The 72089-nt window shown below is 24.1% G+C and overlaps 1 protein-coding gene across 1 annotated transcript; it reads left to right on the forward strand.

Moving 5' to 3' along the window:
* Positions 1-6290: 6290 nt before the first annotated feature.
* On the forward strand, positions 6291-17693 carry LOC145843262 (protocadherin alpha-6-like). The gene is made up of 20 exons (XM_082950726.1): positions 6291-6393; positions 6909-7159; positions 8366-8424; positions 8660-8781; positions 10661-10780; positions 11105-11238; positions 11548-11651; positions 11872-12036; positions 12268-12413; positions 12735-12872; positions 13070-13190; positions 13659-13845; positions 14152-14304; positions 14689-14859; positions 15129-15323; positions 15694-15987; positions 16231-16322; positions 16563-16732; positions 16948-17076; positions 17275-17693. Exons 1-20 carry the CDS (start codon positions 6291-6293, stop codon positions 17691-17693), a joined length of 3273 nt encoding a protein of 1090 aa, XP_082806852.1.
* Positions 17694-72089: the final 54396 nt, after the last annotated feature.

The raw sequence follows: 72089 nt of genomic DNA on the forward strand, positions 1-72089 counted from the left end.
AAACAATGATAAAAACATAATTTGATATAAAATCTATAGGTTAACATAAAAAGCAAAATAATAACCATAATAAACTATACTTATTTACGCTTTGATGTAGAACGATCAACATCATAAATTTAAGTTCCTTGACTAACAACAGAAATAAAAACCTAAAGCTCCAAGTAAATTAACAATAGACTGGCCAGATGAATAATCATTAAATACATGAAAAAACTATCCATTGTTAATTTAGTAAAGGTGCTGCTAATAAAATTGAACCAAGCTAAATTTTAGAATTAAACAAACGGTTGATAAAAACTACTTATTAATTTTACTAACACAAATATAATTCAGATAAAACTTTTAAAACTTTAATCAAGACTCTTTAATTTAATTTTAATCAAAAGTGTCTCCTCGTGCAGAAGCGACGCCGTTCCAAAAGTGTCCACAAGTGCAAAAGTGACCTTCCGTGCAAAAAAGTCGCCGTGCAAAAGTGTCCCCTCATGCTAAAGTGACGCTCGTGCAAAAGATTCGCCGTGCAAAAGTGTCCCCTCGTGCAAAAGTAACCCTTCGTGTAAAAGTGACGCTGGTGCAAAAGTGTCTTCGTGCAAAAGTGACGCTCGTGTAAAAGTGACTCGTTCCCAAGGCAAACATTGTTTTTTGAAAACTAAATTAATACATTAAAACTTTTTTCGGACAAAAAATGATTAGAAAAATATAAAGACCAAAAAATTTCACAATTTACAAATCACAGGATAAAGATTCCAACCTATACATAAAAAAAACAGTTGTGTTTGTAATTCATCTTTGTTTCTGTACTCACTACACAACCAATAAGCGCTAAAAAAACTCTCAACTTTGAATTATGACGCATCTATTATATTTTATCGCAAAAAATCTTTGTATGAATCTGTGCACTCCCCTATAAGCCCTTAAAAGATTGTTATTTCTTTGATACAAGGGTGTTTGATGTGTGTGAAAATGAAAACGATACGAATCCATACAATTTAAAATCGTTTTAAAATGGGGTCAAGTTGAGTTCTTGCTATTAAAATAACTTCAAAGAAAATAAATAGTTTGCGAAGTGGTAAACAGAACTTCTTATTACTTTTAAATATATAATGTTTATTTTTGGAATATTTTTTTGAAATTCAGCATTCTAATCAATTCAGAATACTTTTAGATTATGTTTAGCGTAATCAACTATCAAAGATTAAATAAATAATTAAACCATATAAAACTAAAATTTCTAAATTAAGTATCAACTTTTATTTTCGAGAAGAGGATTAATTAAAAAGCGACACTCAAAAGTCAGTATATTGCGAGTTTTAACTAATCTGTTTTGATTTGCAACAAGAGTTCAACAAACTTGATTAATTTCTTGCTCACTAAAAAGCGTAAAATTTAACATGTTTTTTCATGTGTAATTGCTTTTAAATTAAATTCAGCTGATTATTTTCAGAAAAAGTAAAACATTTTTTGGTTTTTGTTTAGAAAAACAAAAGTCTGAAAACTTTTGAATACGGCCCATTTATCGATTTGCAACTTTTAAATTACTTCAAAGTACTTCGTAAAACAGTAATTAAAACTTTTTTTTAAAAAATTACATAAAGAAATACCAACATAATTCATCCTTTCTATTTAATACCAAAAAATACATTTAAAATTTGAATTTCTTGACAAAAAAACAGATAAAAACCTCGTCACAGGAAACCCGCACCTGCTTATTACGTCACTATCAATTGCCTAGCAACAGCGTCGTAACTAAGCGTAAACAAATAAAGTTGATAATCCTCCGTGTTGCTATGTGGCTTTATTTTTGAGCAAATCCGTTTAAAAAAATCGATTTAAACGCTCGGATCGATCGCAAAGAAAAATTTTAAGCTCGTTTGAAGCAGTCGTGTGGTTTGTTTTTGTTTTCTTTTGATTTTTTCTCTGATTTCCGTATGAAAACAAATAAAATACTTAAAGTTTTACTTAATATTTCATTTGTTTCCTAAAGTAATCGTTTTAAGCTAAACTAAGTAATGTAACGGTTATAAACATTTAGTATTATAGGTTTGTTTGAAATATTTAAATCTGGCTTTAAAAAAAACAACTGTTTATATTGTTATCATTTTTCGCAGGTGGTTAAATTTAAAATTTTATAGCTTTTATATAAAGTAAAATTTATCATAAATTAAACGCTATAAAGAGCATTATAGCAAATTTTTCAACGAAATCATTTTTGAAAAACTAATGCTTTTTTATCTTTGTATTCATAAGTTTGAAAAGTTATTGTTCTTAATTTACCATGGGTAAAAATGAATTAAATAAACTACGTTAGTGAATAAAAAACTAAGTGTTTTTACTAGTTAATCTTGCATAATAATACAAGGCGATTAATCGTAAATAAATAATTATATTAAGTTGAATATGGCTCGAATTGAGCTGTAAATGCCTTTTTATTCGTTTATTGATTTTTGTTGGTGTTTGTCAAAATAGTAGTGGTATAATTAACATTGCTGTAAATTTCTTTGTATATAAACATATAATTTCCGTAAAAAATTTCTTAAACCTTATTCACACTAATTAACATATGCAAGAAAAGTATTTTTAAAACAACTAAGTTAATAAGATATTGTTACATTACAACATGAATATAATTAACATATAGAAATAAATTATTAAGCACTTTTTTTTTTCAAAACCAAGACAACTATCTTTAACTAAAACCATTTTAATAAACTATCAAAAATATTTATACTTCGAAATTGAAAGTAGTTTACTTAAATATTTTCTATCTAAAAAAAATTAATTAAAGTACTGTGTTTGAATTTAGCAATTATTTTTTCATTTTTATTAAGAAAATATCGGTACTGCTTTGATATAGTCTAAAATTTCAATGGCTTATCTCAAAATTGGATTCAATACTTTATTTTGTTCATGAACTCTAATACATTTTAAGGTTTTTTTTGTAGCTTGTATTACAGTTGCATTTTAAAGTGTCAAAAAAAGTCGATAATTTGTTTTGAAAGAATTACCTATCAGTATAAATAGATTAGCTTAATATTTATGTTGTTGTATAATTACTGTCATAATATAATGGCTTGTGTTTAGTACATAAAATTGTTTAAAGAAATAGTTTATAACATGAACAAATTACAATCTTTTATGTTTTTTATAAATTATTTTTGCTGAAACATCTTTAAATAATATAATTTGTAGTTATTATCATTAAAATGTATATATGCTTTTATTTTGTTAAAAACAGTTTGGATTTTTACTTTATTTGGTCTTCTAATTTGTTTTTATCTATTTGCAAGACATTGAAACTAACAAGTTACTTATACTCTTTATAGAACTAAGTTTATCAAAATCAACAAAAAAGATAAAATATTTTTTTATTTATTTACTGTTTAGTTTTGAAAAAAGTGACCGATAAACTTCCAGTTGAAAAAACATTATTATCCTTGAGTTTGAAATTCTTCCAATTACTTTGTAAATCTTGGACGTGTCACTTTGACGTGTGTTTGTTGAACTTTAAAATTTAATTTTTTGGTGAAAGTTGTTTCTTTACATATTCATTTTTCTTAAAGTTCAAAGTTTTTTAAATTTAGTTTCAGCTTTTAATTACAACTTTAAACTTTATCAGCTTGTTTTAAGTTGTCTGTGTTGTTTTTCTTTTCAAATATGTAAAATTTTACCCTAAATTGTTAAAAGTTTTTAAAAATAAATATAAAAAACATGCTACAGAAAACCAGTTTCCTAAAATTGCATTTTTTTTTATTTTGCTCAAAACTTGACAACTTTTTTCTGTTCCACAAAAAATCCGCTTATTCTCTCATTTTTGTTTTTGCAATCAACCTTTTTACTTCTCTCTGAGTTAATTCTCTCGTTTTCGTTAAGATCGTATCTTCTTACTGCAGTAAGCCGGTTTCTTTCATGCAACCTGTTTGTTTTTTGTTACAACTTGCTCACTGTGAAGGTGTTATTTTATATTAACACAACAAAATTAGTTTTTGTTATACATTTTAGCTATTTTGATTGGTTAAACAATTTTTTTTAAACTGCCTTAGTTTGCAGTCAGTGGTTATTTTATTTTTAGTTTAAAAGTACATTGGAACAGTTTAATTTTTAGTGAACAGTTTAAATAGAATAAAGAGTGAAGCATAATTTTTAGTTTAAATTCTACCAAATAAAAAATTTTCTAAACTTTATAGTTATATTCTAAAAAAGAAAAATGCCCTTTTTCTATTTTCCTTGTAAGTTTTTTTGAGTTTTAACTTGTACATTTAGTTTCTTGGTTTTATATAATGAGTTTATATTTAAACTTACCTACTAAAGTTTGTATTTTAGATGAAGTTAAAACGAAAATTCTATGTTCGTTAACTTTAAGTATTTTGAGAAATTATTTCATATAATCTTACAAGATTTTTTTTAATAAATACTTTTAGCTCTGATCTAAAGTTTTATTAACCCATACCTACTGCTCAAAATTTTATATGTTTTGTTGAAGGCTTAAACAAATAAAAGTTATTGTATTTTACATGCTCGAAAACTAATTTTTTTGTAGAAAAATTTTATAGTATAAAAAAATTGTGAAAATTTATTTTTTAAATTGTCTACTCTAAATGCTTGTTTCAAACATAATAAAGCCAAGCAAATCAACTAAGTTCTCATCAACAAGAAGTTTTGAAATCAAATTAGTCGATTGTGAGTTTAAAAATTAATATTTATAGCTATATCCTAAACATAACAATTTTGTATACTAATCTACTTTTTTACTAGATATTTTAAAAAACAAATGTGTTTTTTTAACTAAAACATGTTTGTCATTCCAATTTATTTGTATGTATATTTTTTAGAATCATTTGTTAATTGCGCTTCAAAGTTGATTTTTTTATTATATGCTAAACATTTGAATATATGTTTATGTTTATTACATTTACATGTTATATGTTTATATTCAATAGATATATATGCTAAAGACTTTATATATTTATGGCTTTCAAAGCCTGTAAATTTTCTTATACTCTTAAATGTAAATGAATTTTATTTTTAATAGCCAAAAAATAACCATTAAAATTAAATATGACTCTCCTTCAACTTTTAAGTTAATAAGCAAATCTTAAAATCAGTTTACCATCTACCATACTTTAAAAACTAAAAATTGCTTTTAAATTAAACTTGCTTTTTTAAGAGAAAAATTACCTAATCATAAGTGTGCCTTTTAGACAGTTTCATTTGAGCCAATTATTGCCCATGTGCCAAATACGACACTGCAAAATTTTCACCTAATTTAGAAAGTGCAAAATATTTTTTTACAGTTTAAATCAAAACTCACCATATGTTTGATATGCAACTAAACTGTTTTCGCTTCTACCTTTAAAAATCTCATATCTAACAAACACATCAAAAAAATTGACATTTTGTCCGGCACGGGGGTCACCGACTACTCGTCAAACCGAGGCGGCGGCCACTCAGCAGGAGCGGAAGGAGGCAACCGAAGAAGTAATCTTGTTAATGCAAATTCGCACTTTCGAGCAGATTTTTCATCGTTTTTGTTGCCCAAAGCTAATTTGCATCGCGCGCGTTTTAAGCTGAACTTTCTCTTCAACTGTTTTGTGTTTTTGTGTTTTGTGTTATTGGCTTTTCGCAATAAAATTCGATTAAGTTAAACGTCCGGTTGATTCGCTTCAGTTTTACGCTTTTAAAAAGCTTTTCGTTTAAACTTATTTTATTAAGTTGTAGTGGTTAATTATTCTTTAAAATTAAACCCAAGTTTAAAAGTTTTAGTAAAAGTTTTTTTGTTATAAAATGTTTTTGTATATCAAACAGTTTTGTGACTCAAATATTTCTAGGCTTAGTAGATGTTTATTTCGGTGGTGGTTTTTGAAAGACTTAAATTTTTTCTTGTTCAATAAACTTGTAGTAATAGCCTTAAGCTCGTTCGATATTGATTTAAAACTTTGCAAAATAGGATTATGTGATAAAAGCTATGTTTACATTTCAAGTGGTGTTGTATAACTGATAAATTTTACGATAACAGCAAAACCAAACTTCTATCACTAAATCTGTTTGTATTTCAACTGGTAAATCTGATTGTGAAGTAGAAAAAATGCTTATAAATGTCTTACTGTATTCTTTCTGAGATAATTATTCATCTTTTAACATAGTTCATCTTATTATGACAAAAATAACGAACATAGTCATATAATCGCGTTTTAGCATTAATTTTTTACAGTTTACATTCTTTTAAATTTGAATTTCACTATATAACCTCAGTTCAATATCAAAATAACTTACAGAACCGAGAGATAAAAAAGATGAATTATTTGTTGCTTTCTATCCTGATGTTACTTGTAACAAATAAAACAAAAGCAAGGTTTACTACAAAAGAAATAGAAATAGACGAAGAAAGAACAATAAGTAAGCTTCAAAAACCATTAACTATAATGAATAATTTTATTAGCTTCCGATGCAAATACTTAACTTTTGAAATATAAAAGTTTATTATCTAAATTGGTTTAAGCGAATTTTATCTTTTTTACTGTTAATAAAATCTAAAACTCTAAAATTGTGCCGTTACTAAGTGTTCAAACAATGCACGATAAAACAGTCAACTTATACTGTTTTTTTAATAATTATAAAGATTTTGTTTATTTGTAAAGACTTACATTTAAAATAACTATTAAACAAAGTTTGAAACTTAGTGCTTAAACAGATTCCAAAGTATCTCTTTTACTAGTTTCTAATAAGCATATGCCTTTTAGCTGTTAATAAAGTTATAGTTTTCAAGCTAAGTTGTTGAATTTGGCAAAGTTTTCATATAGAGTTTGGTAAAACAGTAAATATTTTCTGCCAGGTTGTTTTTTAAATTAATGTAAGTTTTTTTTTCTGTAAAACTTTAGCTAATAGTTTATTGATTAAATGGTATAAAACAGACTCAAAAGTGTCAGACATATTCACAATCCTCAATGCTGACCCCCGAAAAACCACAAACAAGAAGTACAAGTTCAAAATACTGGACACCCACCTGAAGTGTGGGCAGTCTCGTGACAAGTTGCACGAGCAGTTGTTACGTCACAACGAGCAGTTGTTCGATGTTTCTCAAAACGGGGAAATCGCCCAAATGAGGAGGATCGACCGGGAGGAGAGTTGCGGAGGGAACGAAATTTGTTTCTTTGAACTGAAAGTTGGTTTACTTATATTAAATATTTAAAAACTATATTGTATTTACTTTTTCATCATAAATTTTAGTATTATTTTACAAATTTAACTATCCTTTTTGTTAAAAATTAAATTTGTTTCTTTGAACTGAAAGTTGGTTTAAGTATATTAAATATTTTAAAACTATATTATATTTATGTTTAATAAAATTCAAGTATTACATTACAAACTTAATTAACCTTATTGTGAAGAATGAAATTTGTTTCTTTGAATTAAACGTTGGTTGCGAGAACTGTAAAATATATAGATTTAAAAAATAATGATGTTTAGTTTTAGTAAAATAATACTTTAATACATAAAATTATTATAGCTTATAAAATTTTTCTATTACAATATACTTCTATAAATTAAAAGTTTAAAAAAAAAATAGATTGTTAAAATGATATTACCTTTGTTGCTAAGTTTTGTTTCTTTAAAAAAAATTAAATTAATTACTTATTAGAGAATGAAATATTATGGTTCATTTATTTTGTTGTTCAAAAGGAATGAAAATTACTGTATTGTAAATAAATGTAAAAAAAATTGTAATGAAAGCAATATTATCATTTTAATGTAAATATTTAAAATTTCTTAAAACTAGAACTTCAATTAAAGTTAAATTAAAGTTTCTATATTTTTTTAGAGATTGTTGTGTGCTATGTTATGATAAACGCGTTTAATGCTTAAACAAACACTGTAACTTGAACTCGTATAATAATTTCCAATATAATGCTATATAATTACACTTTCATGCATATATTAGCACGTAAAGTGGTTGTAATACAAACGAACTTGTCGTAAATTACTTATTACCACTTAAAAAGCAAACATCGTTAAAGAGTTACCGCCTTGATACAACTAATTACAGTTTTTTGTTTGTTTTTTTCATGACATTTAACTTTGATTGACAACTGAGTTCCTGTAGTGTTATAATTTTGTTTAAAGTTAAAAATTGATCGTTTTTATTTAACATGCAACTTTTTTTTAACTTTAGGTCCATAAAAAAAAACAGTTTTTTTTGGTTAATATTGTAATTCTTTTATATTTTACTTTTACAAACCTATTTTTATGTAAATTAACTGAATACACTAATAGTGAAACAGACACTGTTAAGCTTAACAAAATTTTTCTTTTTCTTTTTTCAAGTTTGTGTTTTTTTAATTTTAATAAAGTTTGTATTATTTTTGTCTAGATATTCATCAAACCGAAATTGGCGGACACCCAACTTTTCATTCTGAATATAAACATCAGGTGAGTGTTATTAATATAGTTCTTTTTAATTAGAATAAAAAACTACGTTTTTTCTGAAAAAAAATGTTCCAATATTGTGATGAACAGAATAGATCCCCAGTTAATTTACTAAGAAAAAAAAGTACAAGTTAAAGTGTACATGAAATGCTGTGAAAACGTCTTTATTTTATTGTTTAGTAATTTTATATTAATTGAAATGTTAATATATTTTTATATATATGAACATAAACATCAGAGACATCAATGACAACCGTCCAATATTCAAAGAGGACATTTTGGACGTTTACATGAGCGAAATGGCCAATGTTGGATATGTTATTAACATAAACCAGGCCAAAGCTGGAGATACAGACCTTGGTTGGTGAAAGTTTTATTTTTTATATTTTATTAATTAAAAATGGATAGGTTATCAACATATATAGGCAAAAGCTGAAGAAACTGGCATTGGTTAGTAAAAGTGTTAAGTTGTGTAACATTAATGTATATACATCGTTTTAAAAATCATCTTGAAATTTATTTGTGTGAGATAAAACTCTGTGAAAACTATTGGTCAATACAAAATCTACGATTTAGATCTACAGTATAGTTTTGGATAATGTGATTGAGAAGTTAAGGATTGTTATTTTTGTTTTATGTAGCCATTTGGGTAACTGTTTATAAAATTAATTTATTCTTTATGTGTTAACCGTTATAGTTTTATATTTTGTTATTGAATGTTTTAATTTAAGTAAGATATGATTTAGTTGTGTGTAGAAACACGACCAACTTTGATTGTAAACTAATTTTAATCAAAACAATTTTGTAGATAACCTGCACTAGTCATATAATAAATACTAAAATTAAAAAAAAAATCAAATTTAATAAGAAATATTTTTCTATAAAAAATGTATTTTTTATAATTTTATTTAATTTTTTGCTTTCACCTACAACTGTTTAAAACAAAAATTTTTTTAAACCTTTAAAAAAACTATGATTTTTAAATGTAGCTTTTTCTTAAAATCAGTTTGCTTTTAAATAGATTTTACTGACTCAACTTTTTTCACAAAAGTCAGCCAAAAGATTTAATCTTTAAATAGAGTTTTGTTTATGTAACTTTGTTTTTCTTACAAAAACAAAGACAAAAAGCAAACAGAAAGCTCAAAACCCTTAAAATAGCTTGTTTTTGTTATCAAAGCAATATTATGAAACCTTCAGTATGAAAACGTCAATCCAATTTGATTTCCCGTCAATTTAGACGTCGTTTAAGCTTAATTTCGCCTTCATTCTTCAATAACAACGGACACTGGATGCTTTATAAAGTTCCTATTTCCGGAAATTTTCTTATTTTTCACTCGTTTGAGCGCTTTTTGTTTCTAAAATTAAAAGTGACAAGTTCTGACCTTATGTAAGCTGTAACTGGAGAAAGTCAAGTCTCGCATTATTTCGCGTCAAGATAAAACTTTAATTTCATTTTTATTAAACCTGATCTACAAAAATTAAAATTGACACTAGTAATTGTAGTATTTTAGTTACAAACGCACTTATTGTGACGTATGACATGCTTTGTTTATTTTTAAGCTAGAAAATTGTATCTATATCAAAATGTATTAATAAAGCCTTAACATTTATCAAAAATTTATTTTGAACGGTGTAACAAAATTAACTTTTTCGTTTGTAGATCGAATACTTTATTATAAACGTATTACTAATTGGATTTAAAGTATCTTTAAACTAAAATCATCAAAATTGTGCTAGAATGAATATTGTCAAAATGAAAGTTTTTTTCAATTTATGTCTACATTAATATTTAAAAGTTTATAGCTAAAACTCTTATAATCTTGTTTAGATATGCCTGAATACTCTGATATATATTTTTGATATGAATCTGATGAACTGACACAGATATACTGATTGCAATCTTGTATATTACTCTTATGAGCACTTTTAACTTCCGTTTCGTAAATAGCTTAGCAGACTAAATGTAAACAGATTAATTTGATTTGAATCAAGAAAGTTTTATAAGCGTACTTGAAAAGTATAAGTAGTCAGTATAAGTTCATTTAACAATTATTTTAACTAGTTTGCTAGTTGATTTAGTGCTTTTAAAGTTTTAAAAATTATACACCTGAAAATTAACTATTTTAAACAGTTTAGTTAAGTTTATTTTAATAAACGATGTACATTTCAAAAAGACGGAATGTAACAAAAAATATTAATTTAAGAAAATATTATTTAGTTTTTATTTACAACAACACAGGTGAAAACGGCAAACTAACATACAAAATGGAACCAAACAGCTTTTTTGAACTAACTCAACCTCACGCTAGCTTTGATGAAAAAAATCAAAATATTTCGTTAAAGCTGCTTAAACCGCTTGGTGAGTTCATATTGTATTTACATAAAAATAAAGTAATAACATGTTTAAAACTAAAATATGTCTAATGAATAAGTTAAAGCAGCTTTAAGAATAGAAAGTTCAAAAAGTATTTACTGTAGGCAATTATTTTGATGATGAGTCAGTTTAACAGATCAGCAAAGTTTAATTATGAATTTATTAAAAAAATCTAGTTTGAAGTCAAAAGTAATGCTAATACTATTTTACTTAATTTTACAATACAAATTACTTGTATTAAACTAAAAACCGTTGAAAATATTTTTAGAAATTTAAGCATACTTTTAATAAAAACTCAATTAAAAACAGATTACAATTTGGAGCCGACGCATGAGTTAACATTACATGTACACGACAATGGAGTGGAAAAATTACATAATTCATTGAAAATCAGGGTCAAGTTAATAAATGAGAATAACCATACACCAAAGTTTGAACATGAAGTAAGTTTTGTTGCGTTTTAACTTTAAACAAACAAAACTGGTTAAATAATTTTTTAAATTACGTCATGTAACTGAATTTGAAAAATAAAAATTCTTAAAGTTTTTTTTAATTTCTAATATGTTTAATCTGAGGTTTACTTTCATTGTTTAAAGTGCTGTTACTCATACAAGCCAACTTTACTTGGCTAGAGGATTTTATATTACTAAGTATAAAATTTTTAAAGACGCATGTAAATATTACACATAGATTTTTAAAATATTCTATTTCCTTATTTCACATTATAAGTAAATAAAAAACTTACTAAACAGGTATACAACGTAACAATTGGTGAAAACTGGAAGCCAGAAAGACTGTTGATTCAGGTGAAAGCTACAGATGAAGACGAAATTAACAGAAAAGTTACCAGCGTAAGGTGAAAACTAGTGATAAGAAACTTAAAAAACTGTCAAAAAGTATTAGTACAAAGTATCTCATCATTTTTATAGCTATAAAAGTCTAGTTATCGCTTAATTATTGTGAAATAAGTTTTAATACAAAAAACAAAATTACATTCTGTTTTAAACAATAGTAAAATATTAAAAAAACAATCTCTGTGCAAATCAATAACGTGTTAAAAATACTTTTTATATCAGATACTCACTAACGGGCACACTTGTTAACACTGATGACGTCAGCAAAACGTCATCACCGGGATTTCTCACCACTAGAGGGCTCGATGACGTGTTACCGCTGAAAATACGTCAGAGTGACGGTTGGGTGGTGCTGAACAGAAAAGTTGATTACAAAAATGATAACGGGTCAGTACATCGACATAAAAATTTTGTACATGTTTTATAAAAAATAATTTGACGCATAAGCTGATAAGTAGTTTTTATAGTTTTGCCGCTTTATCGTAAGGCTTAAAACAGGAGTTATTTTTATACTTACTAACAAAGTGGTTTCGCTTAAATAAAGTGTTTAAATTTACACAAGTAGTTTTTTTCGTTGAAAAAATGTTTTTTTTTCATAAGTTGATATTATGTTTTCAGAATGAAGTTGTTAGTAGTTGCTGACGACAACGACATAAACAATCCGAGAAAAGGAACAGCAATAATAAAGATAATTGTAAAAGATGACAATAACCACGATCCCAATATTAACATAAATTGTCTTAAATCGTGTGTCAATAACACAAGTTTGTAATTTTTATTTTATTTAATATAAACTTTTGTACACAGTATAAGTATAAACTAACTTACTACCTCAATAGTGCATGTTTATTTTAGCAAATACGTGTTTTTGATAAATTTTAAATTTATCAAGATTTTAATTAGATACTATTTTTGACTATAGTGTAGTAGCTCGACAAGTATAGAAGTCTAATATTCAAATAATATATATAATTTTAAAAACAGTCAAAAGTAATTTTCTATTAGACATACCCAAACCTACAAAATAAAACATTATTACATTTATTGTATTTAAAGTTTAATTATTTATCATATTTTGTTTACAGTATACATTGAAGAGAACTCTGATAAAGGCAAAGCGGTAGCTCATATAAGCGCGATTGATCTTGATGACAATTTAAATGGAAAAATTAAACTAAGAGTTGGTGGTTTACTTCATCCAGGAGATAAATCTACTTTTATTGGTTTGTTTGAGTTTTGTATTTTTATAAATACATATTTATGTTAGACGCATTTTAAGTATCTGTAACACCTTGAATTGTAAAAAAGTTAAAGTTTTTCGAAAGTATATCTTGAATAAAGGTTTTTGACGGTGTTTGTATTCATTTTGTTAATAGTATGTTAAATTTTAATAATATACATTAACTGGTAACTGTTACAGATTCGAACATGATGGTAATAACTGAAGACGGATTGTTAAAAACAGCGCAAGTTTTTGATCACGAAGAAGAGAATAAAATTGATTTGTTAATACAAGCTTGTGATCACGGAAGCCCTCCTAGGTTAGTGATAGTTAATTTTAATTTTAATGAAGCCCATGATATAACACACCTATTGTAAAAAAGTATCAAACTTGTTTTTTTAACGTTTAGTTTTGAAATTGTGCAGTTTTACTGCTTATGACGTATTAATTCAAAGTTAATTCTAACAACCTTTATTATCATAGACTCATTTCGTAAGTTTAAATGCTGAAAATTTAAACGAAAATCAAAATTGTATTGTTATTTAGAAATGCTTGAGTTTATAAAAGTTATGGTACAAAGATATAAAAATTAGTATTTTTTGAACGTTATTGTTTTTAAAAACAGTTTTTATTGGTTTATGACGCTTATTTGCTTGGAGACATTGCAGCGTTTATTAAAAAAACTATAGTTTCTCATTGGTTGTAATATTGAAAACGAACTTAAAACAAAAACCAAAATTGTAAATGTTAAGTAGAAAGACTAAAATAAAATTACTTGTTTCCTTAGGTGCACATTGGAAGAGCTAAAACTAGTTGTTCTAGATGTGAATGACAATGCACCTTATTTTACCGAATGCTCAAACTTTAACTTGTCCGAATCAACTAAAACTGGTCAAATCGTGTTGAAAGTTTATGCAAAAGATAACGATTTCAAACAAACTGAAATAACTTATTCATACTTAAAAGATCAAAAAGTTTGTAACGTAACTTTTTACAAAAGTTTTATACTAAACTTAAAAGTAAAAAAAAAGACAAAGTAAAAAATTTACTTTTAATTACCTTAAACGCTCAAGTTCAAGTTTTCCGATGTAAACGTAATTAGATACACACGTACTTAGTTGGTCGTGTAACTAATTGACCTCGTAATTTCGTGAACTTGAAGCCACTTGAAAAAAAGGCTTTAATTTTAAAATTACTTTAAAAATAAATTTGCGTTTAATTAATGTTGATTTAGTAAAGTTAATTATTTTTTTAAGTTAAAGCATTAACCACTTTATTAGGTAGTTAAATCAACAAACGGACTTATATCTTACTCAATCCAACAAATAGAACCAGATATTAGCAGATTTGTGAAATACTTGGAAATTAATGAAACAAATGGAGAAATAAAACTCATCAACAAGTTTGATTACGAAGCTGAAAAGATTTTCAAAGTAAAATCTATCATTTTGACTTCCTAATATGTAGTACATATACTTTTTAGAAACAACTGAGCAAAATATAAATAAAACTTTAATTTTATAACACATACAGTTGGATTACCTAATTTAAATAGTTTTTTGTAAGTTTATCATAAGTTATAAAGACATTATAAAAATTTGTATCAAAAGCTTGTATAGTTTAATATCAAATTCTAAAAATTTTAGCAAGCTGTTTAAAAACAGTAGTGCTTTGTGCAACAGTTGCAAAGTTATTGTCGAGTAAAGTGTCTTATTTTTTTAATATTTTTAATCTTATCTTAACATTTAAGGTTCTACTCTGAAAAATATTTCTACAGCTTGTGTAGCAACAACATTAAAATTAATTTTTTTATTTAGTTTCGAGTGACAGCAAGCGATGGGGGAATGAAAAAAGCTAGATGTGACGTCATAATTAACATAAAAGACGAAAATGACAATCCCCCGCAATTTGTTACTCCTCCGGCAAACTATTCAAACATCTACATGTCAACCAGTTTGCCCAAAAACACCGTGTTCTTCACTTTTCAGGTATTTTTCTTTACAGCTTTAATTAAAAAACGAAAAAAAAAATTTTTTGAACTTTAGTGTAAAGTGAAGACTACAATAAAAAATCACAACCAGAAAATTTTAGAACATCTAGATGTGTATAATGTTTACTAGTACTTCTGTCTGAATTATGTATACTCAGACTTTTGTTTCAAAACGTTATACTTAGTTTGTTAGTTCTACAACACTTATTGTTATATATATTCATACTGATTAGTGATATTTATCTGATAGTATATAAATTTAAACAGACTTACGATAGAGATGATAACTCAAGAGTGCGGTACAGTTTCAAAGTTAATCAGAAAGATTCTGAAATATACGTCCCTTATGAGTTCGACGACAGGTTTGAGTTGAATAAACTGAGTGGAGAGTTTAAGTTGAATGAAAAACATCACTTGCCCAGTGGGAGGTCTTTGAGTGGAAAGTATGAAATCGAAGTTGAGGTATATTTTTTTGATTTTTGTTTATTTATTTGGTAGATCTAATTTAATACATTTTATTAACTTATAAAAACTTTTAAAAATATTTTTAAATAGTTTTGTTACGTAACATACTTATAAAGCATAAGTAAAACAACAGACTCAACTTAAAAATATGAAGTTTAAAGATTAGATAAACCCGCTTAAGTTTATAAGTTGTTTTTAATGTTTCGGATAAAACATTTCGTATAGTTGTAGCTTATAAAAAATATATTATTTTGTTTCTAAACTATTATGAGATACTAAAGCAAAAGTTGCTAAAAGTGTTTAAATTAAATGTTTAATGAAATCTTTTGTATTTCATCATAAAATTATTAACCTTATCTTATTACAGGCTTGGGACGGACTTTTTAGCAGCAAAATAGTCGTCTACGTTCACATAACAACATCTTCACTACCGATGAAACTTGGCAAGTGGCTCCCGCCTCAAGAAGAAACCACTAAAGTTCAAACTGAATCAGAAAGCTCATTCAGTATGATGATACTGATTTCAGTGTGCATAAGTTGCATTATTATAGCTGCATCAGTTGCCGTTTGCTTGATCTGCTACGGACCTGTTATAAGGAGAAGGAAAGACGATAAGAGCGAGCAGAATGAAACTGAAATCGTCGCGCTCACTTCTGTTACAGTTAGTTTGTTCTTAAAGTGTACTTGTTTGTAAAAACTATAAGAAAATATTAGTTCAGTGTGAAATTTTTAATTTTGTTTGTAAGTTTAAGCCGATACAGTTAAGTTGCATAATTACTAAGGTTTTTAAACAGCAATTTAATTTCTATTTGTTTACTAGATCAAAAAGTTTATTGAAAATTTTACAATTTTCATAGTCTTATGTTTCTTATAGAAGTTGTTAAAATATATTTTCTCTCAACAGCCATTATCAGATAATACTTCCAAGCAATTAGAAAGCGATACAGACAAACTGACTGAAATTTCATCTTCCATAAATAACCAGTATGACTACATGTAAGTATTTTTATTATATTGTTGTGTACTTGTTTTATTGGTAACACATATCTTAACCTTATAAAAAGATGTATCTTTATTTAACTAATAGAAAAAAACTACTTTTAAACTTATTTTTTTTACATTGCAATTAACTGAACTATTTAAAAATTATAACGGTTATGAAAAGTATAGTATATATGTATGTTAGTTTGCTTGTAGTATTCTTTAAACTTAGCTTTAACTATTACATTTTTATAGAAAACCACTGTTGAGTTACCCAAGATGCCAGAGTTCATTGGGAGCGGTGTATAATGTACCAAGGCACCAGTTAACCAGTTGTACCATTCCTAGAAACCAACTACCCAGCTGTAATGGTCCACGAAACCATTTGTCTACTTGCACAACCCCTGCTGTATTCAACCATAATGGTAAGTTTAATAGGACTTGTTTAAACTTTAACAGCTTTTTTAGTAATCTATTTTTATTTTATACTGTTAGTGACTTTTTCGTAATTGCAATAAAAATAAAAATTTGTATTTTAAGAAAATTTTTGTTCATTTTCATTATTCTTCTACATATTTCGTACAAGGAGCTTTATTTTAAGTACAGTCTTTATAACTCTTAAACCATTATATACTAATAGACACAATAAGCGAGGCTTCAACAGACTTAGCACCAAATTCGCTACCTGCTTACAATTCGAAGTGCAACAAAAATTGTTTGAAGTTCGGTCACAGCGATGCTTGTTGGATGCCTCCACAACAAAATAATGGTTAGTTTACTTATTTTTTTAAAATAAAAGTTATTATAATGTTTTCTATTATTCTATAAGTTTAAGTGTCAGTATCTAGACATAATTTTAATGTTATTTTTCTAACTATAAAAATTTTTAAACTTGAATTCAAGAATATTCTTATAAAACTTTAAAAACTTTATTAGATGTTACTGCTACATTACTATTTCTATACAGATGCTGGTATTCGTTACATGCAGACCTGTCATCATCACAAACAGCAATCAGAAATTTCATCAAACTCATCTGCTACGAGCTCCAAACAAAACAGCAAACCTTACACTACGCTTCTCCGTGGCAACAATCACTTTGTTACCAACTGTGTTCACCCTAGCAACAGCGAACCCCTTCGTGTCGTTGGTAATCACCTTTATCAAAACCAGGGAATTCCCTTAAACGAGACGATTCAGGAGGACCCTGAGGACAGGAAGGATTCAGGCTGCGGTTCGGAGCTCGACGACGACACTGTCGTGACGTCATCACAGCATGGAAGTGTGACGTCACGATTGAGAGAAGACAGAAAGAAAGTTCTGCCCACCTACGAAATGATGACGGTGCAAAGAAGGATTGAATTCGAAGACTGTTGCGCTTTATGACGTAATAGAGTTTATTAGCGTTAAAAATTAAAAAATTCTAAATATGTTGTAAAAAAGATCAAAGACTGTTGTGCTGAACAATGTTATAAAAATTTTAGTTATGACATCATAAAGGTAAGAACGAAATGAAGTAATAAAAAATCAACTATTACAGTTAAACAGCAAAAGCTGTAGATGTTTGTAGGTTTTTGAAATTAACTAGGCGATTGTTGTTATTAATAAAGTTTTATTTATTTCATGTTTATATATATTTTTAATATTTTAGTGTTATTTGTGTACTTCTAAATTAAAGGAAACTTCAGCAATTTTTTAAAATGTTTTGTAAGTTTAAAATTAAATAAATTTTAATTTAAGCCTCGTTTCATTACTTTTGTATAGTGCTAAAAAGATTTTTTTTAAATTGCTTTATAAAACGTTTTATCGTACTATTGAACTTAATATGTCAAGCTTCTATTTAATTTTTAAGTTATAACTCCTAAAACTAAACTTTCACATTTCGGTTGTAGTTTAGGTAATAATTAATAATATAGTTATCAAATATACTTATAAACTATATATTTCAATTAGCTTATCATTAAATTGCTGTTTTGGCTTGTTTGGATAACAAATACTTTAAACTTAATTATTTTTAAAGTTGTGTTATAAGAAAAAAACATTTCGTCTTATGTTTGATAACTTGTTCACTGCCGTTTATCGTAATAAATCAAATACGTTAAGTGTAATAAGCTTTTATTTTTAAACAATTCAAGGTCAACTTTATACCGTTAAAGAATAACTTTAAAGAATAAATTAATAAGGATTAAACATTTTCAAGTTAACTTGTAGCTTGTGTAACATTTGTTTTAATAATTATTTTTATCTATTCTTTTTCAACAACTATAAGTATTTTCACAAGAAAACATAACGATTTATTGAACTAGAAAATTTAGTTAGCTTTTGATAACAATTGCAATAAACTATGAAATAGATATTTCATGTATACTTACTAACCTTGTTGCATAAACTGGTCGTATTTATAGACGTTAATTCTAACTTAGTATGGAAAGCGCACTTAGTACTAATGTAATTATAAAATTATACTAGGCGAAGAATAAAGCTAAACGGTTTCAGTAATAACTACTCATTAATATTTAAAAAAGGGAAAAAAAAGATCAAAGAATATTGCAATTAATCATACTAGTAGAGGATATTACTCATACCTTCACGTTTATTGAATAAAAGATAAATAAAAACGTTTTAAAACAAAAATTAATTTATGCATATGCAAGGACTTCAAAGTAAATTTTACGAATTAATTGATTAAATGTCGGTAATTAAAAAAGATTTACAGGAAGAATTAAACACTTATTTTGTTTAGCTTGTTCCGAAGGAAAATGCTTTAATGTTGGTTTTAAACATTTTTTGTCAATTTTTATATGCATAATTTTTACTTTTCAGACAAAGGAAATTTAAGTATACTTAATTAAATAGTTAGTAGTATGTATGTAAATAGTTAAAGATAATATTTTAAAATCATAGCTTTCTTGTGGGGAAGAACTTTTCTTTAATTAACATTTACCAAAAATCAAAGTGTTTTATTACTTTTTCTAAATTTTGTAATACAACGTACTAATCTTAAAAAATTATTCGTATGTTAAAAATTTAATTCAGTTTTCAAAAAATGCTATTAATACATAAATAAAGCGAATTATTCATTGAGTTAACTCTTATTAAAAAAAAACTAATTTTAGACTATTTTTTTTTTAGTTTTTAATAAACTAATTCTTTTTAGACATGATTTAATAGATTTTTGTGTATTTATTTCTAAAAGTTTCTAGTGACATGTCTTATGTTAGTGTTAATTCTTACTATAATAAAGTTATAATTAAACAAAAATACTGAACTTTTGTTAACTTTCAAATAAACTGTGTAACTTATAGCCATAATAAGGTACCTTCTTTCAACATAGTTTTGGAGAAATCGAACGTTAATATAGTTGGCAAGAGCTTTCGTTTTACGAAATCGATATTTAGAATAGAAGTTTTAACCTTTATAATGCTTTGTAATTAAAACTTTGAAAAGAAACAGTATACATCATTTTAAAGTAAGAAAAATTTATGTAACTAACTACACAACGTTACCTCAATTATAAAAAGTTTATTTGATCAAGTCGTTTTAGATTATTTACTGTTTTGAATCCGATCGTATTTTAATTTTTTATGTTATAAGTTTATTTAGTTGAGCTTTAAATAAATGTAAAATGTAACTTAGATACAATCATGTATAACGGTTAACGCAAAACAAATTGTTAAACAAAATCAAAAAAGCTTTTATAAAGTATTCAAATTTACAAAATTGAATTAAGCTATTTTCTAAGGTAGTTTCGGATGCAAACTTATGTAAAAGGTGATTAGTTTTGAACATAAATTTATCAAATATCTGTATATGATATAAATTTGTTTCATAAGAGAGTACAAATGTAGTGTTTACTGTACAAAATTAGAGTAATAACAAGTTGTCAGAAGTTATTTTAATGTTTTTTTTTTAACTTTCTACTGTTCAGTTAGTTAGTTGAAATTTAAACTTAAGTATGTATCAGATTATAATTAGCATTGGTTGTAAAAATCATTTTAGCTGCAATTAATGCTATGTATATTCATTAGTTTAGTTGTTTACTAACAATCATAATTTTAGTATTGTAATTTAATTGAGATAAACATCAAACTTGAATTTAAAATTAATTTTACATTTGAAACTCTAAAAACATGTTTAAAATGTTTCAGGCGTAAAAGTTTTATTTTGGTCGTAGAACTAATAGGATTCCGAGATTTCTTTTGAAATTGACATATGTGATGGTATAAATAAAATTCTGGGCACAAAAAAAAATTTCAACTTTCAGATTAAGAAGTATAAAAGTCATCTAATCTTATTTGTTGTGATAAATTAAAACTGAAGTTTGAACTTGTTTTTTTTTTTAGAAAGATATATTTGTTTGATATTAAAGTTTGCAAGCAAATGAACATTTAGTGGATTTAAAAAATCAATTAAACAAAAGATTAAAATTAATTTGAAATTTTAGTTGAACATATAGTAAAAGTAAAAGTTTTAAATATTTACTTTGTTTTACTACTAACACAATAACATACTTTAATAAAACTAAAAAAAAAATATTTTGATTGTTTCTTAGTAATTTAAAACATATTTAAATACATAGGTTTTAAAACAGTAAATAAACTGAAAACGATTTAGATATATATTTTTATTTTAATTAAGCTTACGTTATGTAATTAGTTACATAAGTTTACTTTACTCATTTAACTATTTATATTGTTTCTTTTAGAACTTTAAATACAGTGAATATAAAGGTAAAAAACTTCTATTCCAACTATCGATTTTGTAAACAAAAGTTCTTTCAAAATAAATTAACGTTCAGTTTTTCCAAAAACTGGTTATTGAAAGTACATTATTATATCTATAAATTAAACAGTTTATTGAAAAATTAAACAAAGTTCAATTAATTTGGTAATAACAATTAAGTAAACTTATAAACCTCTTACCTGCATTTTTATATGTTTTCTTTAAACTGCGCAAACTGACTTGAACATGCTGTTTTAAAATCAGTAAACACATTTTAAAGATATTTCAAACTTTCATTAAAATACCTAAAAATTTTATGAAAGTTTAAATGATTAAAAATATAGTCGAAAACTTTGTCAACTGTTCTAAACGAGAAGCATTAAAATGTTTAGTGATAAAAATAGTATAATAATTTGTATAAAAATGCAGAGATAAAATGCTTGTTTAAGTTATAATACAATAGTCTCTTTTAAATGAATGAAATATAATTTCGAAAATTTTATACTTAATTTAATACTAAAAATAATAAAGTGCTATTTTTTTACAGCTATAAAATGTATTAGTTTATAACATTTTACACCAAGTTTTTCATTACAATCGATTTCCTTTAAAGAAGTTTTTTATTAAAGTTATCATTAAAAGTGCTTTTTTTAGAAAGTACTCTAATCAAATTTGTTACAACTTATAATGGCACAAAACTAAATCTATTTTTTATTGGCTTAAATAAGCTAAAAAGATGATAAAAAAAAGCAAATTTCTAGTATTTCCAACTAGTTTGTAATTTTTGATGTTGTTCTATGTTATAATCGATAAAAAATATATATTTAAATTTTACAAGGCAGAAAAAATAAGTTTAAATTGATTGAAATTGTTTGTTTTTAGACATAAACTAAGCGCTTAAAATGTTTAGTCCAAGGACCTGGTGTACGAAAAAACTTTTGGGTTATCGAGTCATACACCATGAATACAATTTAATGTCTTGTCATAATTAATTTAAAAAATGTATGTATTTTCAAACATGACAAACAATTTACGATATATATTCATTTGACACAAAAAAAGTTCAAAAATGTTTAATAATTTACTTAGTTTCTTTAGATAAAAATAATTCTAAGCAACTAAACATGAATAAACAGTCGAGAAAAATTTTAAATCTTGTAAAACTTGCATCAAGCTTTTTTTACAAAAAATGTATATAATTTAAATAGTACAAATTTTAGTTGACCGTTTATGAAGTTTTGTTTTATGTTTCTAAATTTAGTTAAAACTACAATTTCGAGTAAATCAAATTAAGACAAAAATTAATCAAAATTGAATACTTTTCTTATTATCAAAAAAGCTTTTATATGCCGAAACATATGTTAGTATCGGAAACTTCTTGACAAAAAGTCAAAGGTCACTCAACTTTGGCAATTTAAGTTTACATGCAAGACATAATTGTTCGTTTCTCATTTGAATTTAACCCTAACACTTACAATTTTTCTAAATATTAATAAAAATGTCAACTACCTTAAGCAAGATGAAAAATTTCGTTGTACGTTTTAAAACGTATTACTGAGCTTTATCTAAAACTACATCTTTTAAATTTTAAGTATACTTGTAAGCTCAGCATTATCTTGACAAAATAACACAATAAAACAATTGTAACCTATAACCAAATGATTTTTTTTTAGAAACTAAAAATTTTAGTTTGGTTTGGAGTAAACAAAATAACTATCAGAAAAGAAACTAAATTTCTAAACACACAAATGTGCATAAGACTGTTAAATTTATAGTTCTAAGCTTTTATTATTAAACAAGACTACGATTTATTACAATAATTATTAAACTGTATCAAAAGTAGATAATTTGTTTTAATATTTGTATGCATTAAATTATATTTAGAAAAATTAAGATGTTTATTTAATGTCATTGTACATAAACTTTATACAGATATTTTATTGTTTTTTATATTACGCTTTTTATAACAAAATTAATTACAGTGTTAAACTCATTGTAAACTGTAATAAGTTTAAAAAAATGAATGACAAAATTTATCAAAGGCTTTATTATAAAAACGACATATAACTTAAAAATAAACTAGAATTTTCGCGATAAAAAAAATAAATCTTATTAAAAAGACATAAAATTAGTGAAAAACTTTCAAATAGTTAGGTTTAGTTTGAAAAACTAAAATGGACATCCGATTTTATTACAAATATAAATTTACTAGTTTTTTTTTGTTACATAATCCTTTGGTAAAACAAATAAAAAAGTTAGTAACTATATAGTATTGTTCTTTTTATAATACTGTTAATAGAAAAAATGCTTAAAATTTTAATTCTTTTTAATTCGACACAAAATATTGGAATCACTTTGTACAGAAGAAAAAAAAAACCTTTATTTTTTCAGTGAAGAAACTATCATAAAATACTTAAACAGCCTAGATTGAAGTACATAAACTGTTGTATAATAAAATGTAGGAAACTTGTTTATAAAATCTATCTCATTAAAAAAGTTGCTTACTAAAATCCTATTTTTAGTAACTATTAACACAAAGCATTCCAAAGGTGGAAATTTCCATTCCAGTTATTGATTCCTATAAAAGTTTGCAAATAAATCGAACTTTTTTCTTTATGTTGGCAAGCACTTCACTACTTGATTTGGTTTTTTTATTTTCGGAGTTTATACAACATAGGTTATATAAGTTTAACTTGGTAAAAACTGTTGTAAATTTACGGTAATTAAGTGTTTTACTTTGTCTCGCTTTGTTTAAATCCTGTTCGTTAGCTTTTAATAAACTGAGTTCACTTGAAATATAAAACTTTTTAAAACCTGATATTTAAAATTAAGAATTAAAAGGATAACACAAGAAAAAAAAACTTCATTTAAAACTAAAAGTGAATTCATTCATAGACTTTTTAAATTACAGACTAGGTTAGTAACATTTTATTTTTTCAATCTCTAATATATTTAGATTAAACTAACTTGAAAATTATATATATATATATTATCAAACTATACGTTTCAATAATATATAAGTAGTTTTTATAAAGGCATTATAAGTTAAAAAAATTTACAAAAAAAAAAAGATTATCTTCGTCAGTACTTATCAGCTTATTAAAATTACTTGAGTGTCATATTTCAATAAATACATGGTAATATTTATGTTTAATGAGTTTTTTTAGTTTAACTAATTAGCTCACGGTAGATATTTTCATTTTAGATTTATAACAGAAACGTACATAATCGTATAATATAACTATTTAGTGTTTAGCTAAATTAAGGTTGATTTTATGTGTAAGATTAAATTATATTAATTTAGACATATGAAACTATACAGTTTCGATGAACAATTATGCATTAGTTTAAAAATGTTTAATTCTTTTACTTTGATATTTCTAAAAGTCAATAACTAACTAAAAAACAATTAATATAAATAATATCGTTTAAAATTCTTTGATGTGAAGAAACATATGTTATAATGAACAATTCTTGAAATTAAGGTCAAAGTTCAATGAATTCGATCATTCATTTGTCGAAAGAAATTCACGAACAACTGATTTGAAAACATTTATCGGGATAACTTTACGTTTTATTGTAATCTCGATATATCCTCATAAATTTGGTAATCTGAAAAACGTTCAAACTTCGTACATCACCAATTAAAATATCAAAAACGCGTAACAAAATACGAAACTTTTCACAAGCATTACTTTGCCTTTCGTGTGACTTCGATACTTTATAAAAAGCGTTCTGCAAGTAAGAAAATTAAATTTGAACCTGACATGTTTATTGCCTTTGTACTGTCCTTTGACCAACAAAAAACAAAGTTTCGTGGGTGCTAGAATTGGTAAATAAGATATCTAGTTTTAAGTATATGACATGACAAAAAATAAAAAAAAGATAAACGTAAGAAAACTATAGTTATGGTAACGAGGATAAAACTTAATACAAAAGAACTTTGTTTTTCCATATTATTTGTTTTTTCATGATAAATAGCATTAACGGTGTCTTCTTAAATATGAAGATAAAACAAATAACAAAAACTTTCATATTTATCTAAATTTTATACTATCGATAATAATTGACAACTATATCCGTTTTTCAACATAGATATCAATAATATCTAGTTGTATTATGTGCAATATGAATCAAAATTTAAATATATTAATAAACATTTGTTTTACTATCAAATAAAACTAGTTTATTGTCGGACTAAAATATTTAGTTCTAAATTTTTACTGTTTGTATATAAATTATTGGATTTTGAGGGTCATGTTTAATGAAATTTACGCTAGCCCATGCTGAGAAGTGTTCATGGGAATATAAACTTATTTCTCACTAAGTTCATGGTTGCTTTCTATTTTTAGAATACGAAATAGTAAATGTCTGGAACTAGTCAAAGTTTTGAAGTATAAAAAAAGATTCACGAAAACTGTTACAAAACTAAAAAATAAATAACGTAATAAAGTCAATAAACATAAATTTTTACTTAAATTTTAAAACATGCAGTCGATTCTAAAAAAAAAACTTTGTGCTAATTGAAAATTAGTTACTCGAAACATGTGTATTTTGAAATAAAAACCTTTCGAGGTTAGTAGCTTTTGTAAACTTTGCAAATATTTTAAGTTTAAGAAGTTTTGTATAATCAAATAGATTTGCATTTTGTAGAGTTGGTATTAGAAACTAAAATTAGTCTTTATTTATTTTTAATAACTTCTTCATTTCTTAAGTGTTTTGATTGTCACTGCCAAATTAATTTGTATATAATCATCATTTTTATTATAAGTTATGTCAATAAAAATATCTGCCACAATTAATTTAAACCAAAGTTAGTGTTGTTGAATTATCAGGAGTTAAGTGAAATAATATTTTGTTTACTTTGATACTGTTTAATCTTTATAGTTGTTTTTTTTAAAGAGGGGTAGAAAAACTGCGGTCCGCAGGTCAAATACGGCCTAAAATGCAGCAATAGGTAATAGAAATAAGTTTAAAAGTAGTACAAACTTAATACTTCAATTAAAAATGTGAAACAATTTTATTTCTAAATATTAAACTTATATATCCATCTTTTGGTAAATACAACGTATGTTATAACACTACTTTTTAATACACTTAATTTTTAGATGCAACTGTTGGCGTTTGATACGAAGTAGTAAGAAATATTTAAAATTGTTTATAAGTAAGATGCGTCAATTTCTAGTTAATTTACAGTCTTTTATGTATGAAAACATGAGTCAAAAGTTAGTTATAGACATAAAAAAGTGAAACTTACTAACTTTGATATGTCTTTCATTAAAAATAAAAATACTTGAACTAAAATGCTTATTTCCTTATTTTTGACACACCTTATGGTTGAAAACTATTATAAAAAAAATCTAATTGCTTTATAAAATACTTTTTTAGTTGAAAGCATATCAATATTGAACAAACTAACATAGACCTAAATAAAATGCAAGTAACCTGCTAAAAATCATTTTTTAAAGGTTTAAAAGGAAGGTCAACTACTTTTGACCAAAAGTATTTATATCTTAATGTAAATACTGATTGTAGTTAGAAATGTTTATAAAAGAAGTTTCTACATTAAAAAAAAAACAAAAAATTTCTCAATCTTATTTTATGTGACTTTAGATGATACATTTAATTAAATAAAGGACTTACGTCATGCAAAAACCATTTATTTTTTATAACTATACGTGTTATAAAGTAAAATATTTTTTTAAAAGTTCAAACAAATAAATACTTTACTTTTATTTAAAACTAATAAGTAGTAGAGAATTAATAAAATTGTTTTAGAAGAAGAATTATCAAGATCCATATTGTTCACTCTTAAGTCTTATTTCCTTAAAAGTTTTCAACTTTATTAGTTTTGCGTTCTGCCTTTTTGCACTAAATAGTGAAATATACCAATTTTATAAATCAGTTAATATACTTGGTTAAAAAACAAGGTTATACAATGTTCGTCTGACGTCTTTAATCCATTTAGTGGTATTATATTTTATAATTTGTAAAAAAATTGCATGAGAATGTAATATTAAAATTTTCATGAAGTCATTAAATGCTTATAAAACCATTTATGTTTATGAATTAATGTAAAAACTGTGCTACATTTAAGTAATTTTAACTAAAACATTTTAAAACGTAAATTGTAAACAAACAAAATTTTAGTTATTATAGTTAAACTTCAAAAAATTGTTTAAAACAACATTAAAGTTTTAATAAAAACTTATTTAAACGTATCTGTTATCTTTATAAAGCTTTGTATGAAAATTTATAAATATATATTTAATTACTAATTAACAAAAGAACTTTACCTTCTTTTTAATTTTAATAAAAGTTTTAAAAAATAAGTTTGCGCAACTGTAAAGGTTTAAGTATTTTTTGATAAATGTATAATTATTTATTTCTGTTAAAACATTTTTTTTAAGTAATTACTTGTTTTTAAACTGTATACGTTTTATACTCAAATACATAGAAAAACTTCAGCTTAATATTTTTACTCAGTAGAACTGTTTTTTGTTTATTTCAAATAAAATTATTTCTGTTTTGTTTAAAATTCAAAAGATTTGATACTATTTTGTCAACTAAATTGGTTATAACTATTTTCAATTGAATTAGTTTAAGTTTTTATTAACAAACTAATTTTTTATTTGTCTATTTGGTAGGTTTTGGTTTTTAGCAATTGAATTGGTTAAAGTTTTGTCAACTGATTTGGTTTTAATTTTTCAGTTGATTTAGTCATAGTTTTGTAAATTAAATTGGTTGTAGGTTTATTTTGTATGAATTTATTTTAGTTTTGTCACTGTTTTAGTTTTAGTTCAGTCAATTAATTTGTTTTTGATTTGGTCAACTGAACTAGTTTTAGATTATATCAATCAATTAGTCTAAGCATCTATAAGGTGAGTTATTTTTTTTTTTTGAACACGTTTTAGTTTTTTTTTCATTCGAGTTAATTTTAGTTATTGTCAACTAAATTTTTTTATATATTGTCAATTATATTAGTTCTAGTTAGTTCAAAAGAGTTAGTTTTATTTTTTTTAATTTTTTTCAAAGTTTTGTGAAACTAATTATTATAGTATTGTCTATAAAGTTTGTTTTAGTTTTGTCAAAAGAGCTAGTTATAGTTTTAATTGTAAGAGTTTGTTTTAGTTTTTTCAAAAAGAGATGATTTAAGTTTTGGTTAAAAAAGTTCATTCTTATTATCATCAAAAATATTGAAATTAGTTTTGGTCAATTTATTCGTTAAAGTTTTGCCCGTCAAATTTGTTTTAATGTGTCAACTAATTGTTTTTTTTTCCTTTGTAATAAAATTACTTTAAGTTTAGTTAATTTAAATTGTTTCATTTTTGTCAATTGAAGTAGTTTTTATTTTGTGTCTTGATTAGGTTCAAGTTTTAAAAATAAATACTAGTTAAAATACATTTAACACTTGTTTATTGTACATAGTTCGTTTTAAGTAGGAATTTTATGTCATAACCTTTATGTTTCAAATACAACTTTTTTTGCGCTATTTGTCTCAGGTATGCTCATTAAGCTGTTTTTAAATTGCGTGACTGAACTATTAATTTTGTAATTCTTTATTATTAAAAAAAATAAGTAATTACTTTATACTTAAATTTTTAAACTGCTGAAGATATCACTAAGTCTTAAGGTACTTTGTTTTGGATAAACTTTAGTTTATAAACCAGGGGCAACTCTAGACTTTTTTCAAAGGGGGTTCACAATTTTTTTTAGTTCTTAATTTCCCGCTTAAGTACGCATTTTTTAGGTATGCACTGCCAGTTAAGTACGCAATATTTAGCTGAAAAAGTGTTTGTTAAAAAATGCTTTTTTCTGCTTAGAAAAAAAAAAAAAAAAAGTAGTAATGGGAAAATATTATATATTTTTATTTATTATAATGTACTAAACTTAGACAAATTAAAATTAAAAGAGCTAGAAAAATCATATTTATAATGAAATTTGTTTTTAAGTAATTTAAACTATAAATATTTAAAATTCAATAAAAAAATGGGTAATTACCTAGGATGATGTTGCACCAATATCTAGCTGAAATTATATTAAACTCAATGTTGTTTTTTTACCATAATTATAGGCCTAAAACTTAAATTTTATAAAAACATAAATAAAACTTATTTATCATAAACCAATAAAACTTAAATATTTAACTCCTTTTTGTTTTAAAACAAAGCAAATGATACATAGCTTATATACATTACTATACTGTAAAATAAAATCAATTAAGTATTTTAATTTATAACAAATGAATTTAATTCTAATTATGTATTTATATAGCTTGTTTAAAACGAAGTATAATTTTAGATCAAACCTACAAGGCATTAACTAAAATCATGATTCAAAAAGATATTAAACACAATATAATTTCAGCTTGACATTGGTGCGACATCATTCTAGGTAATTACCAAAAAATTTTTAAACTTTTAAAGTTAAATTTAAAAAAATTTAAAATTATAATTAAATGTTTGCCTGATGGTGCAGGAATTCTAATAATGATTTTGAAATCTCTCTGAGTTAAAAATTTAAAAAAATCAAGAACAAAACTTGTGGCTTACACATAAACAAAAATAAAATAGCTTTAATAAAAAATATTAAAATAGCAACACATCATAAAAGAATAAATTGGCAGGTCTAAAGATAATTTTGAAAACTCTATAAATTGAACTTTTCAAGATTTAAACCCAGTTGGTTGACATATAAACAAAAAATATAAATTTTAAAGTACAAAAGCTTCACACAACATTATTATATACAACCGAATAAATAAAATAAAATTTTAGTGATTATATTGGACATTTTTTAAGTAAAAAAGTACTTACTAGTTCAAAATCAATACTGTATTAAAAGTTATTCACACTAATTAACAATTTTTAGTGGGAACTAAAGCATTATAGTAAAAGGTTTCCTAGAAAGAAAATTCTACTTTAAAACTTTTATCTATTATGACGTCACAATTGAAATTTTATTTAAAACCTATTACAGCTGGCCAAAAAAAGAGCATTTTTTGTTAAGGAAAGTTTTTATCTTTCAGTCTTATAAATTCAACATTCATTATTCAAAGTTTATCAAATAACCAAAACAAAGTCAATTAACCACGTTTTTAATGATATTCTAAGAACTTTTATTTTCTTTTTTCTTTTCTTTATTTTTTCATGGGGTTTACAGGAAACAGGAAACCAGTCAAAACACGCCCCTGTTATAAACATCAATAAAAATGTTAGAAGCATATTATTAAATTTATAAAACCTGTGCAAATAAAACAAAAAAACAGTCTTTTTATTTCTATCGTTTTTAGCTTCTTGAGATAAAATTTTAAACATGATTAATTTTAACATTGAAGTCTTGATAATATTTTACACTTAAATATTTATTAATAATGTAACTTGTTTTAAATCAAACAATTTAAAGTTCTCGACTTAAATGTCTTTAAGGAGATTTATATCCAATATTTATTTCAACAGTTTATTACAATCAAAACAATGTTTCACATTCACATTGTTTTGAAACATTGTTTTGATTGTAATAAACTGTTGAAATAAATATTAAATATTTATTGTTCAAAAATAAGTTCTCTTCAACTTTTAAATTTATGTTTTCCGAATGATTATTTGACAGTAAATTATAACCAAAAATGTATTATTTTTTAAATGAACATAAATCTGTTTTTACGATATAATTTAGGTCTAGGTATACTTTTTTTGATTATCTATACATATTTATATATAAATATATGTCCTTTATACTTTTGTAAAGACACTTAAAATTTATGCTTTTAAAATTAAGCGCTATTACTGTATCGAAAAATTAAAAAATAAGCACTGGCCGTTTAGTATAAAAAAATTTATAGTTTTACTTTTTGACAGTATTTATTTTGCTTTTACTTTTAGTTTTTTTTTTTTATAAATATAAGTTGATTATACATACTGATTTACAGACAACTGCAGAGTTTATTTGGAACTATTTAGTGCCTTTGAGTGAAAAGCATTTGATGTTTATTACGTCAAAAAAACTGATTTCTTATAATATTAATAAAGAAATAGTTTTATATTAATTATTTTATCCCAATAAACAGAACTAAAACGCTTATTAGTGTTCGAAAAAGAGTTAATTTATTTTGGAAATACACATTGCGTAAAAACATACTTTGTTATTCATTCCGTAGCTGAATTTCAATGTTTTACAAAATAATTAAATAACAAAAAGTAACAAAAACCTAAAAAGAAAATCATAAAAATTACGATAGAATTTATGTATCATAAATAGTTATCGTTTATTTTTATGTTTTAAAATGTTTAAATTGATAAGCGACTTACAAATTTAAACTTAGTTTTAGCTAACTTTAAAAATTAAAAATTTAAAACATAGTTAAACAAGTATTTTTTGAAGATCCTTTAAGACGTTATAAAAAAGGCTAACAATAAAAGTATTAGAAAAACTTTTGAAAATCAAAAAGTATTCTATAATATTATTTCGTTACAATTTAAACACTTATAGTACTAAAAATAATTCAACTTAGTTAAACAAAGGTCTCAAGGAAATATAAATATATCCAATTAAAAACGATTAAAAACTGTAAAATGTATGTCATGTATCTATTACAATACAATTAATTTTTAACTTTAAGCAAAAATATTTTCAAAGAATGATAAAAACATTTATTTGTTTTATTCAATTCAAAAGTTTTTTTTGAATTAATTTTTGAATTAAACTTTAAATCTTAACTTAACAACAAATAAAAATAACTTTATTATCTATATTAGTATTTGAAGCTATTTGTAAGCTGTTTAAATCCAAGATCTTTTTAAACTATGAATTTTTATTTAAAGTTTTTTAAAAATATTTTGTTCACATCTTAAGTATCCAATATTTATTATAACAGTTTATTACTGCAAAAACAATGTATACTTGCATATAGGAGAACCTCAATTGTTGTAATCAAACTTAAAGACACTGAAGTCGTAAACTTTAAATTGTTTAATTTAAAACAAGTTACAACATCCTAAATATATCAGAAATATTAAAAAAAAATCTAGCAATACTATTATATGCTTTAAAATACTTATTTGATTTATTTAAATTAAGTTTATACACCAAAAAATATTTCAACAATTAAGGAAATTGTAAGTGTTTTAATATTTAAGCTTTAAAAATTTATATTTTTCATTTGTTAAAACTTTAAATTATATATTTATATTTTAATTTTTTAAACTTTGGACTGTCATATACATAATAAAGCTAATTTAAAAAAATAGCTTAATTTACTTTATTATCAGTAGGCAATTTTAAGTATTTAAGTAGAAAAGTTGTTTTGTAAAATTAAATAATATGTTAACTTTGAATTTTATTTTTATCAGCGAAAGTAAAGCTACAAGTAATAAACTTATTTTAATAGTCATACTTTTTTTTTTAATTATTTTCATATTTTACTTATTACTTTGCTGGTTAGTGTTTTTATTATTATGTTATAAAAAATTCGAAAAACTATCAATAATAAACAAATTGTTTTATAAGTTGTGTAACCAAACAAAATTTTTATTTACGTTTTAAATGCTGCTATTACAACAGCTCAAAATTGTGGCAATATGCCACCCGTCTTTGCAAAATCATAATTGTTTAAAATGTATTTTATATATAAAATATTATTATAAGTTAACGGTTTGTAGACGACTTCGTTTTTTACCACTAGAGGCGTTTTAACGTGGGAATAAGTTTTAACATATTTCATATTCATATTAAGTCTATTTGGTTTGATGAAAAACATGCTCGAAATCAGACTAAATTAAATAGAGTAGATGTTAGACATTTATAACAAATAAATGCAGAAAGTATAAAATGAAAACATAATTTGTAAACAAGGGTATTGTTTAATTAAAAAACTTACTGTTTATTTAAAAAAATTTAAACATTTTTAATTTTAGAATAAAAACTACTTCAACATTTTTTTAGGTTTTGATTTTGTTCAGAATAATTAGGGCAATTTTTAGGGAACTTAGGGAATTTTTACAGCCAACTTTATAATCAAGTTCAGTTTAAATGTTTAACACCTATCACTGCAATAAAATTTATTTTTTCCATAAATGTGAAGGCTCAGTTTTAAAGTTTTATTAAGATGTTTATTTTATGTAGGATATAATTTGTTTTAAATTAGTAAGAAATTTGCTAACTAAAATGTGTTTTCACAATGGAATCAAGTACATCAAATAAACTTCTATTTCTTGACATAAATGTTAAACTGAACGAAAACAGGTTTACTACCTCAATTTACAAGAAACCATCAAACACAGATGTTCTACTACACTTTAATTCTTGTATCCTGCAAAAATAGAAGAAAAACTTGATCAGACATTTGCTCATCAGAAACAAAAGGCTAGTGTCAGATAAACTACAGAACCTAGAAATAGATAGAAACAAAAACAAACAGGCTGCATGAAAGAAACCGGCCTACTGCAGTAAAAAGATACGATCTTAATGAAAACGAGAGAACTCGGAGGGAAGTAAAATGTTTGATCGTAAAAACAAAAATGATATAATAAGCAGTTTTTTGTGGAACAGAAAAAAGTTGTCAAGTTTTGAGCAAAATTAAAAAAATGCAATTTTAGAAAACTTTTTTTTGTAGCATGTTTTTTTTTATTATTTTTAGAAACTTTTAACAACTTAATGTAGAATTTTACATATTTGAAAGCGAGAACAACATAGACAACTTAAAAAATGTTGATAAAGTTTAAAGTTTAAATTAAAAGCTAAAACTAAGTTTAAAAATAAAACTTTAAACTTTAAGAAAAATAAATATGTAAAGAAACAACTTTCACTAAAAGAGTTAAATCTTAAAGTTTAACAAACACACGTCAATGTAACATAATCACGATTTACAAAATAGTTGGAAGAATTTCAAACTCGAGGATAATAATATTTTATTTTACTGGGAGTTTATCGGTCACTTTTTCACAACTAAACGGTAATTTAAAAAAAAAAGTAAAAAATATTTTATCTTTTTTGTTGATTTTGATAAACTTAGTTCTCTAAAAGATATAAGTAACTTGTTAGTTATATTGTCTTACAAATAGATAAAAACAAATTAGAAGACCAAATTAAGTAAAAGTCCAAACTGTTTTTAACAAAATAAAAGCATTTTTAAAATTTAATGACAATAACTACAAATTATATTATATACAGATGTTTGAGCAAAAAGAACTTATAAAAAAACATAAAAGATTGTGGTTTCTTTTGCTATGAACTTTTGCTTTAAACAATTATATGTACTAAACAGCAAGCCATTATATTATGACAAAAATTATAAAATAACAAAAATATTTTTCTTAAAAGTGAATAATAAACTAACCTATTTATACTAATAAGTAATTCTTTCAAAACAAACTATCAATTTTATTTCTAACTTTTTTTAATAAAGCATATCATTTCTACACACTTTTAATAATATCAAATAATTTATATTCAGCTTTATTAAAAGTTTTACAAAGTTATAACTAAAACTAGTTAATGTTAAGCATTAAGTTATATTAAATTAAGGTAATTTACATAAAGATGTACGTGCATTTGTGTATTGAAATCATAGAATAGAATAGAAATACAATTGAAATACACCATCAAAAATTACCTTGAAATACGTTAGAATTGAATAAGAGAATAAAGTGTTGAATATATTTTTAATATAAGCCGCTAAAATTTAAAACTAGATCAAAGTAGTAACGATCTTTTCGAAACAAAAAATGAAAAAATAATTGTTAAATTCAAATACAGTACTTTAATTAATTTTTTTACATACAAAATAGTTAAGTAAACTACTTTCAATTTCAAAATATAAATATTTTTGGTAGCTTATTCAAATGGTTTTAGTATAGATAGTAGTTTTAGTTTTGAAAAAAAAATCCCAATAGTTTATTTTTATATGTTAATTATATTCATGTTATACTGTACAATAACATATTAACTTTTTTTTTAAATACTTTTCTTGTATATTTTTATTACTGTAAATAAGATTGAAGTAAATTTTAAACAGAAACTTATATGCTTATATGCAAAAAAAATTACCGCAATGTTAATTATATCACTACTATTTTAACAAACACCAACAAAAATCAATTAATGAAGAAAAAACATTTACAGTTCAATTCGAGCCATATTCAACTTAATAGAATTATTTTATTTACGATTAATCGCCTTGCATCATTATACAAGATTAAATAGTCAAAACAATTAGTTTTTTTATGCACTAACGTAGTTTGTTTAATTCAGTTTTACCCATGGTAAACTAAGAACAATAATTTTCAACTTATGAATACGAAAGTAGAAAGACATTAGTTTTTCAAAAGTGATTTCGTTGAAAAGTTTGCGTTAATGCTCTTTATAGCGTTTAATTTATGATAACAAGATTAAATTATACAAAAGTTTATACTTTTTTATAAATTTTACTTAATATAAAAGCTATAAAATTTTAAAATCAACCACCTGCGAAAAATATTAATATCATAAACAGTTGTTTTTTTTAAAGCCTGATTTAAATATTTTAAAGAAACTTAAAGTATTTCAAAAAAAATTTATTACCGTTACAATACTTAGTTTAGCTTAAAACGATTACTTTCGGAAACAAATGAACTATTAAGTAAAACTTTAAGTATTTTATTTGTTTTCGTACAGAAATCAGAGAAAATATCAAAAGAAAACAAAAACAAACCACACAACTGCTTTAAACAAGCTTAATTTTTTTTTGTTATTGATCCGAGCGCTTAAATCGATTTTTTTAAATGGATCTGCTCAAAAGTAAAGCCACATAGCAACACGGAGGAATATCAACTTTGTTTGTTTACGCCATCACTTAGTTACGACGCTGTTGCTAGGCAACTGATAATGACGTAACAAGCCAGGTGCAGGTTTCCTGTGACAAGATTTGTATCTGGTTTTTTGTCAACAATTTTGCTGATCAGGCGTAAGTTTTTTGATTTTAATTTTGCAAAAAGATAAATTATTTTAGTACATACTTCTGTATGTGTTTTTCAGTACAACTCATAACATTTTCCAGGTATTTTAAAGTAATTTAAAAGTTGAAATAGTTAATAAATGGACCTTTTTTTTTAAATATTAATATTAATTTTTCATTAAAGACAAAAAATTATTGTAAACCTAAAAAATACAACATAATTAAAAAACTATAGAAACTTTATTGAAATTAATACTTTTTATACAACGTTGTTGCTAAAAATTCGGTAAAACTGACCTTTATTTCTTAGTAGAAACCATACTTATCTACAATGATAGTTTTATTACCCCTATAATCTTTTTAACGGTAATATAGTAAAATACTTGATTAAATTTTAGAACTGGCATTAGTTTAAAAGTTCACTATTTTTAATTCTATAATAATAAGAGATAGTAAAATTTAAAAGTATTAAATTTTTTCATTTTTAAAACTAAAATCAAGCTATTTTTTACTTTTTCAAAACCAAAATCAGCTGAATTCAATAAAAAAGCAATTACAGATACCAAATACATGTTAAATTTTACGCTTTTAGTAAGCAAGAAATTAATCAAGATTGTGGAATTCTTTTTGCAAAGCAAAACAGATTAATTAAAATTTGTAATAAACTGACTTTTTAGTGTCGTTTTTTTATTAATCCTTTGCGCATGTACAAAATTTATTACACACTTAATTCTTACATTTTATTTTAACATTGCTCCTTTATCTTTGACAGTTGATTACGCTAAACAAGATCTAAAAGTATTCTAAAGTAATTAGAATGAGAAGTTTTATCAAAAATGACAATATAGCTTTCAAAGTAGTCCACCCGAGGACGCCATTGTGGGCTACCGATGTTGGCACACTTAAGTTATTATTACTGTCCATCATAATTAAACCCTACCTTATTTATAACTATCTAATAAATACCAAATTCTTTTTAAGACAACTTTATATAAATCAGACAACACAGTTTTGAGTGATGAATCTTTTATATGAAACACAACAAGAAATACTAGCATATACAAAACTATGAATTACTATTACAAATTTTTTAGAAACTACAAGCTATTTAAATCTATTTCAAAATAAGACTTAAAATATAAATTAAAAATTAAATAAAACTTTTAGTAAACAAGAAACTGTAAAGAATAAACTATAACTATAAACCTGGCTTAAATATTTAAACAATTAAATACCAGTTTAAACATTCACTTTTAAATCAATACTAACAATAACATTCACAAATCAGTTCAAGATAGCTGTTGCTTCCAGCTGCACACTAAACTAACCAATTGCTTACAAATAAACTGCCTGTCACGTTCTGATGTTTAGTTGCATCAGAATTAGTTTGAAACACGTCAGATGATTCTCATTAACTTATGCAATGAAGCGTATCTAACTCAAAATATTCTCTGAGCTCAACTTTGAATAATGAATAATGCACGTATTCATTACATAGCTTTCAAAGAGTAAATAAGTTCTATTATGAAATCAAAAACACAAAAACAATATAATAGTTTAAACCTTTTTAGTTTTTAAAGGTTTTTATAAATATCTTTTTTTTGTGACCACTACGCAAGCTATTGATTTTTTTAAAGTTATTTTAATAGCGAGAACTCAACTTGATCCCATTTTAAAAACGCTTTCAAACTGTTTGGTCTCGTATCATTTTCATTTTCACACAGATCAAACACCCCTGTATCTAATAAATAATAATCTATTAAGGGCTTATAGAGGAGTGTGAAGATTCATACAACAACTTTTTGCGATAAAACGAACAATTTTATATCAAAGTTGCGTCATAATTCACAGTTGAGAGCTATTTTTAGCGCTTATTTTTGTGAATTTGAAACAGAGATATATTAGAAACACAAGCGGTTTTTTTATTGTAAAAACTGGAATCTTTATCCTATGACTTTTGAACTTGTTTTGTCTTAAGAAGTTTTTAAGCTTCTGTGAACCAGTTTTCAAGCTTCTCAAATTATGAAAATATATTTAAATTAAAGTTAGTTATTTTATTTAAATAATAATTTATATTTAGTGAAAAAAAGCAAAATAAAAAGTTAAGTAATAATAATTTTTCAATTTTTTGAGCGCTGTAATTACGATAGGTAGATTATTTAAAAAAAGGGTTTTAACTTTAAGTTTTACGGAGTTATTACCGAGATTTTTTAAAAATACATTAAAATAAGTCGCTTTTTCCAATGTGTTTCTAGAAGCTTAAAGTTCTTTTACTAAGTTTAATATAAAGTGCAAGTAACCATATGTTGTTATGGCCAAAATAATATATTCATAATAAATCATATGTCTGCATATGTGTAAAGTTTATTGAATTTTTTTCAAGGTCACGACTAATAATGTGACACGCTGCGAGAAGTTATATGAGAAGTTAATTTTATTTCCCACTAAATTATATTTTTTACTATATAATTTGTTTTAGTTTAATGTTCTAAAGAAGGTTATAAGTTATAAGCCAAAAGTTTAAGATGCTTTTGTTTTCTACATTGATCATTAATTATATTTTTACATTTCCTTTGTCTTTGTTTTTCAATATTCAAATAACTTTAGCTGAATAGTTTTTCAATGGATTTTGTTTTAATGTAGTGTAAGAAAATGTTGTAAAGTAACTTAGCTGACAGAACATGTCTAAATGTTTGCATAAACAGTTTACTAATGCAGATTATTTTCGAAAAGCCAGTCACATATTAGTTATACATTCATCAATCTAATTGCTACTGATAATTAAATATAAATCGCCTAAAACCTAAAAGTTTTTTTTGTTTTAATTTTTTTTAAAGTAAAGTTTTGTACATAATCAGAAAATATACTACGTATCTATAATAACTTATAGTTTAAAACTTAGTTTTGTAATAAATCAAGCTAAGAGTCGTTGAAAGCAAAATCTAGTAAGAGTTCAGATTAAAGTAGAATTAAATAAAAATTTTTTGTTTATTCTTTGCTCTACTTTTTGATAAGAACTTAACTTCTTTCTTTTGCACAAAAGTTGGGTGCTTATTAGGTCAGTCTTGAAATACTCAGATAAAATACGCGAGGCTTCAACAGACTTAGCACCAAATTCGCTACCTGCTTACAACTCGAGATGCAACAAGAATTGTTTGAAGTTCGGACACAGCGATGCTTGTTGGATGCTTCCACAGTTTATTGGTAAGTTTATGTAGCTTCGACATTTTTCTATGCTCTGATATTATTATAAATTTTTTTTATCTATACATAACGTTTTTTAAGCAAAGTAATTTTCTAACAATAAAAGTCGTTTAACTTGAATTCAACAAAAATAAAATAAAAAAATCAAGTGTTTCATTAGATATTGTTGTTCAACCATTATTATTTTCACACAGATGCTGGTCTTCGTTACATGCAAACCTGTCATCACCACAAACAACCATCAAAAATTTCATCAAACTAATCTGCCACTAGCTCCAAACAAAACAGCAAACCTTGCACTACGCTTCTCCATGGCAACAACAGTGTTCACCCTAGCAACAGAGAACCCCTTCGTATCGTTGGTAACCACCTTTATCAAAACCAGGGAATTCCCTTAAACGAGACGATTCAGGAGGACCCCGAGGACAGGAAGGATTCGGGCTGCGGTTCGGAACTCGACGACGACACTGTGGTGACGTCATCACAGCATGGAAGTCTGACGTCACGATTGAGAGAAGACAAGAAGAAAGTTCTGCCCACCTACGAAATGATGACGGTGCAGAGGAGAAAAGAGTTCGAAGACTGTTGCGCTTTATGACGTAATAAAAATGTTATCTATGACATCATAAAGGCAAGAACGAAATGAAGAATTGAAAATCAACTATTAAAGTTAAATGGTTAAAGTTGTAGATGTTTATAGGTTTTTGAAATTAACTAGGCGATTGTTGTTGTTAATAAAGTTTTATTTATTTCTTGTTTATATATACTTTTAATATTTTGGTGTCTTTTGTGTATTTCTAAATTAGAGGAACCTACACCAATATTTTAATATGTTTTGTAAGTTTAAAATTAATTATTTTTAACTCTAAGTCTAGTTTCGATGCTTTTATACAGTAATAAAAAGATTTTTTTAACTGATTTTTAAAAAGTGTTATCTTATTATTGAACTTAATATGTCAAGCTTCTATTTATTTTTTAACTTATAACTTCTAAAACTAAACTTTCACATTTCGTTTGTAGCTTAGGTAATAATTAATAATATAGTTATCTAATATACTTAAAAACTATATATTTCAATTAGCTTAACATCATATTACTGTTTTGGCTTGTTTGAATAACAAATGTTTTAAACTTAATTATTATTAAAGTTTTGTTACAAGAAAAAACCATTTCGTTATATGTTTGTTAAATTGTTCACTGCCGTTTATCGTAATAAATCAAAAACGTTAAGTGTAGTTAGTTTTTTTTTCAAATAATTCAAGGTCAACTTTATACCGTTAAATAATAACTTTAAAGAATAAATTAATAAGGAGTTATTATTTTAAAGTTAACTTGTAACTTGTGCAACATTTGTTTTAATAATTATTTTTATCTATTCTGTTTCAAAAACTAAAAGTATTTTCACAAGAAAACAAAACGATTTATTGAACTAGAAATCTTAGTTAGTTTTTGATAACAATTGTGAAATAGATATTTCATGTATACTTACTAACCTTGTTGCATAAACAGGTTGCAATTTTAGACCTTAAGTTTCAACTTAGTATGGTAAGCGCAGTGAGTACTAACGTAATTATAAAATTAAACTAGGCGAAGTATAAAGCTGAACGGTTTCAGTAATAACTACTCATTAATATTTAAATAAAAAACGAAAAAAGAAAGATCAAAGAATATTGCAATTAATCATACTAGCATAGGATATTACTCATACCTTCACGTTTTTCAATAAAAATTGAATAAAAACGTTTTACAAACAAAAAATAATTTATGCATATGCAAGGACTTCAAAGTAAATTTTACGAATTAATTGATTAAATGTCGGGTATTAAATTAGGTTTACAGGAAGAATTAAACACTTATTTTGTTTAGCTTGATCCGAAGGAAAATGCTTTAATGTTTGTTTTAAACCTTTTTTATAAATTTTTATATGCATAATTTTTACTTTTCAGACAAAGGAAGTTTAAGTATACGTAATTAGATAATTAGTAATATGTATGTAAGTAGTTAAAATATTATTTTAAAATCATAGCTTTTTTGTGGGGAAGAACTCTTCTTTATTCAACATTTATCAAAAAAACAAAGTTTTTTATTACTTTTTCTAAATTTCGCAATACAATTTACTAATCTTAAAAACTTATTCGTCTGTTATAAATTTAATTCAGTTCTAAAACAAGACTATTAATACATAAGTATAGCGAATTATTTATTGAGTTAACACTTATTAAAATAAAATAAACTAATTTGTGTTTTTTTTTTACACATGATTTAACAGAATTTTGTATCTTTTATTTAAAAGTTTCTAGTGACATGTCTGATGTTAATGTTAATTCTTACTAAACAAAAATTGTAATTAAAAAAAAATATTGAACTTTGGTTAATTTTCAAATAACCTGTGTGACTTATAGTCATAATAAAGTTCTTTCTTTTAATATAGTTTTTGAAAAATCGAACGTTAATACAGTTGGCAAGAGCTTTCGTTTTACGGAATCGATATTTGGAATAGAAGTTTTAACCTTTATAATGCTTTGTAATTAAAACTTTAAAAAGAAACAATATAAATTATTTTAAAGTAAAGTAAACTTATGTAACTAAATACTAAACGTTAGCTCAATTATAAAAAACATATGATTAAGTCGTTTTAGTTTATCTAATGTTTTGAAACCGATCGTATTTTCATTTTATATGTTATCAATTTATTTACTTTAACTCGAAATAGATGTAAAATGTAACTTAGCTACAATCATGTATTACGGTTAACGCAAAACAAATTGTTAAAAGAAACAAAAATAGCTTTTATGAAATATTCAAACTTACAAAATTGAATTCAGCTATTGTTTAAGGTAGTTTCGGATGCAAACTTATGTAAAAAGTGCTTAGTTATGAACATAAAATTATCAAAAATCGGTATATGATATAAATTAGTTTTATAAGAGAGTATAAGTGTAGTGTTAACTGTACAAAACTAGAGTAATAATAAATTGTTAGAAGTTATTTTAGTGTTTTTTTTTAATTTCTTCTGTTCAGTTAGTTAGTAAAAATTTTAATTTTAGTATGTATCAGGTTATACTTAGCATTGGTTTTAAATAAACTAATGCTAAGTAAAATTCATTAGTTTAGTTGTTTACTAATAAACTTATTTTTAGTATTGTAATTTAATTGAGATAAACATCAAACGTGAATTTAAAATTAATTTTACATTTGAAACTCTAAAAACATGTGTTTAAACTGTTACAGACGTAGAAGTTTTTTTTTGGTCGTGAAACTAATAGGATTCCGAGATTTATCTTGTAAAACTGACATATGTAATGGTATAAATAAAATTATGGGCACAAAGACAATTTCAAATTTCAGATTAAAGAAGTATAAAAGTCATCTAATCTTATTTGTTGTGATTAATTAAAACTGAAGTTTGAACTTGTTTTATTTTTTTAGAAAGATATATTTCTATGATATTAAAGTTTGCAAGCAATTGAACATCTAGTCGATTTAAAAATTCAATTAAACAAAACATTAAAATTAGTGTGAAATTTTAGTTGAGAATATAGTAAAAATAACAGTTTTAAATATTTACTTTATTTTACTACTAACACCTTAACATACCTTAATAAAACTATAAAAAAATATTTTGATTGTTTCTTAGTAATTAAAAACAATTTTAAATACATAGGTTTTAAAACAGTAAATAAACTGAAAACGATTTAGATACACATTTTTATTTTAATTAAGCTTACGTTATGTAATAAGTTACATAAGTTTACTTTACTCATTTAACTATTTATATTGTTTCTTTTTGAACTTTAAATACAGTGAATTATAAAGGTAAAACACTTTTATTCCAATTATCGATTTCGTAAACAAAAGTTCTTTCCAAATAAATTAACGTTCGATTTTTCCAAAAATTTGTTATTGAAAGTACATTGTTGTATCTTTAATTTAAACAACTTATTTAAAAATCAAACAAAGTTCAATTAATTTTGTTACAATAATTAAGTAGACTTTTAAAACTCTTAGCTGCATTTTCAAATGTTTTTTTTTTAAATTGCACAAACTGATTTGAACATGCTGTTTTAAAATCAGTGAACACGTTTAAGCAGAAATTTTTTTAACTTTTATTAAAATATCTTAAAGTTTTAAGAAAGTTTGAATAATTTAAAATATAATCGAAAACTTTGTCCACTGTTCTCAGCGAGAAGCATTTAAGTGTTTAGTGATATAAAAAGTATAATAGTTAGTATTAAAATGCAAATAAAAAAAGCTTGTTTAAGTTATAATACAATAGTCTCTTTTAAATGAATGAAATATAATTTTTTAAAATTTATACTTAATTTAGTATTAAAATTAATAAAGTGCGTAAAATGTTGAATTTTTTTTTTACAGCTGTTAAAATGTTTTAGTTTTTCATTACAATCGATTTCCTTTAAAGAAGCTTTTTTATCAAAGTTATCATAAAAAGTGCTTTATTTAGAAAGTACTCTATTTAAATTTGTTAAAACTTATAATGACACAAAACTAAATCTATTTTATATTGGCTTTAATAAGCTAAAATGATGATAAAAGCAAATTTTTAGTCCAACTAGTTTATAGTTATTGGTGTTGTACTATGTTATAATCGATATAATATATAATTTTAAAATTTACAAGGCAGAAAAAAAATAGTTTAAGTTGAATGAAATTGTTTATTTTTGAACATAAACTAAGCGCTTAAAATGTTTAGTCCAAGGACCTGGTATACGAAAAAGCTTTTGGTTTATCGAGTTATACACCATAGAGACATTTAAATGTCTTGTTTTAATTAATAAAAAAAATTGTATTTTCAAACATGACAAACAGTTAACGACATATATATATATATTTGATACAATAAAATTCGAAAATGTTTAGTAATTTACTTAGTTTCTTTAGATAAAAATTATTGTAAGCAAATGAGACATAAATAAATAGTCGAGAAAAATTTTAAATTTTGTAAAACTTGTTTCAAACTTTTTTTACAAAAAGATTTATACAATTTAAATAGTACAAAGTTTAGTTAACTATATTATGTATTTTTGTTTTAGATTTCTAAATTTAGTTAAAAGTACAATACTGAGTAAATCAATTTAAGGCAAAAATTAATCAAATTTGAATATTTTTCTTATCATCATAAAAGCTTTTATGTGCCGAAACATATGTTGGTATCGGAAACTTCTTGACGAAAGGTCAAAGGTCACTCAACTTTAGTATTTGAAATTTACATGCAAGGCACAATTGTTCGTTTCTCATTTGAATTTAACCCTAACACCTATAATTTTTATTAATATTAAAAAATTATCTACTACCTTAAGTAAGCTGAAAAATTTCGTTGTACGTATTAAAACGTATTACTGAACTTTATCTAAAATTACATTTTTTAAACCTTAAGTATGCTTGTAAGCTCAGCGTTATCTTGACAAAATAATACAATAAAACAATTGTAGCCTATAACTATTTTAGTTTGGTTTGGAGTATATAAAAAAACTATCAGAAATCTTTTTAAACACACAATTATGCATAAAACTATTTTAATTTATAAACTTGAGCTTTTATTATTATTTAAGAATACGATTTGTTACAATAATTAATAAACTGTTTCAAAAGTAGATACTTTAATTTGTTTCAATATTTGTATGATTTAATTATTTTTTATAAAATTTAAGGTGTTTATTCAATGTCATTGTACATAAACTTTATAAAGATATTTTGTTTTTATTTATATTACATTTTATATAACAAAATTAATTAAAGTGTTTAATTCATTGTAAACTGCAATAAGTTTTAAAAAAATAAATAACTAATCAAAGGCTTTATCAAAAAAAAAGACATATAACTTAAAAATAAACTACAATTTTCGGTAAAAAATGTAATCTTATTAAAAAAACATAAAGTTAGTGAAAAACTTTCAAATAATTAGGATTAGTTTAATAAATTGAAACGGACATCCTATTTTAACAAAAATATAAATTTAATAGTTATTTCAAATAGAATTTTACTTACATAATCCTTTGGTAAAACAAATTAAAAAGTAAGTAGGTACATAGTATTGATTTGTTTTATAATACTATTAATAGAAAAAAATGCTTAAATCTTCAATTCTTTTTAATTCAACACATAACTTTGGAATCACTTTGTACAGATGAAAAAAAAAACTTTAATTTTTTCAGTGAAGAAAATATCACAAATCACTAAAACAGTCTAGGTTGAAGTACATAGACTGTTGTATAATAAATTGTAGAAATCTTGTTTATAAAATCTATCTCATTATATGAGTTGCATACCAAAATCCTATTTTTAGTAATTATAAACACAAAGCATTCCAAAGGTGACAATTTTCATTCCAATTATTGATTCCTGTAAACAATTGCAAATAAATTGAACTTTTTTCTTTAAGTTGGCAAGCACTTCACTACTTGACTCGATTTTCGTATTGTGAGAGTTTATACAACATAGGTTATATAAGTTTGACTTGGTAGAAATTGTCGTAAATTTACGGTAATTAAAAGTTCTGTTAGTCTCGCTTTAATTAAATCCTGTTCGTTAACTTTTAATAAACTGAGTTCACTTGACATATAAAACTTTTTAAAACCTGATATTTACAATTAAGAATTAAAAAGATAACACAAGAAAAAAAAAAAACTTCATTTAAAACTAAAAGTGAATTCATTCATAGACTTTTTAAATTACAGACTAAGTTAGTAACATTTTATTTTTTCAATCTCTAATATATTTAGATTAAACTAACTAGAAAATTATATATATATATATATTATCAAACTATACGTTTCAAAAATATAAAAGTAGTTTTTATAAAGGCATTATAAGTTAAAAAATTTTACAAAAAAAAAGATTATCTTCGTCAGTACTTATCAGCTTATTAAAATTACTTGAGTGTCATATTTGAATAAATATATGGTAATATTTATGTTTAATGAGTTTTTTTAGTTTAACTAACTAGCTCACGGTAGATGTTTTCATTTTAGATTTATAATAGAAACGTTCATAATCGTATTATATAAGTATTTAGTGTTTAGCTAAATTAAGGTTGATTTTATGTGTAAGATTAACTTATATTAATTTAGACATATGAAACTATACAGTTTCGATGAACAATTATACATTAGTTCAAAAATGTTTAATTCTTTTACTTTGATATTTCTAAAAGTCAATAACTCACTAAAAAACAATTAATATATATAATATCTTTTGAAATTCTTTGATGTGAGCAACATATGTTATAATGAACAATTCTTGAAATTAAAGGTCGAAGTTCAATGAATTCGATCATTCAGTTGTCGAAAGAAATTCACTAACAACTGATTTGAAAACATTTATCGGGATAATTATACGTTTTTTTGCAATCTTGATACTTCACATAAATTTGGGAATCTCAAAAACGTTCAAACTTCGTACATCACCAATTAAGAGATGAAAAACGCGTAACAAAATCCGAAACTTTGCACAAGCACTATTTTGCCTTTCGTGTGATATAGAAGTTTTATAAAAAGTGTTCTGCAAGTAACGAAATTAAATTTGAACCTGACATGTTTATTGCCTTTGTACTGTCCTTTGACCAAGAAAAACAAAGTTTCGTGATTGCTAGTTTAGTAAGTAAGATATCTAGTTTTAAGTCTTTGACAAAAAGTAAAAAATTGATAATCGTATTAAAACTATAGTTTTTGCTAATGAGGATAAAAGTCAATACAAAAGAATTTAAATTGTAAAAATTTAATGTTTGTTTTCTCATTATAAATAGCATTAACGGTGCCTTCTTATATATTAAGATAAAACAAATGTCAAAAACTTTCATATTTTTCTAAACTTCATACTTTCGATAATAATTGACAACTATATCCGTTTTTTAACATAGATGTCGATAATATCTAGTCGTATTATGTGCAATATGATACAAAATTTAAATATTATATTTATCAGTAAACATTTGTTTTACTATTAAATAAAACTAGTTTATTGTCCGACTGAAATATTTGACTCTAAAGTTTTACTGTTTGTATATAAGCTATTGGATTTTGAGGGTCATGTTTAATGAAATTTACGCTGGCTGATGCTGAGAATTGTTCATGAGAATATAAATTTATTTCTCACTAAGTTCATGGTTGTTTTCTATTTTTAGAATTAAAATGGTAAATGACTGAAATTTTGCTGTAGTTTTTAAGTATAAGAAGTTTTTCAAAATATTATATGAAACTTAAACAATGCAATTTAATAAAATTAATAAGTATCAGTTTGTACTTAAATTTAAGAACATGCAGTCAATTCTAAAATGAAAAAAAAAACTGTGTGCTAATTAAAAACTAGTTACTCGAAATATATGTATTTTAAAATACAAAACTCTTCGATTTTAGTTTTGTTAACTTTGCAAATATGTTAAGTTTGAGAAGTTTTGTATAGTTAAATAGGTTAACATTTCGTAGAGTTGGTCTTAGAAACTAAGATTCGTCTTTATTGCTTTTAAATATGTTTATTTTTCTTAAGCATTTTAACTGCACTGTCAAATCAAACTTCGTTTATAATCATCTCACTTATTAAAAGTTTTGTTGATAAAAGTGTTTTGTAAAATTAAATCAAGGCTTTTGTAGTGATTTTTTAGCCGTAAAAGTAAATAAATTTTTTTTATTTTGATAATTTCCCATCTCTACATTTTCTATCTATGCAGGGGTAGGAAAACTACGGACTGCAGGCCTAATACGGTCGTGAAAGCAGTAATAGGTAATAAAGATAAATTTAAAAGTAGGAAAAGCTTTTTTTTTTTGATAAAGTTTAAGTGACTTTAGATAATTTATTAAATTAAATTTAATAAAAAAATAATTAAATTTATTTGATAACTTCACGTGATATAAAGCAGAAAATTTTTGCAAAAGTTAAAACTAAATTACTTTTTTTAAATCATATTATTTAATATTAATAAACAGTTTAGACGTTTAGAAATTTAGAAGATTAGTTATCAATAGCTAGCTTTAAAAATCTTATTCACTAAATAAATTTCAATCTAATTTGTTTTTGCGCTTTGCGTTTTTGTACTAGTTTTGGAGAATATACCATATTAATAAATCAGGTAATACACTTGGTTCAAACAAAGATTATAGTATGTTCGTCTGACTTTATTCTTTAATCCATTTAGTGGTATTATACTTAAGAACTTGTAATAAAAATTGTATGAAGTTGAAAATTTTATAAAAGTTTATAAAACTATAAATGTTAATGAAATGCTGCAATAATTATGCTACATTGAAGTAGTTTTAATTAAATATTTTTCAAACGGTTGTAAATAAAACATGTTTTATTTATTAAATTTAAGTTCAAATAATTGTTTAACACATCAATGAACATTTAATAACAAACTTACTAGAACATTATATTTACTTATTAATGCGCTGTATTAACAGTTTCACGAACGTTTTTATTACAAATTAAATTTTGTTTAGTTTTTAGTTTAAGTTTTTTAAATAAGTTTAAACTTCTGTAGAGGTTTAAATGTTTTTTTGATAAAAAATATTTGTTTATTTGTGTAAAAACAACTTTACTAAGTAATTATATGTTTTTAAACTGTAAATGTTTTATACTTAAATGCATAGAAAAATTTCAGCTTAATATTTTTACTCAATAAAAATGTTTTTAGTTTTTGTCAGTTGAAAATATTTTAATTCTGTTAAAAGATTTGATACGAGTTTTGTCAACTAAATTGGTTTTAATTATTGTAAATTTAACTAGTTTTTATTTTTAAATTGAATTAGTTTTAGTTTTTATCAACAAACTATTTTTTGATTTGTCCATTGCATTGGTTTTTGTCAATTGAATTAGATAAAGTGTTGTCAACTAAGTTGGTTTAAACTTTTAGTTGAATTTTGTAAATTAAGTAAGTTCTACTTCTGACAAATAAATTTGTTGTAGGTTTTGTCATTAGAAATTATTTTAGTTTTGTCATTGTACTAGTATTAGTTCAATCAATTAGTTTGTTTTTAATTTTGTCAATTCAGCTAGTTTTAGTTTGTATCAATCAATTTAGTTTAAGTTTTTATAAAAAGAGTTAACTTTAAAAATTTTTATTTGACTTGATTCTAGTTTTTTTTCATTTGAGTTAGTTTAAGTTGTTGTCAATTTTTAAATGAACTAGTTCTAGTTTTATCAAATAGTTGTTTAGTTTATTCAAAAGAGTTAGTTTTATTGTTTTCCAATTTTTCTTTATAGTTTAGCCAAAAAAAATGTTATATTATTGTCAATAAATTTTGTTTTAATTTTGTCAAAAGAATCAGTTATAGTTTTAAATGTAAGATTTTGTTTTAGTTTTTTTAAAAAGAGATGATTTAAGTTTTGGTCAAAAAAGCTCATTTTAGTTATCATCAAAAATTTTGAATTTAGTTTTGGTCAATTTATTTAATAAAAGTTTTGTCCGTCAAATTTGTTTTGATTTTGTCAACTTAATTTGTTTATCTGAACAACTTGATAAAAGTTAATATGAATAAATTAATACTCTAGTCGCGCAACGCAGGACTTTCAAAATTAAGACTATTGTGTCTCAACAACAAAACAACATGTTTAATTGAAATGATTTAGATTTTAAACTTTATCTAACACATTTAAAAAAAGTTCACTAATTTTTGCATACATCGTCAGAAAGACCTTGACAGCGCATCGCTTTAAAATTACCGATGCACTTTTTCAAGGTAGCAGTTTAAACAACTTATGTTTGTTTTCGCAGCTGAATCAAGTAAAGAAAATACTGTTTTAATATTTTATAGGACTTTTATTTAGACTTATTTAGTTTATTTATGTTTTAACTTACACGATTATAAAAGTTTTTTAATTAAACTAAGTATTAAAATATTTAGAACATATTTATATAATAGTGAAATTTTAATATATACTTTTATTTATTCTTCAAAATAAATTTTGTTACAGACTTAGGCTATGTTTTTAAACGATAAGTTATAAGTTTAGTAATCTTTTCTTTGAAGTACACCTGTTTATTATACTTAGTTTGTTTTAAGTATTAGTTTTGAGTCAAAAACTTTATGTATCAAATACAAATTTTTATTTAGAGTTGTGTTCTTCTCGGCTCTTTAAGCTGTATTTAAATTGCGTGATAATTACTGAATATAAAATTTTGTAATTCTTTATTATTTAAGAAAGACAAAACTTACTTTATACTTTAATTTTTAAACTGCTGAAATTATCTACAAATCTTAAGGTACTTTGTTTTAGATAAACTTTTAATTTATAAACATCAATAAAAATGTTAGAAGCATATTATCAAAACTATAAAGCATCTGAAAACAAAACAAAAAATAGTCTTTTTTTTAACGTTTTTAACTTCTTGAGATAGAATTTGAAACATGATTATAACTAACATTAAAGTTTTGATAATATTTTACACTTAAATAGCAATTTTAAAAAAATCAGTTATTTTCAACTTTTAGCAAAATTTATGTTATCCGAATTATTATCGGACAGTTAATTATAACTAAAAATTTAAAAAATTATTACTTTTTTAAATGAACATAAACCTGTTTTTACGATATAATTAACGTCTAGGTACACTTTTATTTAATTATCTATACATAGTTATATGTATATATGTATATATATATATATATATATATGTCATTTACATTTTGTAATGCCACTTAAAATTATGCTTTTTAAATTAAACGCTATCATTTTATCGAAAAATTAAATAATAAGCACTGGCCGTTTAGATTAAAAAAATTTTATAGATTTACTTTTTGTCAGTATTTATTTTTGCTTTTACTTTTAGTATAATTTTATAAAATTAAGTTGATTAAGCTTTCTAATTTTCAGACAACTGCAGAGTTTAGTTTTTTTTTTTTTAATATAAGTTGATATACTTACTGATTTACAGAAAAATGCGGAGTTTAGCCAGAACTATTTAGTGCCCAAGCATTTGATGTTTATTTTGTCAAAATAACTTTTTTCTAACAATATTAATAAAGAAATAGTTTTTTATTCATTGTTTTATCCCATTAGAAAGAATTAAAAAGCTTACTAGTGTTCCAAAAAGAGTTTATTTATTATGGAAATACACATAGCGTAAAAAAAAAGTAAAAATTATTTATTTTATAGATTAATTTCAACTCTTTACAAAATAATTAAGTAACAATAAGTAGCACAAACCTAAAAAGAAGTTATAAAAATTACGATAGAATTTTTGTATCATAAATAGTTATCTTTTGTTTATTTTTTTTATTTGATAAGCGACTTATAAATTTAAACTTATATTTAGCTAGGTTTGAAAACTAAAAATTTAAAACATAAATATTTTAAACAAGTATTTTTTGAAGATCCTTTAAAACTTTATAAAAAAGGCTTACAAATACAGTATTTAAAAAACTTTTGCAAATCAAAAAAATTTCTATAATATTATTTCGTTACAATTTAAAAACTTATTGTACTAAACTAAGTTTAACTTAATTAAACAAAGGTCTCAAGGAAATTTAAATATATCAAATTAAAAACGATTAAAAACTGTAAAATGTATGTCATTTATCTAAAACATTACAATTAATTTTTAACTTTAAGCAAAAAGATTCTCTTAACCATGATAAAAATAATAATTTGTTTTTATTTAATTTTTTTTTAAATTTTGATTTAAACTTTAAATCTTAACTTAACAACATATAAAATTAACTTTATTATCTTTATTAGTATTTAAAGCAATTTGTAAGCTGTTTAAATCCAAGATTTATTTGAACCATACACTTTTATTTAAAGTTTTTTTTAAATATTTTGTGCACATCCTAAGTATCCAATATTGATTTTAACAGTTTATTACTGAAAAAACAATGTATACTTGCATATAGGAGATCCTCAGTTGTTGTAAACAAACTTTAAGACAATAAAGTCGTAACTTTAAATTGTTTTAAATGTAAAACAAGTTACAACATTCTAAATATATTAAAAATATTTTTTTTTAAATTTTACCAAAACTATTATATGCTATAAAATATTTTTTTGATTTGTTTAATTTAAGTTTTAACACCAAACAAATATTTTAACAATTGAGGAAAATATAAGTGTTTTAATATTTAAGCTTTGATTATTTTTTATTTATTTATTAAAACTTTAAAAAATTTAATTACATTTTAATTTTCTAAACTTTGGACTGTCTTATACAAAATAAAGCTAATTTAAAAAAATTATCTTAATTTACTTTATTATCAGTAAGCAATTTTATGTATAAAGTAGAAAAGTTGTTTGCAAAATTAAGTAATATGTTAACTTTGAATTTTATTTTTATCAGCGAATGTAAAGCTACGAGTGATATTCAAGTTTTTTAATCTTACTTAATTTTTATTTTATTATTTTCATATTTTACTTATTACTTTGCTGGTTCGGGTTTTTTTATTATTATATTATAAATATTCAAAAAAAATTTAAACAAACAAATTGTTTTACAAAATGTGTAACAAACAAAATTTTTTGCTACGTTTTAAATGCTGCTATTACAACAGCTCAAAATAGTGGCAATATGCCACCCGTATTTGCGTAATCTTAAATTTTTAAAATGTATTTTAAATATAAAATATTTTTATAAGTTAACGGTTTGTAGACGACTTCGTTTTTTACCACAAGAGGCGTTTTAACGCGAGCGTAAGTTTTAGCGCATTTCACATTCATATGAAGTCTATTTGGTTCGATAAAAAAAAATGCTAGATATGAGACTATTTTAAATAAAGTAATTGTTAAACATTTAAAACAAATAAATGCATAGAATATAGAATGAATACATAATTTGTAAACAGGGATGTTGTTCACTTATAAAACTTACTGTTTATTTAAAAAAAAGATTAAAATGTTTTAATTTTAGAATAAAAACTACCTCAACATTTATTAAAGTTTTGATTTTGTTCAGTATATTTAGGGAAATTTTTAGGGAATGTTTTACAGCCAAGTTTATAATCAAGTTCAGTTTAAATGTTTAACATCTATCAAATGCAATAAAATCTAGTTTTTTCAGTAGATATGAAGCTCAGTTTTAAAGTTTTATTGATTTTTTTTTCTATGTAGGATATAAATTATTTTTAATTAGCAAGAAGTAATTTTTAGTGTGCTATTTAAAATGTGTTTTCACAATGGAATCAAGTACATCAAATAAACTTTCATTTCTTAACATAAGAATTAAACTGGAAGAGAACAGACTTATTACCTCAATTTACTAGAAACCATCAAACACAGGTGTTCTACCACACTTTAAGTCTTGTACCCCGCAATCATAGAAGAAAAACTTGATCAGACATTTGTTTATCAGAAACAAAAGGCTAGTGTCAGATAAACTACAGAACCTAGAAATAGATAGAAAAAAAAACAAACAGGTTGCATGAAAGAAACCGGCTTACTGCAGTAAAAAATACGATCTTAATGAAAACGAGAGAACTCGGAGGGAAGTAAAATGTTTGATCGTAAAAACAAAAATGAGAGAATAAGCAGTTTTTTGTGGAACAGAAAAAAGTCGTCAAGTTTTGAGCAAAATTTAAAAAATGCAATTTTAGAAAACTGGTTTTTGTAGCATGTTATTTTAATTATTTTTAAAAACTTTTAACAATTTAATGTAGAATTTTACATATTTGAAAAAAAAAACAAAACAGACAACTTAAAACAAGTTGATGAAGTTTAAAGCTAAAATTAAAAGCTAAAACTAAGTTTAAAAATAAAACTTTGAACTTTAAGAAAAATAAATATGTAAAGAAACGACTTTCACTAAAAGAGTTAAATCTCAAAGTTTAACAAGCATTGGAAGAATTTTAAACTCTAGGATAACAATGTTTTATTTTACTAAAAGTTTATCGGTCACTTTTTCAAAACTAAACGGTAATTAAAAAAAAAATGGAAAAATTATTTATCTTTTTTGTTGATTTTGATAAACTTAGTTCTCTAAAAGATATAAGTAACTTGATAGTTATAATGTCTTACAAATAGATAAAAACAAATTAGAAGACCAAATAAAGTAAAAGTCCAAACTGTTTTCAACAAAATAAAAGCATATTTACAATTTAATTACAATAACTACAAATTAGTTATATACAGATGTTTGAGCAAAAAGAATTTATAAAAAACATAAAAGATTGTGATTTCTTTTGCTATGAACTTTTGCTTTAAACAATTTTATGTACTAAACAGCAAGCCATTGTATTATGACAGTAATTATAGAATAACAAAAATATTTTTCTATACCGTAAATATTAAACTAACCTAATTATACTAATAAGTAATTCTTTCAAAACAAATTATCAGTTTTATTTCTAACTTTTTGAGTAAAGTATATCATTTTTACACACTTTTAATAATATCAAATAATTTATATTCAGCTTTATTAAAAGTTTTACAAAGTTATAACTAAAACTAGTTAATGTTAAGCATTAAGTTATATTAAATTAAGCTAATTTACATAAAGATGTACGTACATTTGTGTATTGAAATCATAGAATAGAATAGAAATACAATTGAAATACACCCACAAAAAATACCTCGAAATACGTTAGAATTGAATAAGAGAATAAAGTGTTGAATCCATTTTTAAGATAAGCCGCTAAAATTTAAAACTAGATCAAAGTAGTAACGATCTTTTCTAAACAAAAAATTAAAAATAATTGTTAAATTCAAATACAGTACTTTAATTAGTTTTTTACATACAAAATAGTTAAGTAAACTACTTACAATTTTAAAATATAAATATTTTTGATAGTTTGTTAATATGGTTTTAGCTATAGATAGTAGTTTTAGTTTTGAAAAAAAAAATCCAAATAGTTTATTTCTATATGTTAATTATATTCATGTAATACTGTAACAATAACATATTAACTTTTTTTTTTTAATACTTTTCTTGTATATTTTTATTACTGTAAATAAGATTGAAGTAAATTTTAAACAGAAATTTATATACTTATATGCAAAAGAATTACCGCAATGTTAATTTTATCACTTCTATTTTGACAAACACTAACAAAAATCAATTAATGAAGAAAAAACATTTACAGTTCAATTCGAGCCATATTCAACTTAATAGAATTATTTTATTTACGATTAATCACCTTGTATCACTATACAATATTAACTAGTCAAAAAACTAAGTTTTCATATTCATTAACGTAGTTTATTTAATTTAGTTTTACCCATGGTAAATTAAGAACAATAAGTTTTAAACTTATGAATACAAAGGTAAAAAAACATTAAATTTTCAAAAATGATTTCGTTGAAAAGTTTGCTTTAATGCTCTTTATAGCGTTTAATTTATGATAACAAGATTAAATTATACAAAAGTTTATACTTTTTGATAAATTTTATTTAATAAAAAAGCTATAAAATTTTAAATTCAACCACCTCCGAAAAATATTAATAATATAAACAGTTGTTTGTTTTAAGCCAGATTTAAATATTTTAAAAAAACTTAAAGTATTTTAAAAAATCATTATAACCGTTACAATACTTAGTTTAGCTTAAAAAGATAACTTTCGTAAACAAATGAACTATTAAGTAAAACTTTAAGTATTTTGTTTTTTTTCGTACAAAAGTCAGAGAAAATCTCAAAAGAAAACAAATACAAACCTCACAACTGCTTCAAACGAGCTTAAAATTTTTCTTTGCGATCGAGGCGTTCAAAATCGATTTTATAAACGGATTTGTGCTCAAACGCAAAGCCACATAGCAACACGGAGGATTATCAACTTTGTTTGTTTACGCCATCACTTAGTTACGACGCTATTGCTAGGCAATTGATAGTGACGTAATAAACAGGTGCGGATTTCGTGTGACAAGATTTGTATCTGGTTTTTTGTCAACAATTTTGCTGATCAAGCGTAAGTTTTTTGATTTTAATTTTGCAAAAAGATAAGTTATGTTGGTACTTCTGTATGTGTTTTTCAGAACAAGTCATAATATTTTCGAGGTATTTTAAAGTAATTTAAAAGTTGAAATAATTAACAAACGGGCCTTTTTTTCAATATTAATACTAATTTTTCATTAAAGACAAAAAATTGTTGTAAACCTAAAAAATACAACATAATTAAAAAGCTATAGAAACTCTATTAAAATTAATACTTTTTATACAACGTTGTTGCTAAAAATTCGGTAAAACTTGACCTTTATTTCTAAGTAGAAACCATACTTATCTACAATGATAGTTTTATAACCCCTATAATCTTTTTAACGGTAATATAGTAAAATACTTGATTAAATTTTAGAACCGGCATTAGTTTAAAAGTTCACTATTTTTAATTCTATAGTAATAAGAGATAGTAAAATTTAAAAGTATTAAAACTTTTCATTTTTAAAACTAAAATCAAGCTATTTTTTACTTTTTCGAAACCAAAATCAGCTGAATTCAATTACAAAGCAATTACAGATACCAAATACATGTTAAATTTCACGCTTTTAGTAAGCAAGAAATTAATCAAGATTGTTGAATTCTTGTTGCAAAGCAAAACAGATTAATTAAAATTTGTAATAAACTGACTTTTGGGTGTCGTTTTTTTATTAATCCTTTGCGCATGTACAAAATTTATCACACACTTAATTCTTACATTTTATTTTAACATTGCTCCTTTATCTTTGACAGTTGATTACGCTAAACAAGATCTAATTGTATTCTAAAGTAATTAGAATGAGAAGTTTTATCAAAAATGAAATATAGCTTTCAAAGTAGTCCACCCGATGACTCCATTGTGGGCTACAGATGTTGGCACACTTAAGTTATTATTACTGTCCATCATAATTAAACCCTACCTTATTTAATAACTATCTAATAAATACTAAATTCTTTTTAAGACAACTTTATATAAATCAGACAAGACAGTTTTGAGTGATGAATCTTTTATATAAAACACAACAAGAAATACTAGCATATACAAAACTATAAATTAATATTACAAACTTTTTAGAAACTACAAGCTATTTAAATCTATTTCAAAATAAGACATAAATTAAAAATTAAAAATTAAATAAAACTTTTAGTAAAGAAGAAACTGTAAAGAATAAACTATTAACTATAAACCTGGCTTAAATATTTAAACAATTAAATACCAGTTGAAACATTCACTTTTAAATCAATACTAACAATAACATTCACAAATCAGTTCAAGATAGCTGTTGCTTCCAGCTGCACACCAAACTAACCAATTGCTTATAAATAAAATGCCTGTCACGTTCTGATGTTTAGTTGCATCAGAATTAGTTAGAAATACGTCAGATGATTCTCATTGGCTAGTGCAATGAAGCGTATCTAACTCAAAATATTCTCTGAGCTCAATTTTGAATAATGAGTAATGCACGTATTCATTACATAGCTTTCAAAGTAGTAGATAAGTTCTATTTTGAAATCAAAATTTAATCAAAAACACCAAAACAATACAATAGTTTAAACCTTTTTAGTTTTTAAAGGTTTTTACAAATAACTTTATTTTGTTACCACTACGCAAGCTATTGATTTTTTTTGAAATTATTTTAATAGCGAGAACTCAACTTGATCCCATTTTAAAAACGCTTTCAAACTGTTTGGATTCGTATCATTTTAATTTTCACACAGATCAAACACCCCTGTATAAAAGAAACAAAAACCTATTAAGGGCTTATAGAGGAGTGTGAAGATTCATACAACAACTTTTTGAGATAAAACTAACAATTTTATATGAAAGTTGCCTCATAGTTCACAGTTGAGAGCTATTTTTAGCGTTTATTTTTGTGAATTCGAAACAGAGATATATTAGAAACACAAGTGGTTTTTTTATTGTAAAAACTGGAATCTTTATCCCATGACTTGTGAACTTGTTTTGTCTTAAGAATTTCTTACTTAATTTTTGTCCAAAAAAGTTGAAAATATATAAATTAGTTTTTTAAGAAAAAACCATTGTTTGTCTTACATACTTTTTTTACAGTAAGATTTTGATTTTTTTTTTAATTTCAAAAGTCAGTTTTCAAGCTTCTCAAATTATGAAAATACATTTAAATTAAAGTTAATTATTTTATTTACTTAATAATTTATATTTTGTAGAAAAAAAAGCATAATAAAAAGTTAATAATAAAAATTTTTCAATTTTTTGAGCATTGTAATTACGATAGGTAGATTATTAAAAAAAAAGGTTTTTAACTTTAAGTTTTACGGAGTTATTACCTAGACTTTTAAAAAATACACTAAAATAAGTCGCTTTTTCAAATGTGTTTCTAGAAGCTTAAAGTTCTTTTACTAAGTTTAATATAAAGTGCAAATAACCATATGTTGTTATGGCCAAAATAATATATTCATAATAAGTCATATGTCTGCATATGTGTCAAGTTTATTGAATTTTTTTCAAGGTCACGACTAATAAGGTGACACGCTGCGAGAAGTTATATGAGTAGTTGAGTTTATTTCCCACTAAAATATATTTTTTACTATATAGTTTGTTTTAGTTTAATGTTCTAAAGAAGATTATAAGTTATAAGCCAAAAGTTTAAGACGCTTTTGTTTTCTACATTGATCATTTATTATATTTTTACATTTCCTTTGTCTTTGTTTATCAATATTTAAATAACTTTAGCTGAATAGTTTTTCAATGGATGTTGTTTACATGTAGTTTAAGAAAATGTTGTTAAGTAATTTAGCTGACAGAACATTTCTAAATGTTTGCATAAACAGTTTACTAATGCAGATTATTTTCGATGCGTCAGTCACATAGTAATTATGCATTCATCAATCTAATTACCACTAATAATTGATATGAATCGCCTAAAACCTAAAATTTTTTTTTGTATTAATTTTTTTTTTAAGTAAAGTTTTGTACCTAATCAGAAAATATACTACGTATTTATAATAACTTGTAGTTTAAAACTTAGTTTTGTAATAAACCAAGCTAAGAGTCGTTGAAAGCAAAATCTAGTAAGAGTTCAGATTAAAAAAGAATTAAAAAAAAAACTTTTTTTTATTCTTTGCTCTACTTTTTTACAAGAACTTAACTTCTTTCGTTTGCACAAAAGTTGGGTGCTTATTTGGTCAGTCTTGAAATACTCAGACACAATAAGCGAGGCTTCAACAGACTTAGCACCAAATTCTCTACCTGCGTACAGTTCGAGATGCAACAAAAATTGTTTGAAGTTCGGTCCATCGATGCTTGTTGGATGCCTCCACAGCAAAACATTGGTAAGTTTACAAAGTTTCGACTTTTTCTATGCTCTGATATTGTTATAACTTCAATTTTTTTATCTATACATAACGTTTTTCAAACAAAGTAATTTTCTAACAATAAAAGTGGTTTAACTTGAATTCAACAAAAATAAAATAAAAAAATCAAGTTTTTTTATTAGATATTGTTGTTAAACCATTATTATTTTTATACAGATGCTTGTCTTCGTTACATGCAAACTTGTCATCACCACAAACAACCTGTGGGCTACCGATGTTGGTGGTCCAACATCTAAAGCCTCAGTTGGGTCAAGGTGACTTACTGTGGGCAGATAGTCAACCTGACCTTTTTGTTCATACTTCTCATTCATATTATTATAGTTGGACATAGAAACTATACACTACTTAATGCTACTTTATATAAAACAGACAAGACAGTTTTGAGTGATGAATCTTTTATATAAAGCACAACAAGAAATACAAGCATATACAAAATTATAAATTACTATTATAACACTTTAAAAACTGTAAGCTATTTAAATCTATCAAAAGACTTAACAATGAACTAAAAATTAAGTAAAACTTTTAGTAAACAAGAAACTGTAAAATATAAACCTGGCTTAAATATTTAAACAATTAAATACCAGTTGAAATATTCACTTTTAAAACAAAACAATACTCAAAATAAACAATCACAAAATAGTTCAATATGTGTTGTTGCTTCCAGCTGCACACCAAAACCTAACTGACTGCTTACACATAAACTACCTGTCACGCCTTGACGCCCCGTTGCATCAGTATTTAGTTTCAACATTACATCAGATGACTCTCATTGGCTCGTGCATTGAAGCGTATCTGACTCTCTAACACAATGACAATGCAAGGAATTTTGCACTGTCATTACAAACCATCAGAAATTTCATCAAACTAATCTGCCACTAGCTCCAAACAAAACAGCAAACCTTACACTACGCTTCTCCATTGCAACAACAGTCTTCACCCTAGCAACAGCGAACCCCTTCGTGTCGTTGGTAATCACCATTATCAAAATCAGGGATTTCCCTTAAACGAGACAATTCAGGAGGACCCCGAGGACAGGAAAGATTCGGGCTGCGGTTCGGAACTCGACGACGACACTGTCGTGACGTCATCACAGTACGGAAGTGTGACGTCACGGTTGAGAGAAGATAAGAAGAAATTTCTGCCCACCTACGAAATGATGACGGTGCAGAGGAGAAAAGAGTTTGAAGACTGTTGCGCTTTATGACGTAAAAATGCTTCTTAACATTGGAAATAGAAAAATGCTGATTTTATGACCTAAGAAAGATCATAGACTGTTGTGATGAATGGTGTAACAAAAGTTTTAGCTATGACATTATAAACGTAAGAACGAAATGAAGTACTAAAAATCAACTATTACAGTTAAACAGTTAAAGTTGTAGATGTTTGTAGGTTTTTGAAACTAACTAGGCGATTGTTATTGTCAATAAAGTTTTATTTATGTCATGTTTATATTTTAGTATCTTTTGTGGACCTTTAAATAAAAGGAATCTTTACCAATGATTTGATATGTTTTGTAAACTTTGTATTAATTATTCTTAATTCTTATTTTCGTTTTATTGCTTTTACATAGTGATTTAAGGATAATTTTTATAATTGCTTTATAAAATGTTTTATCGTACTATTAGTTTTTAATAAGTCAAGATTTTATTTATCTTTCAAGTTATAAATCTAAAACTAAACTTTCGATTTCGTATGTAGTTTAGCTAATAGTTAATAATAGAAACATCTAATATACTTAATAACTATATATTTCTAACAGCTTTCATTAAGTTACTGTTTCGGCTTGTTTGATCGACTAAGTTTCTATTTTAATACTCATTTATTTAAAAAAATGTTTTATAACAAAAATTATGTCATAACATACTTGTCAAATTTCTCACTGCCGTTTATCGTAATAAATCAAATACTTTAAGTGTGATTATTTTTTCATACTTAAAATAATTCCAAGTTAAGTATATACCTTTAAAGAAAACGTCGATTTATTATTTAAGTAAATAACTTAATAGTAAGTAAATACTTTGTTTTACATAAACAAAGTTTTAAACGTAAATCTTTGGACTTGTGTTACATTTTTTTAAATATTAATTCTTTATCTGTTCTATTTCAAAATTTTTAGTGTTTTCACAAAAAAACATAATTTGAAAGCTTTCTTAACTTTTATTAGTAATTGCACGAAACTATGAAATAGATAATTTATGTATACTTACTGACCTCGTTGCATAAACTGTTCGTATTTATAGACATTAATTCTAACTTAGTAAGGAAAGCGCACTTAGTACTAACTTTATGTAAAATTCTTACTAGGCGATGTATAAAGCTGAACGGTTTCAGTAATAACTACTCATTAATATTTAAAAAAGGGAAAAAAAGATCAAAGAATATTGCAATTAATCATACTAGCAGAGGATATTACTCATACCTTCACGTTTTTCAATAAAAATTGAATAAAAACGTTTTGCAAACAAAAAATAATTTATGCATTTGCAAGGACTTCAAAGTAGATTTTACAAACTAATTGATTAAATGTCGGGCCTCAAATAAGATTTACAGGAAGAATTAAACACTTATTTTGTTGAGCTTCTTCCGAAGGTAAATGTTTTAATGTTTGTTTCAAACATATTTTTCTTAATTTTTGTATGGGCAATTTTTACTTTTTAGAAAAAAAATTAAGTTTATGTAATTAGAAAGTTGGTAATATGTGTGTAACATAAATGAAAATAATATTTTAAAATTATAGTTTTCTTATGGGGATAAAATCTTTTTTTTTATATGTATTTATCAAAAATCACAGTGTTTTATTTTTTTATAAATTTTCTTAATACAACGTATAAATTTTATAAACTTATTCGTATGTTATAAACTTAATATAATTATAAATCAATACTATTAATGATTAAGTAAATCGACATACTTATTAAGTTAACGAGTTATTAAACAATAATATGAACAAATTTGTGTGATAGTTTCTTTTTAAACACGACTCAACAGGTTTTTATTTTTTTTATTTTGAAGTTTTTATTGTCATCTCTAAAGTTAGTGCATATTCTTACTTAACAAAAAAAGAAAAAAAGAAAACGATTGATCGGATCATGTTTTAACTTTTAATGTAATCAACTTAGTCACTTTAATTTGATATAAACAGAAAATGTAAATTAGTAACAATCGTGTATAATGTTTAATGCATCACAAATTGTTTTAAGAAGAAAGAATTAACTTAAAATATTCAAGTTTACAAAACTTCATTTAACAATTGTTTAAGGTAGTTTTAGATGCAAATTTGTGTAAAAAGTGTTTTATCAGAAACATAAACTTATCAAAAAACCAATATGATATGAATTAGTTTCTACAATAGTGTAAATGCGGTGTTGACTATACTAGGTTATATAATTACATGTATTTTCAAAATAGTATAAATTGTAAGAAATTATATTAACGTTTAATTTTCTGTTTAACTTTCTACTGTGTAGTTATTTAGTAAAAAATTAAAGTTTAATTTGAATTAGGTTATACTTAGCACTGGTTATAAAAACATTTTAGCTGCAACTAATACTAAGTAAACTCATTAGTTTTTTTTTACTAACTAACTTTTTTTTAGTATTTTAATTTAACTGAGATAAACATCAAACTTGAATTTAAAATTAATTTTACATTTTAAACTCTAAAAACATATTTTAAGTGTTTCAGACGTAGAAGTTTTATTTTGGTCGTAAAACTAACAGGATTCCGAGATTTTTTTTGAAACTGACATATGTGATGGTATAAATAAAATTCTGGGCACAAAGACAATTTTAATTTTCAGATTAAAGAAGTATAAAAGTCATCTAATCTTATTTGTTGTGATAAATTAAAACTGAAGTTTGAACTTGTGTTTTTAGAAAGATATATTTGTTTGATATAAAAGTTTGCAAGCAATTGAACATCTAGTCGATTTAAAAATTCAATTAGACAAAACATTAAAATAAATTTGAAATTTTAGTTGAAAATATAGTAAAAATAACAGTTTTAAATATTTGCTTTGTTTTAGTATTAACACCTTAACATACATCAATAAAACTATAAAAAATATTTTGATTGTTTCTTAGTAATTCAAAACAATTTTAAATACATAGGTTTTAAAACAGTAAATAAACTGAAAACGATTTAGATATATATTTTTCATTCAATTAAGCTTACGTTATGTAATAAGTTACATAATTTTATTTTACTTTAAAATCAATTATATTGTTTCTTTTTGAACTTTAAATACAGAGAATTAAAAGGTAAAAAACTTGTATTCCAATTATCGATTTCGTAAACGAAAACTCTTTCCAAAGAAATTAACGTTTAATTTTTCCTAAAACTTGTTATTGAAAGTACATTATTATATCTATAGTTTAAACAGTTTATATAAAAATTAAACAAAGTTCAATTAATTTTGTAACAACGATTAATAAATTTTTAAACTTTTTAGCTGCATTTTTTATATGTTTTCTTTAAATTGCACAAACTGATTTGAACATGCTGTTTTAAAATCAGTAAACACGTTTTAAGCAGAAAACTTTTTAACTTTCTTTAAAATATCTTAAAGTTTTAATTAAGTTTAAATACTTCAAAATATAATCGAAAACTTTGTCCACTGTTCTAAACGAGAAGTATTAGAATTGTTTATTGATATAAATAGTATAATAATTAGTATAAAAATGCAGAGACAAAATGCTTGTTTAAGTTATAATACAATAGTCTCTTTTAAATGAATGAAATATAATTTCGTAAAACTTATACTTAATTTAATATTAAAAATAATAAAGTGCGTAAAATGTTGAAAGTTTTTTTACAGCTGTTAAAATGTTTTAGTTAATAACAATTTACACAAAGTTTTTCATTACAATTAATTTCCTTTAAAGAAGCTTTTTGATCAAATTTATAATAAAAAGTGCTTTCTTTAGAAAGTATCTAACCAAATTTGTTACAACTTATAATGGCTTAAAACTAAATCTATTTTTTATTGGCCTAAACTAGCTAAAAAATGATAAAAAAAAACAAGTTTCTAGTATTTCAAACTTGTTTGTAGTTGTTGATGTTTTACTAGGTTATAATCGATATATATATAATTTCAAATTTTACAAGGCAGAAAAAAAGTTAGTTTAAATTGAAGGAAATGGTTTGTTTTTGGACATAAACTAAGCGCTTAAAATGTTTAGTCCAAGTACCTGGTGTAGGAAAAAACTTTTGGTTTATTGAGTCATACACCATAGATACAATTTAATGTCTCGTCTTAATAAATAAAAGAATATATTTTCAAACATGACAAACAACTAACGATATATATTTATTTGAAACAAAAAATATTCAAAAATTTTTAATAATTTACTTAGTTTCTTTAGATAAAAGTTACTCTAAGCAACTGAGACATAAATAAACAGTCGAGAAAAATTTTGAATATTGTAAAACTTGTCTATCAAACGTTTTTAAAAAAAGATGTATATAATTTAAATAGTACAAAGTTTAGTTAACTGTTTTATGAAGTTTTGTTTTAGATTTCTAAATTTAGTTAAAAGCACAACACTGAGTAAATCAAATCAAGACAAAAATTAATCAAATTTGAATATTTTTCTTATCATCATAAAAGCTTTTATGTGCCGAAACATATGTTGGTATCGGAAACTTCTTGACAAAAAGTCAAAGGTCACTCAACTTTGGCAATTGAAATTTACATGCAAGGCACAATTGTTCGTTTCTCATTTGAATTTAATCCTAACACCTATAATTTTTCTAAATATTAAAAAATTATCTACTGCCTTGATTAAGCTGAAAAATTTCGTTGTACGTTTTAAAACGTTATCTAAAATCTTTTTTTTTTAAATTTTAAGTATGCTTGTAAGCTCAGCATTATCTTGACAAAATAATACAATAACGCGATTGTAGCCTACAACCAAATAAGTTTTTTTAAGAAAATAAGAATTTTAGTTTGGTTGAGAGTAATCAAAATAACTATCAGAAAAGAAATTTTTAAACACACTAATAATGCATGAAACTATTTCAATTTATAAACTTGAGCTTTTATTATTAAATAAGACTACGATTTGTTACAATTATAATAAACTGTTTCAAAAGTAGATACTTTAATTTGTTTTAATATTTGTAGGCATTAAATAATATTTAGAAAATTTAAGGTGTTTATTCAACGTAATTGTACATAAACTATATACAGATATTTCATTTTTTTATATTACGCTTTTTATAACAAAATTAATTACAGTGTTTAACTCATTGTAAACTGTAATAAGTTTAAAAAAATAAATGACAGAACTAATCAAAGGCTTTATTAGAAAAAAGACATATAACTTAAAAATAAACTAGAATTTTCGGAAAATAAAATTAATCTTATTAAAAAGACATAAAATTAGTGAAACACTTTTAAATAATTAGGATTAGTTTGATAAATTGAAACGGACATCCGGTTTTATTAGAAATATAGATTTACTAGTTATTTTAAATAGAATTTAGTTACACAATTTTTTGATAAAAAAAAAAAAAACTATATAGTTTTACTACAAATGAAAAATAATTTTCATATTTTCAGTAAAGAAAACATTACAAAAACACTAAAAAAGTCTAAATTAAAATACATAGACGGTTGTGAAATAAAATGTAGGAAACTTGTTTATAAAATCTATCTCATTAAAAAAGTTGCTTACCAAAATCCTATTTTTAGTAATTATTAACAAAAAAGCATTCCAAAGGTGACAACTTTTATTCCAATTATTGATTTATATAAAAGTTTGCAAACAAATTGAACTTTTTCTTTAAGTTGGCAAACACTTCACTATTTGATTTGATTTTTGTATTTTCAGAGTTTATACAACATAGGTTATAAAAGTTTAACTTGGTAAAAATTGTTGTAAATTTACGGTAATTAAGTGTTTTGCTTTGTTTCGCTTTAATTAAATCCTGTTCGTTAACTTTTAACAAACTCAGTTCACTTGACATGTAATTTTTTTTAACTGATATTTACAATTAAGAATTGAAAAGATAACACAAGAAAAAAAGCTTCATTAAAAACTAAACGTGAATTCATTTACAGAGTTTTTTAATTACAAACTAAGTAAGTAACATTTTTTCTTAAATCTCTAAGATATTTAGATTAAACTAACTAAAAAATAATTTAGACTATGCGTTTGAATAGTATAAAGGTATTTTTTATAAAGGCATTATAAGTTAAAAACTTTAAAAAAAAGATTATCTGCGTCAGTACTTATCAGCTTATTGAAATCACTTAGTTGTCATATTTGAATAAATATATGGTAATATTAATGTTTAATGAGTTTTTTTAGTTTATTTTTAATTAGCTCACGGTTGATATTTTCGTTTTAGATTTATAATAGAAACGTATATATACGTATAAGATAATTATTTAGTGTTAAGCTAAGTTAAGGTTTATTTTATGTGTAAGGTTAATTAATAATAATTTAGACATATGAAACTATACAGTTTCGAAGAACAATTATATTTTAATTCAAAAATGTTTAATTGTTTTACTTTGGTACTTGCTAAAAGTCAATAACTTACTAAAACACAATACTATTTGAAATTCTTTGATGTGAGGCAACATATGTTATAATGAACAATTCTTGAAATTAAAGGTTGAAGTTCAATGAATTCGATCATTCAGTTGTCGAAAGAAATTCACTAACAACTGATTTGAAATCATTTATCGGGATAATTTTACGTTTTATTGCATTCTCGATATTTCCACATAAATTTGGGAATCTCAAAGACGTTCAAACTTTGTACATCACTAATTGAAAGATCAAAATCGCGTAACAAAATCCGAAACTTTGCACAAGCATTACTCTGCTTTTCGTGTGACTTCGAAATTTTATAAAAAGTGTTCTGCATGTATGGAAATTAAATTTGAACCTGACGTGTTTATTGCATTTGTACTGTCCTTTGACCGAGAAAAGCAAAGTTTCGTGGATGCTAGCTTTGTAAATAAGATATCTAGTTTTAAGTATATGACATGAAAAAAAGTAAAACATTGACAAAAGTATGAAAGCTATATCTTTTGCTAACGAGGATAAAAGTCAATACAAAAGAACATAAATTGTAAAAATTTAATATTTGTTTTTCCATTATAAATAGCATTAACGGTGTCTTCTTATATATTAAGATAAAACAAATGACAAAAACTTTTATTTTTATCTAAACCTTATACTAACGATAATAATTGACAACTATATCCCATTTTCAAAACAAATATCGATAATATCTAATTGTATTATGTGCAATATGAATCAAAATTTAAATATTATATATTAATAAACATTTGTTTTACTACCAAAAAAACTAGTTTGTTGTCGGACTAAAATATTTGGCTCTAAAGTTTTAAAGTTTGTATATAAATTATTGGATTTTGAGGGTCATGTTTAATGAAATTTACGCTGGCCCATGCTGAGAAGTATCATGAGAATATAAATTTATTTCTCACTAAGTTCATGGTTGCTTTCTAAATTTAGAATACAAAATAGTAAATGTCTGAAATTTTGCTGTATTTTTAAGTATAAGAAGTTTTGCAAAATTTAATATGAAACTAAAACAGATGCAACTTAATAAAATTAATAAGTAGCAGTTTGTACTTAAATTTTAAAACATAGAGTCGATTCTAAAATGCAAAATAAAACTTAGTGTGAATTAAAATTGAATTAATCAAAGTATGTGTATATTGAAATAAAAAAACCTTCGATGTTAGTAGCTTTTGTAAACTTTGCAAATATTTGAAGTTTAAGAAGTTTTGTACAATTAAATAGATTAACATTTTGTAGAGTTGGTATTAGAAATTAAAATAAGTCTTTTTTATTTTAAATAACTTCTTTATTTCTTAAGTGTTTTGATTGTCACTGTCAAATTAATTTGTATATAATAATCACATTTATTATAAGTTATGTCATAAAATTTTCTGATACAATAAATTTAAACTAAGTTGTTGTTGTTAAACTATCTGGATTAAAGAGAAATAATATTTTGTTTACTTTAATATTTTTTCGATCTGTATAGTTGTTTAACCTAAAGAGGGGTAGAAAAACTGCGGCCCGCAGGTCAAATACGGCCTAAAATGCAGCAACAGGTAATAAAAATTAGTTTAAATGTAGTACAAACTTAATATTTCAATTAAAAATGTGAAATAATTCTTAAATATGAAACTTATATATATTTCTTTTGATAAATACAACGTATGTTATAACACTACTTTTTAATACACTTAATTTTTAGATACAACTGTTGACGTTTGACACGAAGTAGTAAAAATATTTAAAAGTATTTATAAGTAAGATACGTTAAGTTCTAGTTAATTTACAGTCTTTTATGTATTAAAGCATGAGTCAAAAGTTAAATAAAAGACGTAAAAAAATGAAACTTACTTACTTTGGTATGTCTTTCAGTAAAAACCAAAATACTTGAAATAAAATGCTTATTTTCTTATTTTGAAACACCTTATGGTTGAAAATTATTATTTAAAAAAATTAATTGCTTTATAAAATACAGTTTTAGTTAAAAGCATATAAATATTGAACAAACTGACATAGACCTAAAATAAAATGCAAGTAACCTGCTAACAATCTTTTTTAAAAGGTTTAAAAGGAATGTCAAACACTTTTGACCAAATGTATTTATATTTTAATGTAAGTAGTGGTTTTAGTTTAAAATGTTTATCAAACAAGTTGCTACATATTTAAAAAAATTTTGTTGAAACTTAAATTATTTTCTTTATCTGATTTTATGTGACTTTTGATGATTTACTTGATTAAATAAAGGTCTTACACCATGCAAAAATCATTAATTTTTTTTATAACTATACGTGTAATAAAGTAAAATATTTTTTGAAAAGTTCAAACAGATATATACTTTACTTTTATTCAAAACTAATAAGTAGTATAGAATTAATAAAAAAGTATCAGAAAAAGAATTATCAAGAGCCATATTGTTTACCTCTTAAGTCTTATTTCCTTAATAGTTTTCAATTTGATTAGTTTTGCGCTCTGCCTTTTTGAACTAATTTATTGAAATAGACCAGTTTTATAAATCAGTTATTATACTTGGTTCAAAAACAAGGTTTAACAATGTTCGTCTGACTTCTTTAATCCATTTAGTGGTGTTATATTTAGTAGTTTGTAAAAAGATTGCATGAAAATATAATATTAGAAATTTCAGGAAATCATTTAATGATTATAAAACCATTTATGTTTATGAATTGCTGTAAAAATTGTGCTACATTTAAGTAATTTTAACTAAAACATTTCAAAAGTAAATTGTAAACAAACAAAATTTAATTATTGAAGTTAAACTTTAAAACATTGAATTTTTTAAAACAGTATCAAAGTTTAAAAAAAACCTTACTATAACGTATCTGTTATCTTTATAAAACTTTGTATGAAAATTTAAATATCAATTTTTTTTTATTACTAATTAACAAAAGAACTTTACCTTTTTTTAAATTCTAATCAAAGTTTCAAAAAATAAGTTTGCGCAACTGTAAAAATTTAAGTGATTTTTGATAAATATATAGTTATTTATTTCTGTAAAACAGTTTTATTAATTAATTACTTGTTTTTAAACTTTAAACGTTTTATACTAAATACATAAAACTTCAGCTTAATATTTCTAATCAGTAGAACTGTTTTTAGTTTTTGTCAATTAAAATTATTTGTGTTTTGTTTGAAATTTAAAAGATTTTATACTATTTTTGTCAACTAAATTAGTTTTAATTATTCACAATTGAAGTAGTTTAAATTTTTATTATCAAACTAGTTTTTAATTTGTCCATTAGGTTCGTTTTGGTTTTTAGCAATTGAATTAGTTAAAGTTTTGCCAACTGACTTGGTTTTAATTTGTCGGTTGATTTAGTCTTAGTTTTGTAAATTAAATTAGTTGTAGGTTTTTTTTGTTTGATTTTATTTTAGTTTTGTCATTGTTTTAGCTTTAGTTCATTCAATTAACTTGTTTTTGATTTAATCATTTGAACTAGTTTTAGTTTATATCAATCAATTTAGTTTAAGCTTCTATAAAGTGGGTTAATTTTAATTTTTATTTTATTTGAATTCATTTTAGTTTTTTTTTTTCTTTTGACTTAATTTCAGTTATTGTCAACTGAAATGTTTTATTTATTGTCAATTAGATTAGTTCAAGTTTTATCAAAAGAGTTGTTTAGCTTTGTCAAAAAAGTTGGTTATAGTTTTAATTGTAAGAGTTTGTTTTAGTTTTTTAAAAAGAGATGATTTAAAATTTGGTCAAAAAAGTTTATTTTTGTTATCATCAAAAATATTGAATTTAGTTTTGGTCATTTTATTTGATAAAGTTTTGTCCGTCAAATTTGTTTTCATTTTGTCTACTGAATATATGTTTTTCCTTTGTGAATAAAATTTTTTTAAGTTTTATTAATTTAAATTGTTTCATTTTTGTCAACTGAATGTATTTTTTATTTTGTGTCGTGATTCGGTTGAAGTTTTAATACTAAATACTAGTTATAATACATTTTTCGCGTATTAACTGATAATTACTTTCCAAAACAACACTACTTTAAATTTAATATGCATAATTACAAATTTTAGTTTTGTAGCACTAAGCTTATAATTTAAACTTTTGATCCTCATGGTATTCTAACTTTTAAACCTTTTGAAAATAATCGAAAGTGTAAAACTAATTGAATTTGTTTGATTAAATTTTTACGTTTTGTTTACAAAGCTTTATTTTAACTATAGAAAACTTTGACAAACGTTGTTGACTTAATGTTCAGTCAAGTGATAAAGTTTTGTCCGATTAAAGAAAATTAACTATTAAATAAAATTTTTGTAACGATACAAAAACTTACAATTTTAAACTTTTTTGTCAAAGTCTTTTCAATATTATTATTTGTTTGCTTTGTATTAACAAAAATCAAAGCTTGTTCATGAAAAACAATTAGGTAAAATTAAATAATGTTATATTTTCTTCTTAATTGATCTATTATATCGTTAAAATAACTACTATATATTTAAGGATATATAACAAGACTGTGCAACAATTAGAAAAACATTAATCATAAAGAAAATTTTAGTCGCACAACGCATAACTTTCAAAATTAAGACTTATGTGTTAAAAAATATGTTATACACAACATGCTTCTGCATATTACGTCACAAAGTTCTTGACAGCGGATTGCTTTAAAGTTACTGATGCGATTCTTCAAGGTAGCAGTTAAAACTTTACATATTTGTTTTAGCAGCTGAATCGAGTAAAGAAAATACTAATTTTCTATTTTATAGCTTTTTGATTTAGACTTGTTTTGTATATTTATGTTTAAATTTATACGATTTTAAAGTTTTGTTCAGTTAAACTAATTGTTATAACAAAAAGTACAAATTTATAATAAGGTGAAAGTTTAAACATTTTTTTTATACTTTAAAACGTTTTACTTTTGTTACAGGCTTTAGCTATGATTTTAAACGATAAGTTGTAAGTTAAGTAACTAACCTCATAAGTACACTTGTTTATTGTACTTAGATCGTTTTAAGTACGAATTTTATGTCATAAACTTTATGTTTGAAATACAACTTTTTAGCGGTATTTGTCTCGGCTCAGCTACAGCTCATTAAGCTGTTTTAAATTGCGTGACTGAACTTATAGTTTTATAATTCTTTGTTATTTACAAAAAATCAAGTATTTACTTTATACTTAAATTTTTAAACTGCTGAAAATATCTCCAAATCTTAAA

This window comes from Thalia democratica, chromosome 8 (genome assembly GCF_965202585.1).
Source record: "Thalia democratica chromosome 8, ktThaDemo2.hap1.1, whole genome shotgun sequence".
Lineage (NCBI taxonomy): Eukaryota > Metazoa > Chordata > Thaliacea > Salpida > Salpidae > Thalia > Thalia democratica.

Excerpts from the sequence above, each read along its gene's own strand:
- LOC145843262 (XM_082950726.1), top strand. The coding sequence starts at position 6,291 with ATGAATTATTTGTTGCTTTCTATCCTGATGTTACTTGTAACAAATAAA. Across the intron at positions 7,160-8,365 it reads TTTGTTTCTTTGAACTGAAA|ATATTCATCAAACCGAAATT; the intron begins GTTGGTTTACTT and ends ATTTTTGTCTAG. Across the intron at positions 8,782-10,660 it reads AGCTGGAGATACAGACCTTG|GTGAAAACGGCAAACTAACA; the intron begins GTTGGTGAAAGT and ends ACAACAACACAG.